The sequence below is a fragment of the Oryza brachyantha genome, chromosome 1 (genome assembly GCF_000231095.2).
Source record: "Oryza brachyantha chromosome 1, ObraRS2, whole genome shotgun sequence".
Taxonomy (NCBI): domain Eukaryota; kingdom Viridiplantae; phylum Streptophyta; class Magnoliopsida; order Poales; family Poaceae; genus Oryza; species Oryza brachyantha.
In genome coordinates, this window is record NC_023163.2 from 6,621,377 (window position 1) to 6,692,296 (window position 70,920).

Consider the following 70,920-nt stretch of genomic DNA (forward strand, 5'->3'; position numbering starts at 1 on the left):
TTTACACCAAATATTAAATCTTGGTCTAGGAATCAGCCCGAGTACACACTATGACAAATTAGTACACGGTTCCACGACTTAAAAACAAATAAAAACAATTATCTATCGAAATGCAGCGGAAAAGGAAAACAAACTAAACCATCTAATCTTCGGCTTCAGCTGGCGATGACGGCTCCACACCACAGGCATTCTCGACAGCGGACTAAACCTCACTTCAACCTTGGGAACAACCTTTTTCTGACTTCTGACTCAAGTTCTGGCACTTGCTCTGGTGGGGAAAAATTAAGCAAGGCTGAGTACAAACCACCGTACTCAATAAGTAACACCCAAGAGAGGAGAATAATGAATGCAATAGGGTGTCAAGGAACAGGCTAAGGTTAAATTGCACAAAGCTACGGTAATTTAGAAAAACAGTAAATAAAATAGACTGAAATAAAAGTAAAGTAACATTTAAAATAATCACCCACTGTCCAACGTTACACCACGTTGCAACAGGCCTAAACCACTGTCCAGCGTTACACCACACTGCAACAGGGTCAACCCTCTATCCAACGTTAAACCACGTTACGACAGACCCAAACTACTGCCAACGTTACACCACGTTGCGCAGGGTCAAACTAGTTCCAAGATTAATAAAATTATTAAAGGGGTTCAACTAATCCCAATGAATCTGTCAGTTCGCCCAATAACCGCAGGCACAGCTATTCGAATAGTTTTACTCTGCAGAGGTGTATAACTTTACCCACAAGACATCGCTCCCAAACATGTTAACATGCCCCAACGTATCACCATGACACCTCAGTACGGAAACCATGATAAGACCTTTCACCTAACCCTCCCTAGACAATCGCACCACACTTCAGGTTTCACACCCTCCTTTACACCAAGTCGGGCAGTCCCCTCTTGTGCCTTGGTGAATCCGGAAGCAGTAGAGGCTTTCATTACACCACGATTGCCCGTCCATACTCCATCACACTCACCCTTGCCTTAGTACGTCGAATAGGGACAAGCTAGATTACGAGTCTCACCGTTGCCCATTCTGGCTTGTGGTTAGTACATGTAAGACTTACAGGGTTTCCTGAGAATCGGTCCTTAATTGTTATGGGCATGACACTCAAAACCATGCACCCACAGCCCACCATAAGCAATATTTTAGTTGTAATTAATCCATATCGGGAGATTAATAATAATTACAACCATTAAAGGTCTATCAAAGTGTAACAGTAATTAAATGATAATTGGTGAGCTAGTTGAACTAAGCATGGCTAAGCATTGACTAACCCTAATTCTAGTCAAATTAACCCTGGGATGACAATAATAATGAGTGAGAATCAACGGATATATTGGTAATTTCCCAATAGATAAATACAATAATTTATTTGCATAAAACAATGCATGTTTGACTGTAAAGCGGGGAATTTTATAAACATAGGTTCAATATGATCAAAGAAGGGTGCCACTTGCCTTGATGAGACCCACGAGGAACTTCTGCGACAACTTCGGCAACGGACGGCGCTGTGACGGGGAAAAACCTACGCAAACAAGGCAAAACAAGAAAAACAGGCTATAAAACTACTGAAACAGAGAAAGAAACTATTTTTTAATGGATTCTTGGTATTTTTCTGGATTTAATGAAACTTGAATGGACCTAAACGGAGACTAGATGAATTACTTATGAATTTTAGAAGATTAACTATGTTTTTAAACTAAACAGGAAAACCTTAATGAATTATTGCGCAATAATTGGAGACGATGATGTCAGCATAGAGGGGAGAGGATGTCGGCTGACAGCTGGGACGCACACGGCGGTGTGAGAGAGAGGGAGACGGGAGGCTGACACGTGGGCCCGCACGCGAGAGAGAAAGGGAGTGAGCTGGCGGGCAGATCCACGAGGCAACGAGGAGAGGGAGTATGACGGGTGTGGCCCGCGGAGAGAAAGGGAGCTGGCGCCTGGCAGATGGGCCCCACTAGCCGGTGGCACAAGACAAAGGAGAGGGAGGGGAGATCGGCTCGGCCGAAACAGAGAGAGGGGGCGGCGACGGCCAGGGAACAGCGGCGACGGTTGCGCGGCGGCAGCGGACGACAGTGATGGCCGACGGCGATCGATGATGGGCGGCGCCAAGAAGCGACGCGGCTAGGCGGCGACCGAGGAAGACAGGAGGCGCAGCGGCGATGGTGGCGGTGAAGTGCGGCGGCGACGCAGCGACGTGCGACGGTGGGGGCAGCGGACGACCGACGATGGCCGGTGACCGGCGGGCGAAGGCACGAAGGCGGAGACCTGGCGATGGCCGACGGCGGGGAGCAGCGTTTAGCCGAAGGAGAGGAGGGGAGCGACGGCGTAGCGGTGAGGCGACCGAAACCGTTGGCTCGGCGGCGACGCACGGGAGCGGCGACAGCGAAAGGGAGCGAGCGGCGGCCAGGGAGGGGATTTTATGGTGGTGGCTGGCGCGTGCGGGAACGAGAGGAGATCGTGCGGGAAGGCAGGAGCGGCACCACGACGACGTGGCGACGGTGATGTCGGGCGGGGGGCCCAACGGCGACGGCTGGTGGCCTACGGCACCCGGCAACGGCGCGGGTAGCCCAACGGCAGCGGCGGACCGACAACGGCGGCGGAGCTCGGCGACCAAGCGGCAAGCACCGGTGATGCGTGGAGCGGTAGAGGCGACAACCGACAGGCAGCGATGGGGAGGCAAGCAGCGAGCGGCTAGCAGCGGCTGTGGCGAGCACCGGGAGAGAGAGGGAGGAGGGGGAGACAGAGGTGTCGGCCTCGGCTTGGCTCGACGACGGCGGCGATGAATACCGACGGCGTCGACGCTTGAGCACGGACCGGGAGGAAGAGAGGACGGGGAAGGAGGAGGAGGCGAAGGAGGCAACGTCCGCCGAGCGGCTCGTGCGACGGCAACGAAGGCCAACGGCGACGCGGTGATGATGTCAACGCGCGACCGACAACGGGTGGCGCGCGACGGCACCTGCGCACTCACGGGGACGCGTGGCGGCGGCCGAGAGGGAGAGGGAAAAGGGAGAAGGGAAGGGAGAGCGGGTGCTCACCGGCGACCGACGAAGACGACGGTGCGTGGCCGAGGAGGAGCGACGGCGTCTGCGCGACGACGGGCAACCGGCAAGGCGGCGGCTCGGGAGCGAGTGCGGCGGCGCGCGGCGATGGGGCTTTATAGGGAAGCTGGCGCCGGCTAGGGCGGGGAGGTGGTTAGCGGCGTGTCCGGGACGTGCGGGCGGCGGTTAGCGGTGCCAGAGAAAGAGGAGGGGTGGTTGCACCAGCGCGAGCGGGATGCGCGTGCGGACATGACAGTGCAGTGCACGGCGCGCGACAGCTCGGGCTCACGGCGCTCGCGGGCGGAGGGTGGCTGCCACGGTGCAAACCAGTAGCGCGACGGCGCGGGCGCGCGATCGGCGTCCAGCGGCAAGGCTGAGCGGCGGGCGAATGCAGAGGCAAGGACGCTGGCACGTGCGGCGAGCGCGCGGGCACAGCGAGCGAGGCAGCGCAACGCGGCGCAGCGGCAGGGAGGCACGCGCGGCGACAGCGACACGATGAGGTCCGGCGATGGATTCGGCGGCGGGATCGGGATCGGGTGGCGGCGGCATCAGTCGAAGGGGAAGAAAAAGGAGAGAGAGGGGAAGGGGATGCTCACCGGCGGCGCGAAGGACGGCAGCGAGTCGGCGTCAAGCGGGAATAGGTGATGATGTGGCCCCACGACGGCGACCGGCAGTGAGGCGCGAGCTCGACCGACGGCAGCGAGGCAATGGGCGTGTCCAACGTGACGAGCGACGGGTATTGGCGCGGCAGCAGCGCGAAGTGGCTACTGGCGACGGCGAGTCGTGCGGCAGCGAGGCTGCAGCCACGTCGCGGGCATAATCCGCGCGGCGAGCACGGCGGTGCGGGTGTGGGACGGCTACGCGGCTTGGACGCGGCGAGGCGCGCGGCGCGAGCGCGGCTCGGCGACAAGGTGGAGATTAGCACGACACGACGGCGCGGCAGAGACGCAGCTTACGCGTAGGTGCGTCTAGGCGATCGGGGCGTGGGAGCAAGGGCACGACGCGGCTAGCGGCGCACGACGCGGTGGCGACAGCCACGGCGAGGCGGCACAGCGAGACGGATGCGGGGAGGACGCGAAGGGCGGCGGCCGAGCGGCACACGGCCATGGCAGCGGCGAGATCGACGCGCGGCGCGGCTAGCGCGCGCGAGCGGGCAGACAGAGGAGGAAGATGGTGGCGGCGCAAAGCGGCTAGCGGCGGCCGAGGGGAAAAGCAGCGGCGGCCGAAGCGGCGTCGGGGAAAGGAGACGCGAGTGCGCCGGGAGGAAGGAGAGGGGAAAAGGTGGCGACGCCAAAGGGTGGCGCAAGCACGGCGTCGTCGAGGCGGAGGCGGTGACGCAGGTGGGCGGCGGCGCACGACAACCGGCGGCGAGATCGATCGGCGGCGGGGCGACGGTGGCGTGGCGGTGCTTGCGGAAAGAGACGGCGGCGGCGTGCAAGGAGAGGGGGTTTATAGGGGAGATGGCGCCGGCTAAGGCGGAGGCGGCGGTTGGGGAGGAGACCGAGTCGGTGACGGCCGGATTCGGCGGCGGCCGTTGCGGGCGCCGGGCGGAGTCCGGCTCGGCGAAGAGGAGGGCTCGGGCGCGACGGACTTCGGCGCGCGGGGCGCGAGTGCGGGAAGGAGGGGGAGGAAGCGGGTCAGGTGGCTGGCGCGGGCGAGCGGGAGAAGGCCGGCTCGGCTGGGCCGGCCTGGAGGGGGAGGTGGGTCGGCTCGGCTGGGCCGACCCGGGAAGGAAGAGGGAAAAAGGAAAAGGGAAAAGAAAAAGAGAGAGGAGGAAAATTGGACTTCGGCCTAATTTGGGAAAGGAAGGGAAAATGAAAGAAGGAGGGAAAAATGAAAAGAGAAAAAGAAAGGGAAAAAGAAAAAGAAAAGAAAAAGGAAGGATGAAAAAAAGAAATTGTCTCCAATTTTATCGATTTTTATTAAGTTTATTATACCAAATTTTATTGACTGCAATTCAAATATAAATCTTGTTAATAATTTAAAATGCTTTCGGGACATTTTAGAACATTCCGAAAAGCTTCCAATTGATTAAATTAATTTATTACACTGAGTTTCCCCTGAACTTTAATTTAACAAATTATTTTTAATACATTATTTAATTAATTCTTAGCTTAGGTAAAACTTAGGACGTGACATAAACCACCAGTAGAAGAAATTTCAAAATTGAATCTTTTCACCACGCCATTTATACTAGCGTGGCCAACTGAAGTAGCCACGCCAGGTCAACTGGCATGGTAGACGTGCACCCCTGTGGTGGTTAGCGGGTGGACTGGTCAATTGGGAGGTGACGTAGAAGAGCTGACAAGGCGCATCTGCCACGACCAGCTCTTTGGCGATGCAAAGTTAAACAAACCTACTTTGTTGTTTTTTTTTTCTTGAAAAAGAGGTGTGTCATGATCTTGATGTATTTCGTATTAAGCTTTTGGCCTTCGTGGCTTGGCCAGTGATTCTCATGTATTCTTAATTTGAGTTAATTCTTATTGTGTACTTAGGGGTAGAAACAGTCATAGAAATTTCAGATCTACCGTCTATTGTTTTTAGTATTACCAATCAAAGGAAATGGATATGGTTTTGGCGGAAACGATAAAACGAAAATGATATTAGAAATTGTTTTTGCTATACACCGGTAAAATCCAAAACCTAACTACTCAACCATGATTCCTCCTCTCACAGGGCAGTATGATTTATAATTTTATATATTTAGACAAAATTTTGGAATAAGATGAAGGGTAAAATATAAATCAAAAAGTGGGAGTATTTTATTTACGAAGGTTCATCCGCCAGCCGCTTCTTCTTGAGGCGCTCAAGCTCCAAAATCTCACCCGGCCTCCTGCCGAGTTGCTCCCTGGCAGAAGACGCCGCCGTCTGCTGATTTCCGTCTATTTCGCACGTTATTACGTAGCTGCAGTACGGCGGTATGGGAGATCGCCACAGGAGCGCGTTGAAGCGCGGCGTATCCACGCCGGGGACCACGCGGCCGGCGACCAAGTCCTGCGTCGTCACTGTCGGAAGCTGCGAATCCGGCGTCGTCGCCGCCAGCTTGCGGTAGTCGTAGAAGAGGCAGTGCGGAGCGTCCATGGACGGCCTGAGAATGAACAGGCCGTTCTTCTCCCGGGAGTGCTCGCGGACACCGTGGGCGTCGCCGAGCTGTAGCTCCGGGAAGCGTGATCCTCTTGACCATGATTCCACAACCCAGACGACGCGCGCGACACGGCGCCACGAGCGCAGGGTCATGTCAGCGCGCAGGAGCATGGCGGCCGAGTTCACGGCGGTGAACGGGGACGCGTGACGTCACAGATCCCCGCGAAGATCTCGGCGGCTATGGCGACCATCTCCGGGCGATCCTCCGGGTCGGCGCCGCCGAACGCGAGGGCGCGGAAGAAGTACCAGAGCTCGGGCCGCCGCAACCTGGCCAGTGTGACCGGCCGCGGCGCCGTGCCCAGGCGCGTCGCGTGCTCCGCCTTCCTGCAGATGATGACCACCTTGCTGTCCCCGCTCTCCCGGCGAACGGACGAACAGAGCCGCCTCCATGGCTCCTCTTCGACATCGCCAACGAGGTCGACCACGACTAGCGACCTTGCGCTAGGATCGATGCCGAGGCTCCGGTGCTCGTCATCGTGGTCGCCGGCCGCCATCAGATCGTCGCTGCTGAGACGGAGGATCTTGGCGAAGTATTGCCTCACCCGCTCATGGATGCAGACGTGTTCGACCAACGTTCGCTTCCCGACCTCCCGACCGCCGACGACGGGGAGGACGCCCGGATTTGGATCACCGGCCAACGAGCAAGCTGGACGTAGCAGGAAGTCGATGATCTGCTCCATCTCCATCTGCCGGCCAAACATGCACCGCTCCATGAACAGGTAGGCGCTATACGGCTGCCGGGTCAGGCGAGGGCAGCCGCCCAGGAGCACGACGAGCTCCTTCGCGTCGCTCAGCGCGGCCTCGAGACTCGCCATGACCGTGCCATCGCCGCCGCCGCCACCCAAGGAATCAGACGAGCTGAGCAGGAGGAGCGACTGGCGGAGGAAACGGTGACGACGGCCCGCCGCGGCGGCCCGTATCCTCAGCGCGTCGAGCGCGTGCGCTGCCCGGCACATCTCCCACCTCAGATTCCTGAGCTGCAGCAGCATGGTCAGGCTGGTGACCTGCCGCCCCTCAGCCTCGTCCAGGACGACGCGCGCTCGCTGCAGCGCTCGCTGCAGCCTGGCGCCATCGGCCGCGGCGGGCTCCTGGCGCTCGCTGATGAGGAAGGAGAGCAGCCGGCCGACGAGGTCGGTGGCCACCGCCGAGAGCAGAACCTCCATTTGCAGCCGCCGAGAGCAGAACATCCGTGTCTCTCTTAATTAAACGTTCGACTCCGTTAATATTTTAATATGTTTGACGATCGTCTTATTTAAAAAAATATTAAATAAGTAAAACTATATATATATACATAAAAATATATTTAATAATACATGAAATGATATAAAAAATAATTAATAATTATGTAATTTTTTTATAAGACGAACGGTCAAATGTGTATAAAAAGGTCAGTGGTGTCAAAGCGGTGTCAAACGTTTGTGTTTGTCGTATAGTTCGCAAAAGATTTGTGACTGTTCTCACAGTTCAAGTGGTATATTTTCTAAAACTTTTTTTTTCTATTTAGAGCGCGAATGAAATAATCCAATCACGTTGGTTGGGTTCTTAGGGAAGACCAAGATAAAATATGAAAACCATCTGACTTTTTATAGCTGCAAGTATCTTACGGTATAAACAATAGAATCAACTTCTATTAAATTAAAATTTTACTTTAAAAATATGAGAAGATCAATTTCAAATATAATTTTTTTTGTAAAAAAGAATCTTTAGCACTTTGACAAGCATGCTCACGAAGTTCAGAAATAATCCATCCTTTGTCTTGGTAAAGTATTCACGTGCCAAAATTTTCTTACGCAACTCTTATAACGCTGATGTGTGATACGAGTAAATCTAGATCGATATGACTTCCATTCAGTTAAATCAAATGGTTTAGAGATTGTTCATTTGTTCATAAGAGTTTTGTAAGAATTTTTGAAGTAGTATAGCAGCCTTCATTTATCTCTTCTAACTAAATTGTCCCCCTCTATTTACCTTCTTACAACTATTGACGGTAGAATGATTCTTTTATTTATATTACAACTCGTAAATTAATTAATTAATGTGTTTGAACGTTTTTAAAGGTTCTTAAGTAAGTCTCTTTTTCCGCCAAATGTATCAATGACGAGTCAGCCAGAAGAAAAAAAAGAAAAATGAGCATCGTTTTCGGTCTCTCTAGCTCGAAGTTTCTTCTGAGGCCGTTTTCTTTGCAAGCGTAGAGTCGTAGGGACGAAATGCGTTGTGTCAAGACGTATACTGACCGGCATGTGATTTGACTATTCAGTTTTACTCCGGATATAGTAGTATTACCTAACGTAGATTGTAAAAAAATTTTACAAAAACATCACGTTAAAACTTTAAACACACATTTGAAATATTAAACATAGTCTAATTATAAAACAAATTTCAGATTCCGCCTAAAAACCGTGAGACGAATCTTTTGAGCCTAATTAATCCGTCATTAGCGTATGTTGGTCACTATAGCAATTATGGCTAATAACGTATTAATTAGGCTCAAAAGATTCGTCTCACGATTTCTCACATAACTGTGCAATTAGTTTTTCGTTTTATCTACGTTTAATACTCTATTTAGGTGTTCAAAGATTCGATGTGATGTTTTTAGAAAATTTTTAGAACTAAACAGCCCTAAGTGAATACTGTATATAATAGTGTAGACCGTACGTACGTACCAATATACAATATTATTAATTTGTCATACATTTCACGTTGTTTTATAGCACGTACCTATGTGTTAAATGCTTCCTTCGTCCTAAAATAAATTATTTTTTTACTCTTTATCTTTAATTTTTAACTCTTCGTCTTATTTAATTTTTTTTTGCGATTGATTTTTTTATTAGATGATAAATCATGAATAGTACTTTACGTGTGACTAATTTTTTTCTAATTTTCTAAAATTTTTTCAAATAAGGCGAATGGTCAAATGTTGGACACGGAAACCGGAGAATTTGTTTTTTTATAGAGAGTAAGGCCTTGTTTAGTTTCCAAAATTTTTTTTCTAAAAACATCATATCGAATTTTTGGACACCTAAATAAAGTATTAAGCATAGATGAACCAAAAAACTAATTACGCAGTTATATAAGATATCTTGAGACGAATCTTTTGAGCCTAATTAGTCCATGATTAGCTATAAGTGCTACAGTAACCAATATATGCTAGATTAATTAGGCTCAAAAGATTCGTCTTACGGTTTCTAGGCTAGCCGTGAAATTCGTTTTTTTATTCGTGTCCAAAAACCCTTTCCAACATTCGGTCAAACATTTAATGTGACACTTCTCCTAAAAGTTTTCTCGATCTAGAGACCCCTAAGATGAGCCCGTCGTGAATAACAAATCAAATCATTCAACACCGTCCGCGCGCGAGCACTAGCTTTCAAGGCCCCAGCTCAGCTAGCTAGTTAGCTCCCAACCTCGACGACGATCTAAAAAGATTGTTTAGATCGAGAAAATTTTTTTGGAAGAAATGCCACGTCAAATGTTTGATTGGATGTCGGAAGAGATTTTCGGATACGAATGAAAAAACGAATTTCACGGCTAGCCTAGAAACCGTGAGACGAATCTTTTGAGTCTAATTAATCTGTCATTAGCACGTGTTGGTTACTGTAGCACTTATGGCTAATCATGGACTAATTAGGCTTAAAAGATTCATCTCGAGATTTTTTCTGTAACTGTGCAATTAATTTTTTGATTTATTTATATTTAATGCTTTATTTAGGTGTCTAAAAATTCAATGTGATATTTTTGGAAAAAAAATTTAAGAACTAAACAAGGCCTAAACTCGGGGAGGTAAATCAAGCCCCATGCTCTTCGGCTGCCGTCGCTCTCTTTTTTTCTATACGTTGTTGCCGCTGCTCTAGCCTTCTCCATACATTATCCGGTCATATATATATATGGTGGCGTGAATGAATGGGAGCACGACGACGACGTACGACGGTGGGGCCTGGCCGGCCGGGGCATGGTCGGGTCGACGAAGCGGCGGAGGTGTGACTTTCCCTGAAGCCCAGCGCGGATCCCTGCTTTGCCTGCCCCAAGGTCGTTTCTGGCCTACGGAGGCTAGAAGGCTACACGCTCTGTTAAAAAAAACAAATTCTTCGGTTTCCGTGTCAAATGTTTGACCATCTGTCTTATTTAAAAAATTAAAAAAAAATTAATCACACATAAAATACTACTTATAATTTATCATCTAATAAAAACAAAAATATCAATCATAAAAAAAATTAAATAAAACGAAGAGTCAAAAATTAAAGATAAAAAATGAAAAATTGATTTATTTTGGGACGGAGAACGTACTCTCAGCCCCGTCCGTCATCATATCTCAGCTCTCTCCTCCACCACGAACGTTTCATGCTCATACCACCCGTCATATATGCATGCCCGTGGTACATGCAGCTAGTGTACGTACGTCCTGGCTTGGAACCCTAGCTAGGGCTGTTAGGCTACATAGAGTTATCATCCATCTGGTTCCTATCTAGCTAAACAACCATGTAACAACTTGAGTAATTAATTATTGTTGATAGTTTGTTCATCCACGCCCGTGGGGCGCTTCCCGGCCGGCTATATAAACATGCAGGTGCACATCAGGCAAAGTGTACGTGGTGTTTCCTTTCATTAATACATGCCCCCTCGCTGTGATTACCCTAAGCTGATGTGTTTGGCCGCGATCCAAGTTAGCATTGGCCATTAGTCAAATCAAAGCACGTAAAACTAGAAAAAACCATTAGTATATGATTAATTGAGTATTACCTTTTACAAACTTAAAAAATATATTAATTTAATTTTTTAAAAAAATTTAATTTTGAAAAAAAATACCCCAAGATAAACCGTTCGGGAAATGTGTGTACGGAAAACAATGAAAACGTTTTGGTGTATTGTCACTTGCCAACGCAGCCTTTATATTCATATTCATGCATGTGAAGAACACTGGAACATGATGGAAGTCATAGATCGTCTTGTTCCTTCGAAGTTCGTTGAGCTCATCGAAGATGACCTACGACCATATGCTATATTAGTCGATTAATTTGTGTGCCTAGCTGGCGTGGATGCATGTCGAAGCTAGCGCATCTTGGGCTCCATCGTTTCTAAAAGTAAATGCTGAAAAATAAACTACGATGAAACTCAAAAGCAACTTTAAAGTTGAGTTCTAAATTCAAATTTTCACTGTTGCTGGTAAGGTTTGGATGGTTTCCACCTCAATTTGCCACAAGGTTTTTTTTTTTTGTTTTTTGGTAAAGTGTGACATACCACACGCTTGTGTGGACAACAATTTGTTGGCAAAGTGACCAGTTTATGGTAAAAAAACGGAATCGATCTATGATAGGTGGTCTGCCGGCTAAAAAAGTGTGACCTAACTTAATTGGGACATAAATCAAACACTAGTCTTAGTCGGATAAAATTGGTTGCCATAAGTTGAACAAAGCTTGACACTGAACTAAACACGCCCGACATTACATGAGTAATTAGGGGTGATCGTTTGGTTTTTTTAAAAAAAAAGTCAAACCGCATATTTGTAAATAAAAAATAATTTATAAATAAAACTTTTATATACATATTCTTAACGATCTAAAAGTAAAGGATAAAAATTAAACTTTGTGAAAAATTCTTAAAATTAACTCCATATTTAAAGTTAAAATTTCAAATTTTGATTTATAAACATAAATATAAGCGAAAAGATAGGGGGTGGGAGTTACTTGCACAAGCTTATCAGTGAATTGAATCGCACTGCTAGAGTTTGTAACCATAGAATTGTTTAACCGATTAGAGTGGTAAACTAGGTTAAGACTTTATTCTTTCAACTATGATTTTCGGAGTTTGAGTGAGGAGGATAATTTGCGCGCCCCAACAACTACTTGCATTTTACTTGTATTATGGTTACGTGCCCCTAAGACAAAGGCTACCCATACTTTGCTACGGATTAAAGTAATTATATATGTGCTATTATTTCTACTTAATATTCTATACAACTATGTAGACTTGGTGGGGTGAATGGCAGAAGCAGTGGCATCACCATTATATTCTTTAAAAGAATTATAGATATATCCTTTATAAAAAAATAAGATTAGAAACATGTGTGTGGCACGTGAGCCAGCGAAGCTCTGAGCATAAAGGTGTTCATCGTTTTGTTTAAGAAAAACGAAATGACATATTAAAAAAATTATGAGTAATTTTTATATACATATTCTTAGTGATCTAAAAGCAAAGATTAAAAAATAAAATACGATGAAAATTTAAATTTTGGCTTATAAGTATAAACATAAGCGAAAAGATGAGGCTAAAAGTTTTTGATATTTCAGTCGACACAAATTTTTCAATATCAAGTTGAAAGCTCTGAGTTGGATGTATTGAGATTTTGATCAGATAGATTTGCAGTTCAGTTGAAAGTATTGAGCAGAAAAGGTCTCAAGACGTAGTGTATCAGTAACTTTGTTTGTTCTGAAAGGGCATTACGTCATTGTAGCCCTTGTATATGATCTAAAACTAGGGGGAATTTAATTTTTTTGTCACTCTTGCGAATGTTTATGAAAGATTTGTCACTAGGCTCACTTGTTATAGACTCATGTGGATCCACATAGACAATGAGTGATGCATCTGTTTTGATCACTCGTAAAGTGGCAAAACGTTAAATTTCCCTAAAACTGGTGTTGACAGACACCAAGAAAACATAATGAAGCAAAATTCTGGCCACCTAAAAAGATTTTATTTTTTAAAGAAAAACCAGGAATCATCTTATTACTTTTTAAAAAAATTAAACCATGAAATGAATTGGTTCTTGATGTCTTTCAAAATAAATTATACTCTATGCATTGTTGTTTACTGTTTTTTCTAATCAATCTAATTGCCTGTTTAGGGGCCAAAATTTAAATTTTTAATCTTAAATTTGTAGTTGATTTTAGAGTTTTTTCATCATAGTTTACTTTTTAGTCTTGGATTTTAGATTGTCAAGAACACATATATAAAAGTTTTATTCGCTAATTTTTTTAAATATACTGTTTGGCTTTTTTTCTTATAAAATAAAAAAGATGACCCCGTCTTTGGTAGTAGTATAGACCTGCGTTCAGGCCCAGCTTTAAAATTTAGGCCCGAACTTAGAGCATTCCCAACAGCTCATTCAAATTCCATTATCCATATCGTCATTTGGATGACTATACAAAATAAATTATATATTCATATCAGTTACCACTCCAATAGAATATTTATATTACATCATTCATATATATTTTATTAACATATTATAATCATCTCCTTTGATGTTGTTATTGCTCTCTTCTCTTGTGATAGGGTCTTAGATATAGAGGGAGGAGAGAGACATCTATATTTGGAGTTTCACTTTCAATATCAGATGATGCTCTATTTTTTTATGATGAGATAGATGACCTACTGAAACCTTTTTTTTCCTTATATCATCTATTTTCGGGTTGGATAGTAGGATAGATGATTTGTTGACTTGGTTTGCTCTTAAGGCTACTTTAAAATGTAGGCTTCAGAAAATAGAGAAATTACAAAAAAAAAGCCTAATTTGACAAAAATGCAAAGGTAAAATAGATGATTTTAAAATATAGAAAAATATACATAGACACTTGAATAAACCTTAAGGAAAAAACACAGAAATCAGTTAAGAGGGATAGACTCTAGATTTTTTTTATTTTTAAAACCTTTTTAAGAAATAATTTAATTACTAAACCTTCAGGGAAAATATTCTCACCACATGAACCTTTTAGCCACGCCACCGATATTGGCATAGCCAAATGGCTTGCCACGCCATTATCGGTGGCGTGGCAGCATTGTCTTGTCACGCCACTGACAGTGGCGTGGCAAGACTGTCACGCCACGCGACGCCGAAAAGGTTGCGTGGCAGCGTTGTCTTGTCACGTCATTGTTGGTGGCGTGGCCAAATGATTCAGATTTGAAAATATTTTTCCCAGAGGTTTAGTAATAAAATTATTTCTTAAAAATGTTTAAAAAATAAAAAAATTTCTAGACTCTAAGGATATTTTTAAAGAGGGTGAAGCTCTTTTCCTTAAAATCTAGCTATATGCATTAAGCTATTCCTTAGTAATTGCATAGGCTTTGAAAACTCCAATCCATTGTTTCAGAAGGCTAAATATACATTTTGCCTATAGAATTTGAATTCCACAACATTCCTTCACAAATCACTTATTTAAAATGAGTACTTGTATTTTGCGCCCCAAAATCTAAAAATGTTCAAAAAATGATTTCGCTAAAGATATGTCATGTGATTTGCCCTAAAATTGAACTTTGTTTTGGTTGTATGATGTGTGTGCCGTGATTTGTGCTAGTGGGGGGAGGGGGTTTGACAGCATCACGTCTCTACAAGGATTCAATCGTGTGACCATTGCCTTCAGAAACCTTTTCCACTAAGCTACGAGTGTTTTATGTATTCATATAAAACTTACAGGACAACTTAGTTAGTTTAGTTGCATCATAATTACATGTTAGTTTCAATGTAGTTACACTATATTTCTACTATAGTTGCATTCGTATGATCTTAGCGAAATATCTATAGGGTGGGAAAAAAAGACTGAGACTGAGAAATTTATTCTCAAGAGTTGAAACATCGAATTTATTTTAGTTAATTTGGTTAGTTGGCTCGGCTAACCAAGAAGGCCGAACAATCCAGAGTTGACATAATAAGCCAAATAGGTCCATTACCTATAAACAAAATGGTAGAGTAAAGTAGTAACACTAGACTCCGTTATCAACTCATCCCCATCTACCAAGCATTGTATTGCCATCTACACCTTTAGACAACTACATTGACATGTTTTCTCGATCGCCGCCATCTGCCCTGCGTAACTGCCACCCATGATGACGCATCACCCCCTTTGCTCTAGCCTCCTCCAGATCGTGCCTCCTTCGCTCTAGCTGGTGACCACGCCTCCTTCATCCAATTGATGATAGGAATTGCACCTCCAGATCTATCTAGCGGTCGTTGGCCACACCACCTCCTCCCTTCTTGATAACGACTAACAGGCAATAGCCGCACCTTTTCCATCCAACTAAAAAGACCGAGACCGAATTACTTGGTCTTCATGTCTTTCTTAGGACCGATCAATCTTAAGTTCCTAATAACCAAAATTTACTGGTAGAGCGAAGAGCGAGACCAAATTAGTATGACTGAATATTCCCACCCTTAGATATTTAGGCAGTACGTAAGAAAAACCAAGGTTGGGCCGCACTCGGGCTTATCACTTTTGTCTCACCAAAGGTTCAAGCCCGGCCCTACCCGGCCCGGCCCGGCATTTGAGTAGGTCTCCCTCTTCTCTCGAATCCCATGGAACGGGCACGCCCAGTCGCCCACGGTCTCCACACCACCCTTTGAAAAAGAGAGGAGAGAGAGAGAGAGGAGGGCACAAGAATTTCTCCACTCCCACCACCACAGCAGCCAACCGAGAGATTCCCAGCAATGTCCGACGAGGCCAGGCGCGTTGCCGGGGGCGGCGCGGCGTCGCTGGCGGCGCTGAGGGCCTCCTCCGACGTCCTCGACCGCAAGCCGGCCGCCGCGGGCTCCCCTCCGCCGGGCGCCGCCGCCGCCGCCACGGCGGGCCACAAGATCCAGCTCAAGAGCGCCGACATGAAGGAGGAGATGCGCCAGGAGGCCTTCGACATCGCCCGCGTCGTCAGTACTCGATCCCCCCCACCCCCACCCCCTGCTGCCGATTTGGTTCCCCGCGCTGCTCGCTGGTGGTGGATGATTGTTTCGGTTGGGGAAAATGATTTTTGTTTGCTTTTGGCTAGGCGTTCGAGAAGCACACCATGGAGAAGGACATCGCGGAGTACATCAAGAAGGAGTTCGACAAGAACCACGGCCCTACCTGGCACTGCATCGTCGGTCGCAACTTCGGTAAATGCTCTCGCCTCCCCTTCTTGCTGCTGGAAATAGCTCTGCTCCGGCATCATGTCATGTCGTGTGGTGGCTCGTGCCTAGTCCTCTTGTGTTGATTGGGTACCTGCCGCGCAATTCCATGCGTGCTACGACCTACAGGGTAGCGTACAATAGAATTCGATATGAGTTTGGTCGATAATGACAAAGGAACAGACCTTGTGAAATCTCTCCCCTTGTTTTTTTTTGGGTAAAGGCAAGCGGAGTTAGCACTTAGGACATGCTACAGTTGTGTGATTCCTGGATTAAAGGGTTCAAATTCGATTTCTATTTTATTTATTTAACAATATAAGTAATTAAGTATTGCTCTAAGCTTGACTCGGTCCGTTTGTCAACAGATTAGCGCATGGTAGTCAACTTATTGTGTTTTTTCAGCTCACAGTTTTCGAATTCATGTTCTACTTTTTCTGTATATAAAACTAAGCTGGAGTAAATTGCACCTGGTTCCTTTGTTTATTAAGTTGTTAATCAATAACATGTGCTTCGCTATTCTGTAGTCATTAGGCTTAGATCCACAATTCAAAGATAGTATGCCATGTTATGTGCACAAACCGACTCGGCATGCCATGTCATCAGAAAAGTCAAGTGCCATATTATGTCACATAATAACATATCATCTGAAAGGTTTACACTGCATATCCCATTATAGAAAATGTTTAGAGATCTCTGATGCAACTAGCTTGGCCACATTGTGAACTTGAATTTAGGATAGGTGAACAAGGTTCAATACCATATCCAAGAAGTACATTCAGTCTCAGCCATACTCTATCACCCTTCCACACATTTATTGTAATTTCTTTATTACACTTGAGTGGGTCCTTAAAACAAATTCCATAGCATTTCAGTTCTGCTTCGTAGTTCATCCCTCTAAGCATTAGTATTCTTCTTTTTTCCCCTGTAGTTGCACATTTGACCCTTGCAGTACTTCTTTCAGTTCTAGCTTGGGTTTATTCAATATGTTAAATAATGCCAAACAATTATGGCAACCAGAAATTTTCAAGATTGTTCAAGTGTTCAATGAATCCTTGGACTGTCCTGTATCATAACATCATGCAAATCAAATTTGCTATACTATGAAAGGAAATAAACAGAACAGTTCTGTGATACGCTGATAGTCTGATACAAACCTGTGAATAGGTATTGCAAATCTATAATAGTTGCACTGGCACGGTATAATAGTGTTGTTACTATATCTTAACCATGTCTCTTGTGCAAACTAGTTCCTTTTCTTGTACTCCCCCTGTTTCAAAATATAGGACGTATTTTGTTTCATTAGGACAATGGTTTGACCAAAGATTACTCTATTAATATATCAGTTATGTAACACAAAACTACAATCATAAGAAAGTGGAGTACTTTCGAATACAGATATTATATATCAATTTTGTGTCATAAAAATTATATCCTAATAAAGTAATCTTTGGTCGAGCCCTTGTCCTAACGAAACAAAATACACCCTTTATTTTGACATGGGAGTATTATGTTTTCCCTCTTTTTTGTCCCCTGTTATTCTAAACTGTAAGAGTAATTTGACTTTCCTTTTTCTAATGAAAAGATATATGGACCAAGAAGGTAAGTAGGTAACTATGAGACTATACCACTGAATGTTGACCTTTGTTGGCTTTCCTCACACCCTGAAAAGGGCTAGGTGTCATGAAAATGTTGGCTTTCCTCACACCCTGAAAAGGGCTAGGTGTCATGAAAATGTTGGACTTTAATCTTGCAATTGCTTCGGTTAATCTAACATTTCCATTTATATTTGTTTTAGTTCTAATCTCATATGTACCAATGTACACATGATGCCCTTATTGGCATGAACATGATAATAGTTGTCTAATCTCAAACTGATGCTGATTAAATGATCTTGTATTTGAAGATGCCACACCGGTTTAATTTCACAAGCTGTGGTAGTTTTCAGGTGTTTCTAATTGCCTCCACTAACATGAGAGAAATGCTACCTTCCATTGCTTCTCAGAGTCTAGTAGGAAGTTAAACTTTTTCCTCTGTAAATTGGATTTGTTATATGGAAGAGAGTTAGCATCCAGCCATCCATAGACACCATGGGTGGAATTGTTCATAGTATTTTATCTTTTGTCCTTGGTTGACACTTATCTGCTACCTTGTTTGCTATTATATTACATACATACCATTTTTTAACCACGGATAGCTTTAGTCTCTGCCAACTATTTAGATGGGTCTCAACTTCTCAAGGCTTGTGTGACACAGTACCCGTGTAACTAGCCCAGCCTTACTGTAGGTTCTCTGTTATGGATCAGTTTCATTTGTATTGCATAATCTAAGGAAAAAGGGAAAAAAAAAGCGGTGACTTAGTTTCTCTGGCTCATGATCCAAAGGGTTAGCCTCCAAAGCTTGTATGATCTGCTGAAATTCATTGACCACCTCTGTGCTTGCTTGGTAATGAAAAATCAAGATGAAAAGCACTATGATTGAATTGGATGCAATATTCAACCTACTCCTTTGGTTGGTTTAGGGGAGATATGACAATGGGAGTTGTGCTTTCTCAGCTTGATTGGAAAAACCTAACTGCTGAAATTGTAGAACAATTAACTTAAACTGAGGTTAATTCTCCATTTGCCTCCTATCGCTATTATCTCAGGCTCTCAGCATACTATGAGCTGTCACCAGTAGGTTAGTCATTAGTGGTGTGCTCAGGTATTTAATGTTGTTATTTTTGGTCTGTTGATTACTGAAATGATCGCCAAATATAAATGGGTACTCTATTTCTCTAAGATGCTCTTGTATGCATCCCAAAAGGTCAAAATATCCTTGATCTGAAAGGCTGAAACAGTTCCATTTCGCTGGTTACATAATCTACTTGACTACCTCACAACTATAGTGATAAATTTATGCCCTTTTTTTTTCCCATTCAATGCATATTGAATGTTATGCCCTACAATTTCACATATCCCTTTTTTGCCTAGTGCAGGGTCCTACGTGACGCACGAGACGAACTACTTTGTGTATTTTTATATCGATTCTAAAGCCGTCTTGCTATTCAAATCTGGGTGATTGGCGCAGCTGGCATCCCCTGTGCTCTCTATCCTTTATGCCCCTTTCCTCTGCGTTGTCTGCAACCAAAGCTGGAAGCCTGGGATTCTGAGAGCCTGCAGCATGCCGATGTTATTAGCCGCGGATCTTTTCCGTGTTCCAGCAATGTGAGATTAGATTGTGTGTCTATTTTACGTCTGATACATCTAGGTGGTGTCCTGACATTGCCCTATTGTAATCTGATTGCCAGAAAACTCAGACAAAAGGTTGTCATCGACAAGGTAAAACTTGTGATGATCTGCTTATATTATGACTGTCTGAGTGTCTGGTATACAGGTTTTCATTCTCTGGCCACAGGGTCGCAGAAATTTCAGTGGTTTCCATGAATGATATCCTATATATTGCATACATATGATTTGTCTCTACGGTTAGGTTCCAAAAAGGAAAAAATATATTGCATCATGTGAAATTCTACATGACCATCATGGGAAATTTGACAGAGTAATCCCCGTAAAAAAACATACTCTACGGTTGTTTATGTTTGACGCATTTGATTTTTTAAACCAATTTTTTACCACTCATTTTATTAAATAACTATTAAAAATATGTAATTATTATTTATTTTGTTATGCTTTATTTTATTATTAAATATATTTTAAGCATAACTTATATTTTTATATTTACATATTTTTTGATAAGATGAATTATTAAACATATGGTAAATTTTAATGGTGTCAAACATAAAAACATTGTGAGTTTAAATTATTATTGATGGATTCCTATAATAAATCCATGTCATTACTAAATGTTTAGTTAAACTTGATCATGTGTGTAATTATGGATACCAGAAACTCAGCTTGGTGGGTGAATAACAACCTGAGTAAATTATTGATATCAGAAACTCATGTGTGTAATCATGTGCGCAAATGACAACCTGTCACTAGAGAGCTGGGATGCCCTGCAGTAGCATCTAGGGGTGAACAGTACGATAAATTTGTACTATTTTTTAATACCGTTGGATTAGAAATAGATGGACTATTGCTATACTACAGTAATTATACAGTAAAACACTGTTGTCACAGTACTTGCGTCACTGTTGATAAAATTTTATTTACAACTCACCTAAACAGTGACTCTGTATTATAGCAGAATATCCGGACCCGTCACTAGAGGCCCTAGACCTTGGATCCTTTTCGACGGTGATATCGTGCAGACCATAGTAGTACCTATCCTCTAGGGAATTGAGCCCCACGGCCCTACGTGCTACCCCCTACCCCTACCCCTACCCCTACGGCCGGCCAGTTTGCTTGCCCCTGTCGCCGTCGTGGCCTGCCCAACAAGATGGCCGTCCTCGTCGCCGCCGCCGCCGGTGATTACGGGTGTTCGTTTCTCGGGGCTAAAACATCGGATGTTTTATATAAATTGTAAACATAGTCTATAAATAAAACTCATCCATAATTTTGAACTAATTCACGAGACGAATCTAATGAGCCTAACTAATTCAAATGATTTGATTTGATTAGTGTATGTGATGCTACAGTAACTATTTGCTAATTATGGATTAATTAGGCTCAAAAAATTCGTCTCACGGATTAGCTCTCATTTATGAAATTAGTTTTTTAATTAGTATATGTTTAATACTTCAAATTAGTGTCTAGACATTTAATGTGATATAGGGCTAAAAAATTTAGTCCCATCTAAACCCCTGTGCCGCACAGAAAACGCAAAGCTTTGTCCGTGTGTTCCTTGTTTAACAAAGTTTTTTCTTATTTTTTTAAAGTTATCTAATAGTATAAATATGAACTAAATATTATGAAGTTTTGCGGAGGTAAACATGAACTTCCTTTTAAAAGATCTATTTTCGCGCGTACATATCAGAGACGGCTAAAGAATACTTTTTAAAAAAATATAAAGTTTAACAAATCATATTTCTAAAACATATTTTTAACTTGAAGTCAGTAGATTTTACTATGTATACTATTAAATAGTTAAACAACTGAATAATATTTTATTCAAACACCGTGATTACTAGGGAGGCATTGTTGGGTTTTATTTGAAAAAACCAAATATGATATTTATAAATAAAAATAAATTATATAGGTATACACGTTCGTACTTAATATAAAAAAATAAAAATACCTACCAGCATATCCTATATTAACTCTAATTTTAAAAGTAAAAGTTCTAAATTTTTGGCTTTATAGCCGAAAAGACGATACGTCCTCCATCCAGTTCATGTATGGCGACAGCTCGACCAAACTTGCCCACCTTATCTCGTGAGCCGTGATGGCCCCCACGTGCTCCACCTCTCCACCGTCCACGTGTCCAGATCAATGGGCCACAAAGAGAGTGCGAGCGATCAGCGTGGCATGACTCGAGGCCCACACCGTACTACTACACACGGACCGCACTGATTTGTGACGACGGCGAGAGTAGACTGACCCCAGCTGGGCTGAACAAGAACGAGTTGAAGTTCGCCGCTCCAAATATCCCACATGTCGTATTTGAGTTGTGTTTAGGTGCGGAAATAAAAATTTTTAAGTGTTGCATGAGATGTTCGAATGGATGTAGGATGTTGGTTGAAGTATCTGGACACAAATAATAAAACGAATGTCACGGCTCAGTTGGATACTATAAGACGAATTTTTTTAAATCTAATTAAATCATCATTAGTATAATTGGTTACCGTGATTAATTAGGTTTAAAAGATTCGTCTCACGATTGCTCACAAAATTATATAATTAATTTTTCTGTTTCATCTATGTTTAATAATTTTTTGTTTTATCTATATTTAATATTGAGCAAATTATATAATTAATTTTTCTGTTTCATCTGTGTTTAATAATTTTTTGTTTTATCTATATTTAATATTCTATTTAGATGTGATGCTGATAGGTGAACATTTTTAGAAACTAAAGAAGGCCTGAAGATGATTGCGACTTCGAAGCTTGCAATGACACTATCCATCGGTTGCAATGATCATCTTTTGCACCTGAATTATGACTAATCATGATTAGTGTAGTACTTATAATTAACCATGAACTAATTATGCTTACAAAGATCTAATATCTGTATAATTAATTTTTTATTGCTATGTTAAATTCGATGCGACGGTTTTAGAGAAAATTCAAATCCATCGCATGTCCGGATTCAGATGCATCGTTTGACGCACAGTAATTCAAACGGATTTGGCAGAAATTCGACGTGAAAGCGGTTGAAATCGAAGGGAAAATCAAACTGCTTTATTAGTAGCACTTGTTCTTCCGTTACGACCAAACCGTCACAAGTCACAACACTAGGCGTGGTGAAAGAAAGAAAAGAAAAAGAAAATATAAGTAGTTAAGTGAGGTCTCTGCTCGCTGTGACATGAGGTGTGCAAGAACTCCATGGAGCAGAGAGCATCCAGCTCACACGCGGGGAGGACGAGATGGTATATTGAGATCGCCGGCGGCGCACGGAGATGATGCGTCGTGTTCAGGTGCAAGGAGGAAGCAGCCGGCGTCCGAGCGATCGAGAGGCGGGGGGGCGCCAGGGTATAGATGGGCGTCGCCGGCCGGAGACGGCGACTGAAGCGCCGCTCGCGCTCACGCGCGGGCGTAGCTGCGGGCGAGGTGGGCGGCGCGGAGGTCGGCGGCGTCGACGCCGCCGGCCCAATTGGAGGGGCGGTAGTGGCCCGTCACCGGGTCGGGCACCCACGACACCTCCCCCCGCGCCATCGCCGCCGCCGCGGCGGCCGGCCCTTCCTTCCCCTGCATCCCGGCGCCCGTACCCTCCGCCGCCGCCGCCGCCGCGGCGCGCCTCATCATCGCCCCGGACGCCGCCGACGCCGCGTAGCCCCTGGCCACCACCACCCTCGCCGCGACCGCGCGCGCAGCGGAGCCTGCGGAGAGAGCGAGAGCCATTCCGGATCGAACCTCTCCGGAACGCACCACCACCACGGTTGGACGGCTGGTGGCGCTCTGCTCCTCCTCTCCGCCGGCTAGCTCCGACGATCCGTGTGAGCTCTTCTTGTGTGTGTGAGGGGAGGAAGAGGGGCGGCGATGGCCGCGCATTTAAAGAGGCGAGACGCGCTTTTTTTTTCTTTCTTTTTTACTTTTATGAGAAAAAAAATCACGGAGCCACGCGGCGAAGGAATTCGGCGGGCGGCACGTGATGGCGCGGGCGAAACGTCGCCGCGGGTTCCGCTTGTCGGCTCGCGTCGGCGAGATATTATTTAAAGATCAGAATTAACATCCCGTTATACAATTTATATACACTTAATTTTGATTAACGGATGCAGTGTATATTGGCAGTCACTATTTTAATTGATTTATGTTGCATACTTCTAACCGTATATAAGTCGTAAAATAGGAGTATATGTATAGCAATACCCTTTAAAGATCTGTCACTAGGAGATCATTCTCAAAAATTAATCCATCTCATTGTAATAAATATAAAGTATAATAAGAAAAATAGTGAGTGATAAATTATTAAACTCGTTGCAGTGATAAATAGTTAAATGTCTCGATTTTTAGGCTTATCTGGTCGGTGATGTAGAGTGAGTATGTTTTTCAACTGCTAAATAATATATTTTATATTAAAGCTTCATGTATAGTTGTTTCTAAAAAGGATAAATTTATTTTTAAATTTTAATAATTAATACTTAATTAATCGATATTAATTATGTTTCTTATTTTACGTCAGACTAATTGTCTAATCAAAACCCCACTTAAAACACGGTGACTCGAACTGATGGTAAGTATGCCTGTCTCTTTTTTTTTTCAATTTGCATTTTTTAATAGAACGATAGGTTTGCGATCTTCTTTTCTTTTACCATTTTTTTAAGAAGGATAAGATGAGTCGTGTTTGGGGGTTTTGTTTTTATATTTCCCTCGGAGAGGAGCCGTGTTTGGATTGTGAGAGGGGAATTGAAGTTGGATTGCTCTTGTTCGTTTTGGGTAGGTATGAGGTGTTTAGTGTGTCTATTTTAGGTAAGGAGTGACATGCGCAATGAAAAACAAAAATAATCCATTGGCTCGCCGTTTGCGTATAATGGCCGAAGCGGCTCCATTACGATAACATAACAAATACTATGTATACAATTTGGCCACTCTAAATACATCCATATAAGAGGACACTTAAATTCAAAATTTTAACCTTAAATTTAAAGTTAATTTAGTGTTTTTACTGTAGTTTTATCTGCATTAGCTTTTTAAATTACTAAAAATATGTATATATAAATTTATTTATAAATTATTTTCCGTTTACAAAACTGTTACCCAGAAATTCATCACTTCGATCGGACAAACCGGGCCGGCGCCGATGCATCTGGACAGGGCGCATCCGGCCCCCTTGCCGCGCCGAACGGCACCACCAAACAACACACACACCAAAAAATAGTAGAGAGAAAAGCGAACGACGAAAAGAAAAGAAAAGAAAGGCGCCGCGGCGGGTATCTTTTGGTTGCCATCCAAAAGACAATAAGAACATTAGGTAGAATAATATATGCGTTCCTCTGTTGACGCCAACATCACTGGGATCATTACAATCATGCACAACCCGGCAAAAATCGTGTGCATTCCAGCCAACGTTCAAGCACAAAGGCTCACCTCGATATTTCTCAAATAGTAATATTCGAACAGGATGGGGGTGATTGTTTGGGTGATTAAGGGAAAAATACTAAATTACAAACGAAAAATAATTTATTAATACAAATTTTATATACATATTCTTAACGATATAAAGCTAAGTCTGGAATATAAACTACTATAAAAAAACTCAAAATATACAATAAATTTAGGGTTAAAAATATAAATTTAGATAATTCGTACCAGTAAAAGTTAAAAAGATGGGGTTGCATGAGAACTGACTGCTGCTACCAATTTCGCTTGCGTGTTTAGGCCCCCTTATTTGAGGAAAGACCATACCATTTTTGTTGGATTTTAATTTTAAGAGGAACTTTTTCATACGTCCCTTTGAGACAAAGGATTGTATCATATGAAATCTTACAAAAATTGTATGACACGGTACAATCCACACAGTTTTGAAGGAAATTAAACATAAGTTCAACTCTCCATCTCTTCTCAAATTTATATGTATTTTCATGTGGTCCAGTCAATCGATAATTCCTGTACAATTTAAACAGTTAAAGCGGTGATTGTCTAGCTTTTTCAACGACATTTGTAAATAAAAAATAATTTATCAATAAAACTTTTATATACATGTTTTTAACGACGTCAATGCTAGAAAATAAATTATGACAAAAAACCCCTAAAATTTACTTTAAATATAAGGTTGAAAATTTAAAATTTAACTTATAAGCGTAAGAAAAAGCGAAAATATAGGGCTATAAGGGAAATTGAGAAACCGTTTCAAGGGAGCGTACAAAAACCAAGTTACTGATAATTTCGTACATAAATCAGACATGTTGGGGGTGAAACAGCATTTCTTTGTCCCATTGGAGTGGCATTCTACAGCACAAAACCCACTTTATTCAACAGGAACAAGTTTATCGATGCCATGATTACTGAAATGAAAATTCCCTGCCTGACATTTTTTTCTTTCCAAATTGGCCTGAGATTCAGAACAGGACCGCGGAAACTCTAATCAAGATCTATGTTTTTTCAAGAAGACTTACAACAGCTTGACTCCAGCTTCTCTTACCTGGTCTATAACAGCCTTCACTTTCCCGTGGTACTTCTGCTCTCTCTTCATGTGGATGGACACTGCAGGTATGCCCTTCTGCAGCAGCCGCTCGCCGAGCAGCTTCCCGATCTTGGCAGCGGCGGCGACGTCGCGAGTCGACTCCATGTTCGGCCTCAGCAGCTTCTCCTGTGAGCTCGCAGAACATGCAACCGTCGCTGTTGGGGTGTGAATGACCTGGGCAGATACATACTTGTTTGAGAAATGCATCCTCAGCAGATATGGCTTCAGAAACCGCGTGATCCTAGCTGCCCTTTCTGGTGGAGGAATCACCATAGTTGCTGGAAATCCCTGCAGCAAGATAACAAGTGAGAAAGAGGACAATATTATACAAGTTCTCGAAAACAACAAGAAGAGAACAGAAGAGAATATAGCGTTACCACGATTTTTGCAAATCAATTTGAATCGTAATGTGATACTCGAAACCAGGACAGAAACAATACAGTAAAAAGAAACAATTTTCACTCACGCCATGTCTCGTAGCGAGCTAGTCGAGGATGCATAGGAGATACGCATACAGGTGCTCAAAGCAAGAGAACAGAAGCACTGCAACATTACTGTGATTTTCAAAAGCAATTTGAATTGTAAGCTGAAATTCAGACCAGTAAAGTGAAAAGGAACAGGAGTGCTTTTTTTTAGGCATTGCTAATCGAGGATAAATAGGTATGCAATCCTGAATCATCACACGAGTAAGTATTATAAATTTCTAATCAGCAACGCATTGCATATTCATTTGAGTGGATATATTGCATCGGCAACTTATGCTAACAAAAGATCAGCAAACTGCATCTACTCCACCATGGCGTTATTATCCAGGATAGTACGAAGGCTACGAACTATGAGTTTAAGCCTGCATCGACGCAATAAATAAACAGGTTTGAGCATGTAGATTCAGGGTTTAGAACCCATTTCGCGAGCACCAAACTTTGTGGTGAAGAAACTGCTTCTATTATCTCTAAAGGTCAAGGCAAAGAGAGGAGCTTCCAGATCTAGAAGAAGAGCTACAGTTAAGGCGGAGGGGGAGGAAAGGCGTGGGTGGAGAGAGGGTGAGCAGTGCTGTGTACGGATGCTCACCGGCAAGGATGGAGGCGGCGGCGGCGGCAGCGGCAGCAGAGGCAGGACGCCGGCGCCCCCCTGCTCGAGGGATGGAAAGGAGATCGGCGCTGCTCGGCGGCGGCGGCGGTGGGCAAACTCGCGAGAGAGACGACGGGGGAGTGGGGGGCGAGGGGAACGGGAGATCGACTAGGCTAGGGCTAGGTGAATTTTTTATTTTATTTTTAAAAATATTTACGGACTTATATTTCTATTAAAAAATTTGAAATTCTAACCTCGCGCTCAACTAAAAAGCAATGATGTTATAATTACAATAAATTTTAATAAAATTATAGTTTCGTATATATTTTTAAAAATAAAATAAAAAATAAAAAGTTCGGGCTAGGGCTGAAGGATTAATGGGCCAAATATAGTGGGCCGTTCCGGTGAACATGTAATGGGCTTTTTCCTACGTATCTCGGTCTGTCACAGAGAAATTGAGGATATGCCACGCAAGTAGGAGCGGCTTCGGTAAAATGTCGCCTTAGCAAATGCGCGCAACATTATTGGAAATACATGCACATATTTTTCTAGGATTTTTCGATCATGCTATTTATTAGAACATGGCTAATAATATAGCCAACAAGCTGGCTATAAGACTTTTTTACTCTTCTTATAGCCCACTCATATAATGGTTAGCTCTTTATTTTTAATGCAGAACTTACATGTCTATCTCACATGCTGTCTTAATTCTTGTGCCTGAGCTGGCTATAAGCTTATAGCCAGCTTCTCCTCTCTCTTCTCCCTTCTCTCTTATAGCCTGCTATTATACTTGCTCTTAGTTGGTGTATATGGAAAAGCTGGTGTACATAGTTGCTTAAATGTTCTGCACGAGCTATAGGATTGAAAATTAATTTTAGCAAGTCAAAGTATGATTATACTATCGCCATAATCTTTTTGCTTCTGCTTATATTTATAAACCAAAATTTAAATTATCAATCTTAAATTTAGAGTTGTTTTTAAAGTTTTTTATCATAATTTATTTTTCAAACCTGACTTTTAGATCGCTAAGAACACGTATATATTTTTTATAAATTACTTTTGTTTGTAAATATACCGTTTTACTTTTTTCAAATAATTACCCCCTACGTGTTACTTAGGATAAAGGACATTGGATGGCATGGGTGTTTGTATGATTACACTAGTAGTTACCGGTGTTATTGAAAAATAGGGGACTGCACATGAACATCAAGCTTTCAGTGTAGGAAGTTCGACACCAATTAAGTTCAGAACCAACATTTGAAGATGCACCCGTGCCTGTTACTTCAATTAAAGTTCCCTAGAGAATTCCAATTCAGATAGCCATCAAGTTAGCCTTACATTTCTGTAAAAGCTGAACTGACCAAAAAATTACAGCTCGCAAAAATGATCTGGGCAGGCTATTCACATGCGGAATATCTGTAATGATCTAAGTAGTCTCTGTACAAGACTTTACGCAGTTCTGATGCGTAATCACCCTACTGAACGCCAGTGGGAGCATGCATGTTAAAGATGTAAGCAACTGGTGCTGATACTTGCATCCCTCTTGGATACCTTGGGGTATCCGAGAACCATCCAAGAGTTGCTTCATCAAACATAAATGATTCGCCCAGAAATAAGAAGCACTCTCTTGCCAATCTTTCCACCTACAGAAGAAGCCAAAACAAAATACATCTGGATGTTTACAGTAAATTCACACTTAAATTTGGACGCTTTCATTCCTAAGTTTCTAATAGGGTCATACATACCAGCCAAAAAATGAAGTCCAACTTGACAGTAGTTTTTAGTAAAATGATGTGTGAGGAGGGAATTTAAATTTGTAATGAAAAATTAAGAGCAACATACCTGTAACTGAACAAATTTTGTGTTATTCATGATCACAATGACCTGCAAATCTGACAATTTTTCTGACAAGGTCTTTATGGCAATATACTTGAAAAACTTCTGCAGAAGATCTTGCTCGCCTATTGACTCGTCGGAATCAAGATCAGCAAACCAAAAGACTCGTCTCAGTTTCGTCCATGGAACTGATAGTTTATGTTCACCTCCAATGAGTAGATGATAGGGATCAGTCAAATTTTGTAGAATCTTGAGGCCCTTGGTCACTGAATCAGACTCAACTGATTGAAAACCAGGTGTACAGGCAATAATCTTGGTGGGATCATAATAGTTACAAAGTTTACAAGAGAACTGTAAACTTTTATCATTCATAACAAGAATATACCCATCACCAGCAGCAGGCAGTAACCTTTTACAACACACTGACGTGGCTCTATCTTCCTGAGAGCAAAATCCAGAAGTGATAGATGAAGAAACAAGGGATCCAGAGTCATGTGAAAATGAACACGAGTTACCATTTCGACAACCCTGATCAAAATAAACAACACATCAGAAATATAAACAAACATAAATAAGAGTCCATGTACACATCAGGGTTCGAAAGTTATACCAACTCAAAAGTTACTGATTTCAAAGAAGTCAACATTGTACCTGTAATGTGAGGAAAAACTTGCATATTGGTCTTGGGGCAAGCGAAGAATGAGAAAAATGACATGTGTCACCTCGATTACATGATCCATTAAGAAAGAACACACACATCTCACTTTTAAACACAGGTTGAGCATAACCACAAACAAGTTCCCTATAAGTTACTACCTTGTCCTCTGCAGATTGTGTCTTCATCTGTGAAGAAAACAGGAACCATTTATTGTTGCATATATAAATTATAAATTATACATAATACATAATACATAATACATACATAAAACGTTTATCGCACCTCCTTGATAAGTTTCTTCAGTGTTTTAACAACAATACTGGCTCCAAAATCAGTTGGAGAAACATAAGGGGTTGCAGCACAACTACTATGTGAATCCAATTGAGAATTCTCAGCTTCTGATGGAAGTGGATTTGTATTCTCTAATTCCAGTACTTCATGGTGACGACACACGTGGTGGAATTCAAAAGGCTGAAGGTACATTGGAGGATTGATTTTCACCAGAAAACTAGGTCTAAATCGGTGAAGTGTTCCCATAATATCATCATCTGTTCAAAAGGAAGGGTTAGCAACACATATTTCATATAACGCTATAGTGTGCACGCGTACTATGTATGTTTTGCTTGAACACCACTGTTCAACAGTTTCCAAATCATATTGGAACTTTATACGGTACGAGAAGGTAAGCAACATATTTAAAAAATGTGAAACCCAAATATACCGTGAGGCTACCTACTGCTACAAGAGTACAATTAATTCACTTCAGAATTTTTGTTATAATGAGGTATAGGTACAGGACATACAAATTTCAGAGATGTAGTTAAGCGCTGTTGGCACGAGGTTATGAAATGCACACCACTCGGCTTCAGGTTTAGCAAGAAAACCATTAGATGCCTTTGGTTCTTGAGTGTTCACCACATTTATCAAACAGTCCAGAAAATACTTGTCCTGGAACATATGGAGACATAACTGATGTAATAAACATTTCTAACAGAAGATTAAAAAAAAGTAAATGTGCATTGAATATTATATATAATAATGTTTTATTAAGGCCCAATATGAATTATTTAACGGCTAAAAGAAGGAACACAATGTTAACATGGAAATTGACAAGCCTAAATCATAAATGTTGAATCAATTATTAATGCATAAGATATGTAGATATGCACAAGGAACATGATTATTACAGATATGATATACCTTAAACATTCGCTGCCAAAATTGAAATGCACAAAGATTTCCAACGAGCGTAGCTTCCTTCTTGCCAATTCGCAGGTCAATGCCCTCCTCAAAATAGTTGTTTCTGTATATCTTGCACTGTAAAACAAACAGTACAATATATAACTACAACAACATAACGATGCAAGATTAGTGATGACGCAACAAAAACACATACCAATTGTTGGTGACCAAAAGGTTGGATGATAGGCAGTGGTTGGATGTCCAACATAATGCTGATCAGAATTCCTTCATGCAGGGAGCCGATATCACCAAATTTAAGGGCAAGAACACAAGCATCAAATGAGAGTGGCAAACTATTGAGCAAACATCCATAAAAAGTTGGCTCATGGCACCCTCTAGGAGAGAGTGGCTTATTTAATGCACGAATTTGAACAAGAGATTCCAGTGCAGCTTCGATAACATCCAATTTTGGTGGGTCAAGAACTTTTTGCAGCAGCACTATCAGAAACAAATCCCTGATAGTTAAAACTTTAATTTAATGTAAAACAAAAATGATCAACTATTAAGAAACACGAAAAATAATGCTTCCTCCAAACCAAATATTTCATGTAATAAAGGTGTATATTGAAGAAAATAATTTTCAAGTACTCACTAATTTACATTGAAGTATTTTGGAGTAGTCACATGGCTATTGTTTTAGTAATTCTCAAAAATATTTTAAACATACTTGCATGGTATTATATTTTCTTTTTTGTTCTATAAATATATAGTAGAATTGAATCATGGCAAAATTGATGTAATTGCCTTATGTACAGTTCACCAGATTTGTTTTTGATTTATATCATATCATATTGTCATCGACGTCTCTAGAGTCTAAACTAAATGCACGATAACCTAGTTGAGATGTGAATCTCTAATTTAATAAAGGTCAAGAAGAAACAAAACAACAGAACCAAACCTTCCTACTTCCTAGAATTGGCTGCATAGACACTAGGATAGTTATAAGCTTCCATCCTTCTAGTTCACGGACTATTCAGTCGAAAACGGTGAGTGCATGATATGAATAAATATCATTGAAGTAAACTATTTTATCAATGGTAAGTTTCTGAATTGTATGACACATAATGACTTTCTACTAACTTAGCATTCCCTCCATTGACAAGTCCATATTGTTTTAGGATGCAAGCTATCAAACCCTGAAAACTTAAATCATTAATACATGCAAAAAAAATGTACATATGATATTACATTTGTCGTTGAAAAAACATGTGCATTGGTTCCGATGTCCTAGATGACAAGTAAAATGAGTGGGGCAGCCCTTATAAAGAAACAAAAGAAAAGCAATTGTAACTTCTCAAAATATAAATAGTGCTAATTGTACTCCAGCACAAAACATTAGAAAAACATAGGATATAAATCTATGCATATGTAACAAGGGTCAAACTTGTTAGAAGAAACACGAATAAAAAATATGCATAAAAAGAATTACCATGAGGATCATTAATAGCTCGGGACGCTGCACAACAAATCATGAGCACCTGTTCTCTCAAGGACAATCTTAAAATGGCAGGATACTCATGATCATTCAAACTGTTATAAAATGGTCCTGTTACCAAGCGATAAATTTGACCATCACATGTTCTCCCTGTCCTGCCTTTCCGCTGCTCAGCCTAGAAAGATTACAGATAGTTGTATAGTTGTTAGTTGCAACTTTCTAGCTTTAGGGTTGAACTGTAGTTATAAAGAAACGCATAGGTATAACTGTGAGTAATAACCTGAGATTTAGAAACCCATACAAGCTCAGCTGAGTCAGTTTTCCTTATTGGGTCCCAATAGACTTGCAGTGATCTACAGGAGTCAATGACATAAGCAACTCCTGGAATAGTAACAGATGATTCTGCAATGTTTGTTGCCAGTATAACCTGTAACAAAATACACAAGAAATGCTAGTTTAAATCACAAGCAACTTTTTGCCTGAGTTCAATCACAACCAATTAGGACGAAATTTATTCAAACTTTCAACCATGTAAATTTTGAATGCTAAATACTCAATCAATAGTACATTATTTAAGTGCAAATTATATGATTATCAGGGTCATTTAGTACTCCAGGTCTCTGGATCTGTTGCCGTAGGAGGATGCAGCAGACAGAGCCCCAGAAGCCAGGGACTGGATCCTGTGTTCATAACTATTCTGGAAAAAAACAATGAATTTGCATAGGAATGTTGGAAAGAGAAAAAATATTAGAACTGAAATCAGATTTCTCCAGATGCTGGCAAACCTGGATTTTCTGTTTATCATGAAGACGCAGAGCAAGGTCTGTGCATACATTAATATATGCAGAATGCAATTCTACAGGTAACCAGGAATGTGTAACGTTGTTAAATAGATTTATGATTTATGCTGAAACTATTGCAGGCTAGCAGACATGTACTTGCAAGTAGAAAACAAGGATAGTTTCCCTCCAGTTTTTAATGTTTCAAGTTGTTGACTTTAGGATACATTTTTGATCATGCCTTATTAAAATGGGTGACTTTTTCATGGAAAAAGCCAAACGATATATTTACAAACAAAAAAAAATTTGAATAAAACTTTTATACGTATTTTTAATGATCTAAAAGCCAATGCTGGAAAATAACCTTTGATGGAAAAAAAAACCAAAATCAACTCCAAATATTAGGTTGGAAATTCAAATTTTGGCTTATAAGCATAAGCATAAGCAAAAAGATGAGAGTGAACGAAATTACTCACACTTATCATTTATTTTGTTGTGATGTTTTTTATCATTATAAGTATTTTAAGTATGACTTATATTTGTGTATATTTTCAGACTTTTGATGAGCGTTCAAACGTATATAAAAAATCAAAGGCGTCAAACATTAAAAACCAGAGGAAGTACTTCCTCCATCCCATAATTCTTGTCCTTCTAGGTTGTTTAGCATATAATAAGATTTGAGAAGAAAAGAATATAGTACCCCTTATTATATATTGTATGGTTAGGGGTATAATAGTAATAAATTTGAATGAGAGGTGATTGATGTGATAAGTAGTACTCTTGGATGAGAAGTATATTGGGGCAAAATTTGATTTCTAGAAAGACAAGTATTTTGGGATGGAGGTATTAATAAACATGAGACAATGGTAATTCCATGTACTGTCTGTATAATGTTTATCATTATGTCTGTCACTGGTATGGAGAAAATCTTAACAACTCAGAAACACTTGACTAAAGCACAAAGCTTAGTTACAATGCGGAAAATTGTACCTTGCGACAAGACTTTGAGACCTTCATAGTTTGAAGAGCTTCATCAGTGTCAATGCTGCGATGGAGAATGTGTACTTTGAACATTGAACTAGCAGACAGCAGACGAATCCATTGTTGCTCCAAAGCATAGTATGTAGGAAGAAACACCAAAATACTCTTCTCGATGTCTGGCTCATTTTGGTGTATATGCAACAATAACTTGTGAATAAGTTCATACACATCAGGTTTTAGACCAGCATCAGCGGTAATGTCCGGTCCAGAGCAGTACTTCATTGCTAGTGATTCAGAATCCATCTTCAGAATGTCAACAATCTGTGCAGCATTACATAGCATTATGTAATAAGCATATGAACAACAACAAACAGGGACAAACAAAGGAAAACGATAATTAAGTTGGCCTAAATAAGGAACCAATAATAGTATTGTTAAAAGTTCAAATCATAATTTTAAGTTGTTATAGTTAAGAAATACAGATGTAGGAAATAGACTATCATGATTGTTCAATGATGGACTAGTAAAATTCATGGCAAAAAAAGAGACCAGTAGCAAAATACAGGAATAAACTGCAGTATGTGTGGTAAATTGCTAATCACATACTGTGAAGGCAATAAGGTATAGTATGCAACTTGAACTAGAAACTGAAAAAAAAATCCTATTGAAGTTTAGTGGTATTTCATAACAGTAAACATGGATAGCTGACTTCCTAAAGTCAGGTGTAACATTTACCTGCTCAAGGTAGAGAACTTTTCTCTGGAAAATGTTACTGCGTGGACTACTAGGAATGGCAATCACCTCAACCCTTTCACCCCTTCCGATATCTCTGAAGTATTCCTTATATCTTGTGATGTCAGCAGTGGCAGACATCAAAATCAACCTATGTCAAGAGTGGCATGGCGTATGGCTTATCAATCAGCAGGGAGTCTAGCTTTACTGATGTGAGAGCATTAATGCATGTAACTGCAGCACTTACCTTAAATCATTCTTTTTCATCATAAACTGCTTGACGCAGGCAAGAACAAGGTCAGATTCCACTGACCTTTCATGTATTTCATCGAGAATAATAACCTTATAGTTTAATGCAGAAATGCCCTTGTCACGCATTTGCTCCAACACAACACCAGCCGTTTTGAAAACAATTCTTGAGCTGATTCATGCACCAAGTAGGTTTGAAAATTGAAAGTCAATCAATAAGTGGGTAAGAAAGAAGGTTTGAAAACTGCAAGTAAATCAATAAGTGGGTGAGAACATAGCATGAAACTCTGAGAGAGAGTGTAGCCCTGTTTTACATGATGGATCCACAGTGGCAGTGCGGATATAAATGGGCGACATAGACTGGCTGACCAGAATGGAGCAAGTTTGCTTGGGTGCCTTCTCTATATACTAAAACTCTCACATAAAAAACCATATACTACAAGAACTCAATCCTTCATAATGCGCAATATCCTTTGCTAATGCATAACAGTGTTAATTGAGATCAGCAGTAATAGTAGAAAACTGTAATGATACATCCACCTGACCAATATGAGACAGAGGAATTACCTTGTAGAATTGAGATTAGACATATTTGAGTGTCCTATGTGATACCCAACCTCTTCTCCAACCAGACACTTGCGAGATTCAGCTATCATTTGAGCAATGGCTACTACTGCAAACCTCCTTGGTTGCGTGCATAGAATGGGTTCCATATTTTCTTCTAGGAGGAACTGGGGAACCATAGAGCTCTTTCCTACAAGAAATCAACAAATTTAACCCGTTAGTAGGTCCAGATTAGGCAGACATTTTACGTCCTAGAGAATGATACACGCATTGTTAGTTTTCTTACCAATCATTAATTCAACAAGCTGAATTTGCAACAACAAAACAGAGAAAATGAATGCCATGTGACATAACTGTAGGGCGGAAATGCACTGAATTTATAATAACAATGCAACACTCACATCAGTAAAGTTAGACTACCCAAAGCAGAAGATAATAAATCCACATTGTTGTCAGAAGGAACAGAAATAACAAATAAGAAAAATAATACCCTGCCCACCATCATCTTACTTTTCAATTTTGTTTTTAAGAACCAATCTCTTATTACTAAATCATTATCTTATCATGTTCCTGTTTGAAGAACTAATCTCTTATTACTAAGAAAAACCTGGTAAAGATGCAAAAACATATTTACGTTGAAAAACGCTAAACTCTTCCCGAATTCAATCAAAAGCTGAAATCCGCTAAAACCCTTTCAACATTGGTAGAAATTTCAATCAAAACCCCTCAATGCCATCCACTGTAGACCGGAGAACACCATAGTTAGTAGAAAAAACGTAACAGAACGAAGCAAGCACCCAACTTTCCCTCAGGAAAAAAAAAAAGAGACAATCTGCCACAAAATGCAATCAAACGCCAAAACCTCCCACGCAAAACCCCCCACGCCACCACCGACCAACCCAACCCAACCCCACGGGAGCCAATCGCACGAGCGAACGTGAACACACAGAGACAGGGAGGGAGGGAGGGAGAGCAGTGCGGTTACCGCATCCGGTGTCCCCCAAGATCAACGTGACGCGATTCACCTTCACCTTCTCGACGATCTTCCGGCGGAGCGCCTCGACGGCGAGCGGCGGCCGCGCCTCCTCCACCACCACCACCCCCACCCCCTGCTCCTCGCCCTCCTCCGCCATGCTCCCGTCCCGTCCGGCGGCGGCTTCCTTCTCCTCCAAGCTTTGCCTCCTCGCGCCCCTTTTCCGTTCCGCAACAGGCGGAAGAAGTGCTTTCCTTCCCTTTTTTGAAGGGGAGCTAGTACTAGCGCACTACTCCTAGCTATGCGCCTATGCGCCTATGCGCCTATGCGCTAGAAGGCATGGACCCGATCCATGGACATGGGGCCCACCACGGGAGCACGGGGTTCCGCCGCGGTGCACCAACGCCGGGTCCACGGATCCCTCGGCCTCTCTTCGCTCTGGCACGGGGTTAGTGGGTCACGCAGGTCAGTCAACCACGAGTGACTTGGTTGACGGTCTCGCGTGACGCTGACTGGTGGGGCCACATGGTCAACATGAGTTGACTTATGGACCCACCTGTGCACATTGGTTGGTCCACGTAGGCCACGCAACTGGGAACGTGGGCCCGTGATCGTCGGTACCATGCGCGCATAATCCTCGTAGCACAATCTGTTACGAGTACTAATTCGAAAGATTTATCTTTTATTAAAGATTTATTATTATTATGTCCTTTTTAGTTATCAAAAAAATCTCTCTTCCTTTTTTGGAAAATAGAGTTAGATTATCCTTAAAGGTTTTTTATTATCTCCTTTTTACTTATCATAAAAATATATCATCATTTTTGGAAAATGGAGTTACTACTTTTTACAGATTTATTTCCTTTCCACGGAGGAGTTTGATTCGCGAATCGTGAAGGAAATAGAGAAAGATTAACAAGTCCACATCTTATTAATTATGCTTCTTGTGGGCCCAATATTTTATCATGAGCCTCCTATGGGCCCAGTGTTTCTCAGCCCGCAGCAGTTTGCGAGAGTGGTAACCAAACTTGACAGGATCACACGGCATAAAGCTGAAACCAATTACTACGAACGACAAAAACGTTTCGCCCAAATCAGATTTGGGCGTAAGAAAGCTTGCCATGCAGACAAAGCTGGCGGACAGCACGTTTAACGGTATATTCGTAAACATTAAATAATTTATTAATTGAACTTTTATATACTTATTTTTAGTTATCTAAAAGTCAAGGCTAAAAGCTAGAAAATAAAGTATGGTAAAAACTCCCCAAAATCAACTAATTTAAGGTTAAAATTTTAAATTTTGCATTAAGTATAAACAGAAACGAGAAACGAAAAGATAAAGTACTCCTAAACAGTCATGAACATCAACAGCTTTACCTGGCTCTCTGATAGAACAGATTATGCAACCACAATAATATTCAATAGTCGAGGGTCCAGACATCAAACAAATTGTTTTGAGACAAGCAACAGCATGCCTCTTCACATAACTTCTGGACCCATGAAGCATTTTTCAGCGGTACCACAAAATGATAAAACAATGCTAACCCCACCAGTCCATTCTTCACCGTCCTAAGCAATCTATGTGACACAACCACAAGGCCTTAAAAAAGCGGCATCCCCACATGGTGACCTTCCCTCTCACCCACGTCCGCGGCCTCCACCTGCCAATGCAATGGTTATCTCCTCGGAACGAAATGCAAAATACTCGGTAGCATAGTCTAAATTCAAGCAAGAAGCATACCTTTGTTGCCGCCTTTACCTCCAATTCCTCCCCTTCCACGACCACCACCACCTTTGCTGCCACCATCATCCTGGCCGCGCCCAATGCCTCTGCCTCCAGGTTTAGCACCTATATCACCTCTTCCTCTTCCACGGCCAACACCTGGTGGCCTCCTATCTGCATTTACAAGAGCATAGGCCATTCAGGATTCCACATAACTTTAAAAGATGTCCAAAAAGGTGAAACTTTCCAGCAATCAGAAATTCGGAATAACCATAATATACCGCATACAAGAAAACAGGGAACACTATTCATGAATCATATCAACAACATTGTAGATGTAGGATACTCCACTAAATCAAATCAACGTGCATTTACAGTTTGATTTGATACTATTTTTACCGTAAGGTGTAATCATATATGTATTCATTGCTTGTTTTGAAAATGTAGTTTACATTATGGTCATTAAAATCAAAAAGCAGACGAAGTATAGAACCAGTCTCATTACTATTTGCACACATAAAAGCATTTGCACTGCCACATACAAAATGTCTCCAGCAGACCTTATCAGCTACATACATTCATATAATGTAGTTCTACAGCTCTACTACTAAAACTTATGAACTACGACAAAAGTCCTATCTTGGAAACTGAAAAGGTCAAATTTATCTCCAATAACGAACTGCAGTAAGGTGAAGTTTGTGAAGCGCAAGCAACTAATAAGCAAAATTAATGATTAAATGTTTCATCAACTTCATTGAAAATATGAAAACATCTAAACCAAGGTACAACAGCTGGAACCGTTGGGTGCATACCTGATCTGCTCTTTGAAGTTTCTTCCTGGACCTTGTCAATCACCTGTCATAAGAAAATAAACGCATGCAATCAGGATTGGTAAGCACAGATAAAGATGATAATGCTTGTGCATCGTCATCATGAAGGTAACAAAACAGAACACATGCCAGAATTACATGGAAGGACAGAAATAACCTATCAAAATGTGTTAACATTGCCAAACAAAATAAATGAAACAGAAATGTAATGTTAGGTATCCAGAACATCCCATAGCTATTTGGCCTCCAAAAATAAGAACAGAACAGTAAAATAACAAAACAAAGAACATGAGAGATATCTAGCAAGAGATGAACCAATGGCCTGTTTTGCTTGAGGAATGAGTGAATGAACCATATGATCCTAAATCAGGATTGTTTGATTGGGAAGTTATAGATTGTCCATTCCATCATCTCATCAAAAATGAAGAAACTGACTAAAATCGTGAGGTCGCATGATGGACCAACTCGTCGTAGGATTGTTTGATTACTTATCAAACCAAACAACCCATTATACCGCATGAGGAAACGGTAATCTAAATCTCAGGATCCTCAATAATGCTTTTGTCTTTAATTGGACTAACAAATATGCAGCCTAAGGTTAAGGATAAGGATAAAAACGCTGCCTAATTCCAATAGATCGGGTAAAAGTAGAAAGTCTACCTCTACCATTTCAATTAGGGATTGAAAGGCCGGTTAAATTCAGAATTGATAACAAGTGTGGGCATATCTTGGCTCAATTCATTCCGATCTGTGCTTTGCTTCTATATTTCTGAATTTAAACTACTAGTGAGATATTTACATACATATCATGTAGCCTAGGAGAAATGTATACTCAGGCCTAGTGGCCTACTATCCAGGTCATGGCTATGTGATATTTACTTCTCCACAATATGAATTATTCTCAATGTTCTTTGGCTGTAAAAAAGTAGCTTTACCTACAACAGAGTTCCATATAATTATTGTCATAATTCAGAAAGAAACTTGTTTGATGTCACATATCACAATCATTTGAAACCAAGAAATTTTATTAGCCCCACATTCAGATCATTTTAAAACACCAGAAGGCAGATATAAGTTAAATGGCATATGAATGTACTGTGAGAGATTAGTCAAATGTAACAACAGACATACTGGTAGCCAAGATCTAAAAGGGAAACAACATAGTGATTTTGCTAGCAATCATGGTACGACAAATGCTAACAGAAACAAAAGATTGATGATGCAGATGGAGAAACAGCATACAATTATACATGTCTAAACAACGAACCAGAAAACTACAAGCACATATGTAAACACGATTCAACGTGTTCAAGACTCATACCTCATCAGGAACCCGAAGATACTTGATGGTGTTCCCACGGATGTAACACTCTGGCATCCTCCAAAACTTATCGCCATCCTGCAATCACAGCCATAACAATGAGGAAGCGGCATTTGCAAACTAAACGGTCAAGTCAGTCGGAATCAAATGACCCACTAAAATTGACACAATCCGAAATATAAGTTCCACTTTCTCCCCCATCAAGTTACAAAAATATGAAGTCTACGTTCTCCATTTGCAATTCCCTATTTCCGCGAAATCCAAACTATGTCATTAATCTTATCGCCCACTAAAATCCACCAGCAAAGCGAGTCGGGGACGCGAGATTTCACCTTTGATGTGCAAATAACCTCCCGGAGGTGGATGTTCATCCACGTGTCGCAGTTCACCAAGTGCCCGTTATACGTCTCGCCGTTCTTGAGCTCCACGAGCTACAGAAAACCACAGAGAGAAAGTCCCGAAACCCTAGCCGATTAGAAACCAAACCAGACAACCACACGCAAGCCCCAGGAGAAGCAGGAGGCGGGATCTTACCATGGGATGCCCCTGGGCGGTCTTGAGGAGCGAGAGAGGAAGCTGCGCGACAACAACAACACAGACACAGAATCAGACACCATCGTCGAGATTCGAGAGGGCACGTTAGATCGAGAAAAAAGAGCGGAGCGAGGGGCGAACCATCTTGCGTGCGCTAGATCCGGGGGAAACCCGGAACGCTGGATCGGCGGAGGGGCTCCGGTGGGGCGGGCCGGCCTGGATCGTCGCCGGCGCGGGGAGGAAGTCGGCGGCGGTGGCGGGGGCAAAACCCTAGTCGTCGTCGCCGCCGCGGGCTCGTTGGGTGGGAGAGGTGGGGGGCAGGGGAAGAGCTCGCGAGCCCTAGCACGAGCGGCCGAAGAAAAAGGGTTGGGGCCCGGAGCGTAACGGGTTGTAATACACTTGTCCTAATAAAAAATCAAGTTATACACCGCCTATACGATTCTTTTTATATTACATCCAGTAGATTATACTCTTTAATTCAAATCTTTTGAACAAATATATAAAATTATAAGTCATTCTTAACTTTCCTTTTATAATAAATCAAATCGTGACAAAATAATTAGTAATTATATATTTTTTTAATAAGATAAATAGTCAACATGGTAAAATATAAAAACTGAAAGGAGTACACCGCATATACTATAAATTTCCTGCATTAACCAAACGAGTTGAAAATCATTTTTAGATGGTGAATATTCAAGAGATACTCATATGTACTCTATCGGAATCACGATCGTTCGGTGTACAATTTATTAGTGATAAAAAAGTAATTTATAGATAGAATTTTTATTATGTCCTCGTAGCGATCTAAAAGATGTGAAAAACTACAATTAATGCACCCCAAATCAAGTCTGAAATTAAAATTTAAAATTTTGCAGCAGTACAGGCGTATGACAAATGATGTGATAGTTTTGAAACCTTGATAATTAATTTTACATTATAATAAATTTATAAAACCAAATGAGTTCACGATGTTATGATATTGTATTTTAAGGCAACTATATGTGTACATTTAGGGCATATTCGTTTTGAAGAAAAACAAATGATAGAATTACTAAGGATTTGACTCGTTTAAAATTTTAAGTAGAGAAATTGATATTTTTCAAATTTTCAATTCTATGTTGCGGGTCATTTCAAATTTATCCGAAAATAAGAATTTTTAAAATTTATTTGAAAATATCAATTTTCAATTATGCTGTCTTAATTTCAAATTTTATTGGAAAATACCGATTTTCAATTTTATGTTTCGGGTCATTTGGCATGCAGTGCCATAGAAAGAACGTAAGCAAAATAAGTTAATGGAGTTGGGCCGCGTTCACCACCCCCATAAGTTAACTTATCCCCTCTCTTTTTCCGCACGCACGCTTTCCAAACTATTATGCGATGTATTTTTTGCAAAAATTTTCTATAGAAAAGTTGTTTTAAAAAATCATATTAATCTATTTTATATTTTTTAATAATTAATAATTAATTAATCATGTACTAATCTATTACTATGTTTTCCGTGCCGAGCATAAGTTAACTTGCTGCCAAGAGCCGAACACAACCTTGGATGGAAAACTTAACCACATTAACACGTAAGGAAGAAAAAATTAAGTGAATGGCATAGAGAAAAGTTCGATTTTTTGCATGGCAGGTATAATTTTAGTGGCATATAGGGAATTACAATATAGGGGGAATTCGTATGGCTAACATTTGGCTATGCAAATAGTGAAAAATGTTACACTGTAGTTACATTTTTTAAGCATGTGATTCAGAGAAGGTAAGAACCCATATAAAGAAAGTAATGACGCCAAGTTAACTACAACTGTTTTAACATTTGATGATAGGACTTAGTTACAAGATTAAAAAAACAACAGTACTACTCTCAGTTATGATCTTTTTTTTTGTAAAAACATTTTTTTCAAGATCCCTTTTTGTACAGTGTGGTCCTATCTTTGAAGACTTTCCCTATCCTCTCTTAAGAAAAGAACCAATCATGTCCCCTTTTCTTCGTGCAAAAAGTTCCTAGGTACATTGACTACACAGAAGATGAAAAATGACAGCCCAACCACAGTTTGGTGACATTGCCAAATGGCTATTTTTTCCTAACTACACATAACATGTGTTGCTAGCTAGCTAAAGACCACTTCCATTATCAACCCCCCTTTGAATTGATCCAATATTCATTACGAGTCATTTTCACCAAAGATGCTATCCTTTTATTTTTGGGACCAAAATAGTTTTTTTTCAAAGTAACAGTGATTAAAGTTTGGCCACCACATACAACGTATGTGATATTAGTGACTGATCTGACCCAAAATAAAATGAAATGAAAAGGAAATATGAAATGACAGCTCAACTCAACGGACACCGATGTTTCTTTTCTAACAAGCTAGCTTGCATGCATGAATCGACCTTGCAAGCTCATAGCTAGTTCTAAATTCTTTTCCACAACCTAATCAAAGAAAATCAATACTTTCACTTGAAATTAATTGTTTGACCCCTATATACGTGTTTTTAGTGATCTAAAAGATAAAACTAGAAAATTAACTACACTAAAAAAACCTCAAAATCAACTCCAAATTTAAGATTAAAAATTCAAATTTTAGCATACAAGCATAAGCAAAAGCGAAAAGATGGGGTGACAGAAACTATACTCAGAGCTAAAAAAACTATCAAACATCTCTGCAAATCTTTATTGGAATACTCAAAAACAAAAATCATGGACAGAAAAAAAAACTCATGCAAACACCAGTTAATATGCAGACATACATACACAATTAAAAAGCAAATAATCTTGATTACTTTCACCCAAAGCAGCAAGAAAGACACCATCCATTAAGACCATTACACACCTAATTAACCAAGCATGAGGCAGGCAGGCACTTGCAAGGACACTGAGATCTTGATAGCTATAGCCTAGCCTAGCTTAGCTTAGCTTGATCAAGGACAGGACGCTGCAGTAATTCTTGCTGCAAATTACACATGGTAGCTAGGCATTGGATTGATTAGCTTAACCAAATGGCAAATCGATCACTGAGACGAGACGAGACATATCATGAGATTATCCCCTGCACTGGGTGATGGCGGAGCAGCCGCGGGAGTAGGGGTTGGCCTCGCCGCCGGGCTGGCAGTTGTAGTAGGAGGCGCCGCGCTGCGAGCACGGCACGCTGTCCCGCCGGAGCGCGTCGTAGCCGATGTACCCGGACCCGCCCTGCAGCACCCGCCGCTTCCCGCCGCCGCCGGCCGCCGCCGCCAGGAGCTCCTCCTCCCCCTCGCCGTCGACGCCGAAGTGCTCCATGCACTCCCCCACCGTCCCCCTGCACGTCCTCCCGCCCCGCCTCATCACCACGGCCGCGCCCAGCCCGGCCACCACGGCGTCCGCCGCCGCGCCGCCCTCCACCGCCACGGGCGACGTCAGCGCCGTCGCCGCCGCGGCGAGCAAGAACACGAGCGCCGCCACCCTCGCCATGTCCGTCGAACACCTGTGATCTCGGAGCGAGCGAGCAATTCAAGAAAGGTGGGGATCGACGGTGTGAGGCGAGGTGGGGGTTATATGGAGGTGGTGGCCATGGCGGGAGAGGAGAGGAGGACGGGGTCGGGGCAGTAGGTGAGGCGATGGCGCGTCGGCGTCGTCGTCGGTGTGGCGCTGTGGCGGAACAGCGACCGTTGGTTGGTCTGGATGAACAAGAGGAAGATGGAGGATCTCTCCTGCGGACGTATGCAAGATATGTACGCGAATCATTTGGTCAGCATTATTCTTCACTCATTGGAGGACTATGACATCACAAGGTGAGGCTTCTTTTTTTTATTTCCAAAAAAAATATATTGCTACCGCAAATTGTTTAACACATATAACCCCTATAAAAATACACATGTATACTCTGTCTATATAAGCTATTCGAAAATTGGATTGACATACCACAAGACAAGGTTAATTTCCGCGCTAACTTCTACTACCTCCATTTCATAATGCAAGATGTTTGATTTTTTTTAACGTTTGACCATTCGTTTTATTCAAAAATTTAATACAAATATAAAAAATTATAAGTCGTGCTTAAAGTTCTTTTGATAATAAATTAAGTCACAAGCAAAATAATTTCTATAATTTTTTAAATAAGACAAATCGCCAAACATTGCAATAAAAAATCAAATATCTTACATTATAAAACGGAGGGAGTACTGTATTAAGCAAGACCTTTTAGTAATTTTTAAATTCAATAAATACTAATAAATCTATACATATATATAGTTATATAAAATATATACATCGATCGTATAGCCAAAATATCTGGAGGGGTACCTTTTACGAATGAAAATCGGTAATGATAAGGCAACATTTTAAAAGACAAAATAGATGTTGTAATATAGGAATATAGATACCCGCACTTGACCAAAAATCGAATAACGGTGTAGCCGCATATGTGCACGTAAGCAACTCAGCCAACTCTTTTCCTCGTATTAGGATTGCTTTTTTTTGCACTAGATTATCTCTCAGTTTTTGTATGCTATTTCCTGAACTAGTAAACTGTATTTCTTTTAAAAAAAAGTTCTATCTATAAGTTCATCATCTCATTTTTTTAAGTAGATTTTTAATTTCCTAGTATTTAATTTCATCATTTATACTATTAAATAATGATTAAAAAAATCAGATAATTTTTTATCAATTAAAAGAACATAGCTGATGAAGTAAAACACTAATTCTAAGGAGCTTATACCCATTGATTTGCAGCGTGAAACTTCTCTGAATTTTTATAAGGTTAAAAGTTGTGCGAAACAATATCAAAATATAGCGTCATAGCTAGTTAGCCATAGCTGATCCCGCGTAACTTCTCTGAATCTTTATGGACTTCTTTGGATCACAGGAATTTTAGAGAAAACAGTTCAATTCCTCCAAAATTTCTGTAATATTACAACAAACCGAAGAGAGCCTATAAGATTTAGAGTTGTGCCAAACACGATTAAAATATAGCGTCATAACTAATTACACTATAGCTGATCCCGTAAAACTTCTCTAAAAATTTTTATTAAGATCTAGAGTTGAACCAAACACGATCAAAATGTAGCATCATAACTACTACTTCCGTCCCTAAATATTTAACACCGTTGACTTTTTTATACGCGTTTAACTATTCGTTTATTCAAAAAAAACTGTCAAATATGTAAAACTATATATATGCATGAAAATATATTTAACAATACACAAAATGATACAAAAATAATTAATAATTATGTAAATTTTTAGAATAAGACGGATGATCAAACATGTATAAAAAAGTTAACGACGTTAAACATTCAGGGATAAAGGGAGTAATTAACAATAGCTGATCCCAATGTGCTGCTAATGAGCTAATATATCCAGCTCAGTAGCTCCTTTTTTTTTTCTCTTCTGATCTTGAATACTTCAGTTAATTCAGTACACCCCTTGATCATAAGTTTTTTTGCCACGGCAAAATAAAAGCAGTACACAGACACATTACCCATGCACATGACCACATCACGTACGTGTGCTATCTAACTACACCTAATTAATTGAGCATGGATGTACATTATCGGTACTGTCAGATCGACTAAACGACCTCCTACGGTTACTTAAATTCTACGATAGTTCAAGACAGAGAGAGATTAGACCATTCTCAGTATAAGTTTCATGGACACGATTATCTAGAGTGACATGTCATCTAAAAATATTTAAATCTAGGATAAAACACCCCTTTCTTAATGCATAGTTTCATCTACTGTTATTTCATAGGTTACATGCAAGACACAAGCTGTCTAGGTAACTGTGCATACAGGTTCCATCTCTATAAAACTCATTTCATCTCTCTTTTCATTAATATATTGCCACATCATAAAAAATATTTACAGGATACCCTATTTATTGTCCATAAAACTTTCACTGAGACTGGTCTTAGTACAATCTTTGGTTACTATCAGAGGCAGATAAAGCATGGAGACGGCGGGACTCGAGCCTTCGCTACCTCCATTAAGACTATTGGAGTCCCCATAAAAACTTCTATAAAATTTTATAAAATTTTACAACAAAGATTAATAGAAAGATGACTAAAATTTTATCTAACTTGTTGAGACTCCTCTGACCTTGTTGGTTCGATCCACTACCGGTTACTATTAAAAAAACATCCCATATGTAAGAAACATTGCTGAGTTTAATTAGTTAATATAATTATAGCTGACAAAGTACTCGATAAATATGCAGGGGTACACGCACCCACTGTTTCTCCGGCACTTTGCTTGTCTTGCACATATCTACTGTTGCCAACACATGCTTTAACTCTAGATACGATGCAACCTTGCAGTGCGCCCACGCGTTTAATTAATTACTAAAAACTAAATTACACTTTGAACTATTTTGTATTACCTAAGTTTTATATATACTGGATTACCTTCAACATAACATTTCACTTTGAGCCAAGTAAATTTTCTATTATTTCTATTTGGATAACTCTAGATAACTTTTCTAGCCATGTCTAACTTTCCTTTTGGCAAATTTATAGACCGCACGTATATCGGAGTTCATCAGCGTAGCAGAGCGATGTATTTTAGGCCGTTGACATGCAACTGAAAAAACTAGTCGGGAACTCAGGATGGTTCAAACGGAAGTAATAATAAATTTAGTTGATCCAAAGTAAGAATGGGCTAAAATAAAACAAAGATGATGAAATATGGTCCAAAAGTATAATTTACTCGTACTAAATATTGATCCATCGTGGTGCTCACGCATGTGTCATGGGCTTTGCGTCGTCTCTTGCTTTCTACTCCGCCCGTCCCCAGAGACTTAAATTAATTTATCGGTAGTGTTAAAGGTTTTTTCAAGAGTTTTGTCATTTTGAAGTACTTTTTAACAAAATAGATATAAACACTATGTTAAGAAAATAGCAATTTTATATTTAGCATTTGGCAGTCTGAACTAGCAAATTTCGTCCAAAAGTACATCACCCCTCACTTTTGCAAAAAAAGGATAACTTTTGTATACATCTAAACACCAACTTGTAAATATACAATGCCAAAACTTTTGCCATTTGCTATTTCAAATGCCTCTAAACAGGGCCTTGATTTACAAACCGTTGGTATAATGGAGTATTTTAGAACAGAATGTAATTAGACCGTGGAAGTTAGGCCTTGTTTAGTTGCCAAAAATTTATGGCAAAAAGATCATGTCGAAAGTTGGACCGAATGTTGGAAGAGGTTTTCGGACACGAATGAAAAAACAAATTTTAGATTCCGCCTGGAAACCGGGAGACGAATTTTTTGAGTTTAATTAATCCGTCATTAGCATTTGTTGGTTACTGTAGCACTTATGGTTAATCATGTTCTAATTAGGCTCAAAAGATTCGTCTCACGATTTTTCTCATAACTATGTAATTAGTTTTAATGTTCAGGTTTTAATGTTTTATTTAGATGTACAAAGATTCAATGTGATGTTTTTGAAAAAAGATTCGATGTGATGTTTTTAAAAAAGTTTTGATAACTAAACGTTGGTTTATTTTGCTCTTGTTTTGATCGATCCGGGTGAACATTTTTGCATGTTTATTGCCGTGACATTAATATATCTTGCAATAAATCATCCTATCCTAGCCTTAGGTTACGTAGGGGCGTCGTGCAGGCTGCTGGCAGAGGTACGTACTTTACCCTCGTTCAGAGCAGGTGGGGAGAACGAAGAGAATTAGGCTATTAATTTGTAGCCAGCTGCATAGGACTTTAAGACAATATGTTTATGATATGTGGGACCATGTATTGATGTTTTGTAATAACTATTATTCAACTTGCTCAAACAACTTATAATGGCACGCAGTTATCGGCACAACATCAGCATTGCTCGCCAGTGTAGCCACAACCTCATTCATCGATCATTCGATTTTGTGCGTAGTAATCTGTCACGCACGCACAGCGTCAGCTACGGGTCGACGGGTCAATTATTTGACACTAATAGCTAGCTATAGTATTGCTCTCTTTCACATAGTAATTTTTTTTTATATCTAGATTTATCTATCAATTCACGTATATTACTTATATCTAGATTTATCTATCAATTCACGTATATTACTTATGTAAATATTTAGATTTATTAATATTCATATGAATCTAAAGTGTTACATATGAAACAAATGTGGTATATAGCACGGATCAAAACCATGGTACATTGCATGTTAGCAGTCTGCATAGAAAAGAAATTGCAGCTAGGGGTTGTCGTCGTTTTTTCACTATTTGATCTTTTTTATAAACAAATTATGAAAATAGACTGGTTTAAAAACTATGTTTTAAAAATGGACCTTTTACTTGGCGCCACCCCCGACGGTATGAAGTCCTTCGTCTCCAAATTCAAAAATTAACCGTTAAAGTAATTAAAAGAGAATCTTTTGATTTAACCTTAATATTTTTAGAACAAAATTAGTACTATGCTAACTAGTATGTAAAATCCAATAAACATGTAATATTATAATAGCATTTTTCAAGACAAATCTATCTATACCGTAGTTTGTGTGTTTAGGCTAAACATTTGAGAAGGTATAGATGATTGAAGTTTTAAAAGTTTGAAAATTTATACTACACGCTAACTACATATTTCCTCGGCGGAGTAGTTCGCTAAGGATACGTGCACGATATGATATAACTGCGTATGGACGTACTATGGTCTGGAGGTGATGAATTGAAAAACACAAAATTGGTGGTACACCGGCAGAATTTTAAAAAAAAGAAGTTTAGGCCAAAATTAATACTCCCTCCCTGTATAAATGTTTGACGCCATTGACTTTTTTATACACGTTTGAATATTCGTTTTATTTAAAAAAATTACATAATTATTAATTATTTTTATATCGTTTCATATACTTTTATGCATGTATATAACTTTATATATTTGATAAAAAATTTTGAATAAGATGAATAGTCAAATGTTTATATAAGAGTCATCGGAGTTAAACATTTAGGAAATGGAAGGAGCACTTAATATGTATATACGAAATTAATAGTTGGTAAGTGCCGACCGACCGAGGTGACGTACGTGCATGCCGCAAGATGTTATTACTCTATTTAGTATTAGAACGTGTGCTAGATGTAGAAACTGAGGCTCTCATCTTACGCTTTTTGAGTAAAAAGCAAAAATATGTTTTTGCAAATAAAAAATAATTTTTAGGTAAAACTTTTATATATGTATCCATAGCGACTCAAAAACAAAATGTGTAACACATAATGAAAAAAAAAGCACAAAATCAAGTTCAAAATTAAGTTCTAAAATTTAAATTTTGGCTTATAAGCAGTTGCAACTGCGAGACGGGATACGGAAACACATCCGAAACTAGCACTACCCTATTCATTTTTTTTGAAACTGGAACCGAAAACTCGGATACAAAAATAAAATTAAATATTATCGAATGTAAACACTTACTGAATTTGTAAAATGGTAACAAATATTTATCAAAATATAAAAACCACTTATAACAGACACCTCAAATCAGCAGGAGTTATGATCCTATTGTATAACTTTTTTTATATATCTAATAGAAAATCATAGTTAAAAGATAGATTTAGAGTAACGTGTTGTCGTCCAAAACAACAAGAACTAGCAAACTGTAGGGAGTACCATATTTTAAAATAGAAAATTGAAAAATGAATTAGGCTAGATCTATGAGCCTAAGATATAAGTTAATCTCTTGGTTTCATATTGTAAGACTTTTTAGTCTTTTCTAGATTTATTAATTAATTAATGTATATATATGTGTGTGCGCTATACATTGTGCAATAGCAGGCTATAAGCATATTTTAAAGAGATAAGCGGGAAGAGAAAAGAGAGGTGGACTACTAATTTGGAGCCAGCTGTACACGGTCTCCAAGACAAAATGTGTGTATGACATATGAGACCATGTATTAATGGTTTGTAGGTAACTATTATATAAATTAGCTATTAGATTGACTATAGATAAATTAAAGTTAGTAGTTGGTTATAATATATATGGATCTAGACGAGATTAGACCGCTGCCTTACATCGTGAAACAAGAGAGTTGTATGGAATAGGTAATTATGCATGGACATCTATTCCGGTAGTTTCTGGATGAATCCGAATTCCGCTGGATACTAGCCTTGTTATATTTATTCTTTTTCGATTATATTTATTTCTGTTTCCAATAAAAGAAATATTTAAATTCGTTTCTATTATCATTTTCGGGACTTTCCCAAAAATATCTATTAGACAATATCCATTTCTAAAAAAATGTATGGGTCCCACGTTCTGTTCGAACCGATTTCATGCCTAACTGAACAGGACACATTCTAGTAACATGAATTTGATCATGCCTCCCGTTTAGATTTACGCTCACATCCTTTTGCTTCTTTTTATGCTTATAAACCAAATTTTAAATTTTAAACCTTAAATTTGTAGTTGATTTATGTTTTTTCTTTCATCGTTATTTTCCACCCTTCGTTGTTTAGATCGATATAACACGTATATAAATGTTCTATTCAAAATTATTTTTTATTTTTAAATATATTGTTTGGTTTTTTTTCTTATAATCACGTTAAAATTTGTAATAATATGATATGTTACCTCCCTTATTAGTTTACTCGGATTTGAAACGGAGGGTGTGTCAGATTTATTCAATTCGTTTCTGTTTGGTGATCCGCGACCAGGCCGGCCCATCGGTATGGATCGATGGAGGGTGCAGGTAGGGGTACTGTACTACTACCCCACTCCACTCGTCATCAGAAAGAGAGAAGAACACGTACATGTCTTCAGTTCGGCCGACCAGCCGACCCCACCGTACAAACTTAATATTATTGTCCTATAGGCTATAGCGAGGTGGGCGTAGGAGCAACGTAATAACCGGACTTTTAAAAATTTAAAAATATACCGTCTCCGTTTCGGAATAAAATTATTTTTTAATTTTTTATATAAATACTTTGACTCCTCGTCTTATTTGAAATTTTTTTGCGATTAATATTTTTATTCTTACTAGATGATAAAACATAAATAGTACCTTATGCGTGACTAATTTTTTTAAATTTTTATTCAAATTTTTTTAGATAAGACGAATGATCAAACGTTGGACACGGAAAAACAAAAGATAAAGTAATTGTGAGACGGAGGTAGTAGAGATGATAGAAAAGAAAGAATAGAGTACATATTTGTAGATACATCATGGAGGTACCTATTTAAGATATTGTGTATGGGAGGAGCCCCACATATCATTGATATATCTATGTTAATTTTTGGAAAAAAAATTCAGAGCTATCAACTACCGCACCCATTTTTTAATTAGACTTATGATTATAAGTCAAAATTTAGTTTTGAACCTTAAATTCAAAGTAGATTTTGTGGCTTTTGATCATAGTTTATTTTTTAGCCTTAGCTTTAAAATTGCTAAGAACATGTATATAAAAATTTATTCATAAATTATTTTTTATTAGCAAATATGTCATTTGACTATTTTCCTAAAAAGTCAATCGATCATCCCTAGCTCTTCCATTAACCTTGCTTAACACTACTGTCTCTATCCTATATTTGAAATTTAAATTTAAGTGACAATATTTGCTTTACTTTGACCACTGATATCTTCAGCACCGTTAGTTATGGTGAACATGATTTATGTGTTTATATTTACCGTGTAACATACTTTAGTAATATTGCATAATATTGTATAATTTTAATTTATAAAGTAGAAGCGGTTAAACTAAAACAATAGCAAGTTAAAAGAAATCGCCAAGATGTCCTTGTGGAGAAGGGTGATTGTTTAGGTGGTTTATTGAAAAAGCTAAATGACATATTTACAAACGAAAAATAATTTATCAACAAAAAATTTATAAAATATTCTTAGCGATCTAAAAGTTAAGTCTGGAAAATAATCTTCGTTGAAAAACCTAAAATCAATTTTAAACTTAATATAGAATATTTAAATTTTGGCTTATATGCAGGCGAAAAGATGGGTGAACTTTGGCCACTGAGTTCTTTTTCCAATAGTTAAATCGTGCACGGTAATAAAGCATGTCTGCACGCTACGTGATCGACGCTGTCTTTAATCTTAACTAGACAAGTGTTATGATGCATTATATGGGTGTGTAGGCATGAAATTTGCCCAAACAGAGGAAACATGTTCTTTTTACCTGCCAAATGAAATGCTTGATATATTGTTGTTGATTTTGGATGGTTTGAATTTTCAGCCCATTGCAAGAAAAACGACTACATCTAACGGCATTTAGTTTCACAATATATATAATTTAATTGGTTGGCGTCTGATATCACTTTGATTTGCTTAGAGAGATGCACATGTCAATACCAATATTTGAATCTGGAAAATCTCCTAAACACAACTTCTTCAGCTTCTAGATTTTTAGTTCATTTTTCAGAATCCGTAACAACATATTCTCAGAAGCTATGAACTGTTTGGAGAGTTTCTGATAGAAACAGCTTTTGCGAAAATCTATAGCTAAGAGAAGCTCCCCAAACCATAGTACGCTCTCACTCCTAACTGTTAATTCATCCGGAGAGAATTTTTTTGCATATCTTTGAAATAGTTGATCATATCTATGCCCGTAAGTACATTTTGCTCCATTCGTTGTATGCCCCGATTTTTGGTTTTGATCGCCTCCGTGTCCGTTAATTGACCGTTTAATTTAAGAGTGTTTTGTTCTTGGCATGGAAGGAGTATAGAAATTCATTATATTATATCTACTGTTGGAATTTGTTATGTTGATAATTTTATAACTCTGTAAGGAAACATTATACATGGAGAATTTAATACCTATTCAAAAAAAATATGTCTAGATTTGTTAATGGTAAATGTAGTAGTTAGTATTATATATTTCCTCCGTTTTAAAATACAAGTCATTTTGATTTGTTATAGGTTAAACTGTTTCAAGTTAAATTTTATAATATCTATAGCGTCAAATTGATTCTATTAAATCTACACCCTCAAAATTTTAATTTTAACCTCAAATTTAGAGTTGATTTTGGAGTTTTTTCATTGTAATTTATTTTTCATATTTTATTTTTAGAGCGTTAAAAACATGTGTATAAAAGTTTTATTTACAAATTATTTTTCACTTGCAAATATGATGTTTTGTTAATTTCTTGAAAAAACCAAACATCAACTCCCTATTGCCTTTTCGTCGTCTAAACAAATTCTAGCTGACCAATTCTAATTAATATCGTCTTTTTGTCGTTTAATTAAACAAATTCTAGCTGTTGGATTGCATCTTCGGAAAAAAAAAAACCGTGTTTAATCTACAACCAGAACACGCATCTGGCAGTATATATATCTGACCGTTTGCATACTAGCATGCATTGGACGACCAATAATAAATATACGTGTATATATGGTTGACCAATTCTGTATCCGGTGATCTTCTGTTGCAGTGTCACTGTACAAAAGAGATCGTTAATTTATTAATTGTGTCGCAGATCACATTATTGATATCTTTTTTAGGACCAAAATTAGAGTGATCTAGGGTAGTTCATGGCTCCTACCTGCAGCTACTTTGTATTGGATTATACGTCGCCATCGATCGATCGAACTCCTCTGACCTTATCGGCATCATATCGACGGATCGATCGTCATGGCATCTGCTTGATGATCACCGGTCGTCGACGATTAGTTTCGTGTCAGGTCAATTCGTCTTTTACAAAATTGGAATTATGAAAACGAGAGGTCACCTGTGATGAGGTATATATTAATATATAGGTTTGCAAATATATATCATATGTTATTGTGTTACTATTGATGACTACACAGACACAATTTTGTGACAGAAGTATGTTATTTATGCATGTTTGATTCATTTATATAGATCGTTGACGCATGTTGCGATGAGTAAGTCCCACGTGACCAAGTTAATTATTGTGTAGCGAGCCCAGTCTCATCTTTTCGTTTTTGCCTATATTTATAAACTAAAATTTAAATCTTTAATCTTAAGTTTAGAGTCTCATCTTTTCATTGATTTTGACTTTTAATTCGCTAAAAGCACATATATAAATAAAACTTAGAAATGATTTTTTATTTGCAAATATACATTTGCCTTTATTTCCTGAATCAACCAAACTATCACCCCTTGTGCGTTGGCATTTCACGCTTACTGTCCTGAATACACGTCCCAAAATATAAAGGATTATATTTTTTAAATAAAAAAAGAAGTAGAAGAAAAGTAAGTCATAAGTATAAAAGGCCAAGCCTGAAGTCCTTCACACTTTTCTCACATGTATTCTCGCAACACTTGTAGGGCCTCCTTGATTTGAAGGGAAAATATACGAATTTTGTAAGATTTGAATCCTATAGGAAAATTTTCTATTTTGTTTTTCGAAACAAAGAATTAACGATCCTAAGAAATTCATATGGAATAGTTTAAGACAAGCAATTTTGGATGAAAGTTAGCATGAGGTCCAATCTCATGAAAACTTGCTTTTAAGTATAGCTCCCTCCTCTGACTCCTATTTTAATGTGTGCTTCAATTGTCTGTTTGACACTTATATTTCTGAAAAAAATCAATATTTTTCTATTTCTATTTTTTCTTTCAATTGTGCGTTTCAAATGAGGTCCATAGTGCTTACAATCTCAAGACAGATTAGTACTGACAAAAGACCCTGCAGTCTGGCTTACATCATTGTGGGCCCTAGGCCCATGAAGAGAGTACATAATGTTTCTCCGTTAAGCTAAATCATCATGGGCCTACCCAAAACACACAGGGCCCTCCGGCCAACTTGTAATCCGCAAGTGAAGTGGTTATGCTGCCCTTTTGTTTGGCGGCCTGGCCTTTTCACTTGAGCTCGATATATGACAAGAAATTTGAATTACTCCCGAGTTCAATTTAACAAATTAAGGCGCTAATTCACAGGGTAATTTCCGCTCAGGCAACTTAACAAGCATATATTCAAGTTAATGGAAGCTCGCACAAATGCACACAGACAGTGGCACATTCACATTACTCGATTCAAGAAGCTTGCATACCAGGGTGAAACAGGGATTAATTAAGCAAACAAAATACGTACATTACACACATCGATCAGGTATAAACATATAGTATATTATACTACCTAGCTAGACAAGACTGACACATAATTAAAGACATATGCATCAGCAAACGCAAGCTAGTACATATGTATATGAACACAAATGCACACATCGATCAAAGTGACAAACATTAACACAAACACACACACACACACACTCTCTCTCTCTAGTTAACACCACAAGAAGATGAAGCAAATCGATCAGAAAGAGTAGCAGGACATGAACACGAACACAAAGACGACGCGAGGATCGATGGAGACCGCACGCGAACACGCGGCCGACGAGAGATGATGGAGATGGAGGTGGAGCTAGGCGTCGACGACGCGGAAGGAGTCGCGGTTCTTGACGACGATGTCGTACATGTGGACGGAGGAGAAGGCGGCGAAGTCGGCGGGGAGGGAGATGAGGTCGAGGGAGCCGCGCTTGTGGAACTGGAAGAGCGCCGGGTCCTCGTAGTAGCGCTCCCACCCCAGCGCCGCCAGCCTCGCCTCCAGCGCCGCGTACGACGCCACCACCTGCCCGCTCGGCGTGTGCACCAGCGCCTTCCTCCGCCCCCCCGCCGCCGCCCCCGCCCCCTGCTGCTGCTGCTTCTCCACCAGCCGCACCACCCCGTTCTTGAACACCCACACCCCCGACATCGATCCCCCCTCCCGCCCCCCTACTCTCTCTCTAGATCTCTCTTTGAGATTGCAGCTGCAAGGTAGAAGAAGATGTGGAGAATGGATGTGGAAGAAGCTAGCAAGCGAGCAAGCTGCTATGGCTGGCTATGGATGGTGGTGCAAGATAGGGAGAGAGAGGAGGGGTGTATATATAGAGGAGAGGAGGAGAAGAAGCTAGCTAGCTTGGTTGCTATAGTAGCTACAAACTAAGGTTAGAAAGCTTGTGGGTCAGAGGTGACACGTGAATGGGAGACAGGGCAGATTGTACGCAACATGTGTTCATGCATGCATGTACTGCTAGCAGCTATACTACTGTATCATCGGATATAGATATAGATACGAACATAGATATATACGTAATGATCTATCTAAGGAATAATATAGGGGGCTGTGTTTTTTCATTGGTTTATTAACCAACGCGTAAAACATAACAACTGATTAAAATATGATCACTTAATTATCCACTATTAAACAATCTTAAAATTGGATTCATATGATTTTATTTAAAACAATATTTCTATAGATTTTTTTTTCTAAAAATAAACCCATATCATTAAGTAGTTCAGTAGACGTACTTGTGAAAAATGAGAGAGAATATAGATTAATTATGAAGTGGGGATAAGAAAAACACGGCCATGGTCGAACAAGTTAGGTTAGGTCATGATATCGAAGATGCTGTAGCTACATAGCTCTCTCTCCATCCCCCGTGTTTCATTTTTTAGTTAAGGATTCCTTCTTTTAATTTCTTCGTCCCCCAACATTATGTGCGTGATAAGCTACCTGGAATATATCTGCGAAAAGAAAGAAAAGAACGAGCGAAAAGATCGATCGGGGTTTGTGCATGGATATATACCTAATAATTGGAAAAATCTGTCACCTAGCTACCTAGCTTAGCCACTGATTTTACAATAATAATAATCCCTAAAAAGAATAAAACGAAACTAGTATTATTCGCCGATTTTTGGGACAAACTGAAACCAATTGGTTGTCGTATATGCGTTCATGACATCAAGGTCTTAGTTATCAACACATGTCATCGAGTAACCACGACAGGTAGAAATTAAACATGGATAAAAAAAAATTTAACCATATATAATATCGGTTGGGCAAGAAAGATACGAATGGTTAATTGGTTAACCATAATATCCCAGGGCATCTTGCATGGACCACAACAAATTAATAAACCAGTAATTAATACTATCTCCATCCCTAAATGTTTAACACCGTTGACTTTTTGGCACATGTTTGACTGTTCATTTTATTTAATTTTTTAAATGTATAAAGTTATATATTTGCATAAAATTATATTTAACAATAAATGAAATGATATAAAAATAATTAACAATTATGTAAATTTTTGAATAAAACGAATAGTCAAACTTGTATAAAAAACAAATGACGTCAAACATTTAGGACGAAGAGAGTATATACATATATCCCATAGAGCTAATTAATTAATTTCACAATTAATGGATTAGTATATATTGGTATATGTGTAGATAGATAAGAATTTTTCTTGTGGAAATGAAAATAACTTGTGGTGCCATGCGAGGAATCCTACCTACTTTCTTTTCTCGAAAGAAAAACAAAAAAAAATATCAAAGAAGGGAATACGATTCACCTCACATATAGGTTACTCCTTTACTTAGCCATCACACAAGAGAATTTCAGCTGTACGTGCATGCCCATCATCTCTTTTCGAACAATTTTTTTTTGGGTGAAAGTGAATTCTGGCCGATCGACAGAGCTAAGAAATCGCCTTTTATCGGGAACAAAACCGATGCTCCTAGCTCATTGTCAAGTATATATTTTTGTGTACGGCAGGATGAAATTAATTCTTTTCGTATTTAATTTTAATTTAATTGTATCGTTCTATCTATCAGGGTTCACCTTTCCGTCCGTGCCGCCCATACCACGGTGCCGCGGACGTGCGGTTACCGCGTGGTAACGACGATGGAAGCGCAAAAACCGTAACGAATTTGAAAACAAAAAATTTGAGTTCAAAACCACGCGTTTTTGCAGGGTTACCGCGCGGTTTCGCACGGTAACCACGGTAACTATTTCCAGAACAACGCATGAGAACGGCGGAAACCATGGTTTTCCGCACGGTTTTTGCAGCCGAAAACGGGGTTACTGTGAGGAGACCGCAGGTGTGATGTCAAATACAAAAAAATTAAAAAAAATGAAAAAATACATAAAAATAGGAAAACATTTGTGACTATATTTATGACATATGTAAAATAGGAAAATAGGACATGTTATAGGGAAAACAAAAAAAATTTTATATGATCTTTCTAAATTCTTGATATTGCAACATACGAATATACACCGTCATATCACCCTTTATCAAATAATTCACATCAATAACAAGTACCAACAACTTCATTTTAATTGTTGCGTCATAACTATAACTACTACCCATTATTACAAATAAAACAATTATATATGTACTAATATGCACATATAATTTTTCTCCATACGTATTTTCCATATATCCATCGTTATATATTTATATTTCAACATTATGTACCCTAGTGTCTAGTGCAAATTAATAATGACTCAACAACAAAATATTCTTAACCATCTTCCTATGAAATATTATTTGCAATAGACTATTTTTTATTTTTTCCCTAAAATTCTCGGTTATGATTTTTAATTATGCCGAAAAGACATTTTTCATGAATTTCTTTGACAAAACTACACTATATATCAACCTATACAACATATATTTTTTCATTAAATTTTCTCAAAATTTTTAAATCCTCCTCAAATTTAAATTTGGTTATCGCGGCTTACTGAAGCCGAGCCTCCACGGAGGGCCCGGTTACAGCTGTTACGCGAACCCTGCTAGCTATATTGATTGACAAGGTGAAGCATCTTCTCTGCAAAAAAGAGATTTTGGCTTATCTTATAATTTCCTATATAAATTAATTTATATGCGTGCAATATTAATTATTCCCATAGTGCGCACGCAATGGCACATTAATTTGGCTATTGTTTTGGTTCCCTTTGTGAAAATATTGGTTCACGCCTGTCCCTAGAATTTGGCGAATATTTGTTTAATCGAGGCCTGTTTTGGTTGTGTTGTACGGCAGAAAAATGAGCACTTGATCAAAAAAACAAGTGTTTTTTCAGCGTTAAAGTTGCTTTTCAAATTTGTCTGGCCAATATGCTAAAAGTTGGTGTTAATCTTGCTCCTCAATCTACCGATTAATCTATGGATTAATCAATTGCAATGTTCCATGACTTGCCTAAAGATCCATGCATCAATTATATATCCTTTGGGCCGATATGATGGACTGGTTGTAGTAGTTGTTTGTGCAAGAGGTATATATGTACCGAACATAGTACTATATTTAAATTTTTAGTACAGTGACATGCGTGTTGTGGAGGATCACACATAAATATACCACAACGTTCTAAGTTGACAAAAACATAATCACTCACTTTTTAATTATATGGTTGCAATGTTTATAATCATAATATGTCGGATAACTAGCAACTATTCATAACGTAAGATGTTTAACTTTTTTGATAGCAACGTTTGACCATTCGTCTTATTTAAAAATTTAGTATAAATATAAAAAATGACAAGTCGTGCTTAAAGTTATTTTGATAATAAAGTAAGTCACAAGTAAAATAAATGATATTTCCATAATTTTTGAATTAATAAGACAAATGATCAAACATTATAACAAAAAAAATCAAACATTTTATATTATGAAACAGAGGGAGTACAAGATATACCATGCATGGTTATGAAATGTTTTCTTGACAGGTATGCTTAATTTTCTTTATTTGTTAACGATCAATGTTTATATATAATTCAATATCAGGATCTCTTACGTCTAAAAAACTTTAAAAGTTCGGTCACCTAAAAGTGTACATTGGTAAGCCTAAAACCGCATTGCTATAAAATATGCAATTATACGTTCATTTTAACTATATTTTTACTGTAAAATATTTTTTACTTTCTTTTTATCTAAATTCATTTTTTTGCGTGTAATTTGTAAATTTTTATGTGTTATTTTCATGCAATTTTGTATTTTTTGTGCATTATACCAATAATAATTTATCAGTTGACGTTTTATATAAAGAAGGGACTTGGTTTAATAAGTAATAGGGAATTACTAGAAATAAGTAACAGGGTAATCCTACTGGATTATTGATCATCTAAGGGATTGAGATAAAGTAAATGAAATTTTGGACAATCCATTCGCCTAAAATCCAGAAGCTCTCTTACTTTTTTCCCCTAACAAGATCCATATAGTCAGATTGTTCTTCATCCGTCTTATAATATAAGAGATTTGTTATTAGACCACTTAAATATTTAAGAAAAAAATTATATAATTCCTTATATTATGGGACGGATAGAGTATTCATTCTCCTTTTGTTTAGAACACGGGAGAAAACCATTCCATTTTTCATGTTTTTTTGCGGTGGGGGTTGGGGCAGGTTCCATTTTCCATTAATGAAAAATCAAAACAATTTTGTACAAAGCTACGACTAGACATCAAAGCGATTGAACAAATGGCAATTAAGAATATATCTCTCACATATGATATAGCCACCAACAAATACTGCACACACACAATTTACTCACGAAAGAAATGCACACACATTCTAGAACAAAAGAATGATATGAAGGAATATGTGTGAGAATGAAGGGGTAAATCATGAGAAAGACATGCATCATATATTTATCCACAAGAATATTGTCATCACTCATCCGAAAAGAAATGGTACGACATGAGAAGAGAATGAGATAAACGTGTGGCTATCTCTAAGTGGTACGTAGTAGAAGAAACTATATATATCAACAAAAAAAAAGATCATGAGGTATAAATTAAAATGACTTAATTATAAAATAATTTGGTATATATTACCAACTGCAGGATATATGTCTTTTGGTTAAGGTTGCCGACTTTCTAGTTTGTGAATGGCACCTTTCGCTCGTGAGCTGGCGCCAGTATAGTCGTCTTGTAGAACTGTGGATTGAGATGGAGAAATTCTAGACGGGGAATCGTATTCGATCGATCGTATATGCATGCATGCAGCTGCATGTGTCCACACATATTCTCACTATATTTATATGCACCCACCGCAACTATGTGCATTTAGAGCAAGTATAATAGCAACCTATAAGCCGGCTAAATGCTGTTATGGATGAGAGGTGAAGCGGGAGCTAGCTTTGGCGCAAGAATCAGAAAACTCTTGTGAGAGACACAGTGGATCATGTATTAATTATAAATAGCTAACTACTGGTATATGGATGGGCTAAAAAAGACTATAAGGATTCTTATGGCCGGTTTACTAGCTATATTATTAGCCTTGCTCATGGTGGAAACACTTTTATTGTATATCTGATTTCACTAGCTAGTCATGGGGTTTAAATCTTGGTGTCTACAATTATATACAAAGGTTTTCTTTTAAGCAGAAATACATTGTACAGTGTACACGTGTGCGCGCGTGCATGCACTTCCAATATAGATTTAGTGAGCTCGTGGATTTGTCTCTTAGGGGGTGATCGAAGGAAAAGGTTAAACAATATATTTAAAAAAACTATAAATAAAACTTCTATATATTATTCTTAGTAGTCTAACAGCCAAGGTTGAAAAATAAGCTATAGTCAAAAAACTTTAAAATCAACTCCAAATTAAATATTAAAAGTTAAAATTTTGGCTTATAAGCATAGGTAGAAGTGAAAAAAATAGGGATGTGTATCTTTTAAACATGTAGCAAAGTTTGTTATGATATGGTAGTGTATATATGTATTGCAAGCTGGGGCGGAGACAAGATTAGGACCGCTAGTGCTAAAGCTCTCATTCTAAAAAAAAGAGTCTAATGGGCAAATTCCCACGGACCTATTAACCTGCGCAAACATATATGTATAAGCTTTCTATATATAAACTTTATGTATAGAAATTTTATATATATGATTTGTTTAGGGTATAATCTTTGTACATACAACTTGCTAGCATGATATCTTAAAGTAGATATTTTATATGTTAAATTTGTTTAGAGTATAATCTTTGTTTAGGGTATAATCTTTGTACAACTTGTATAATCTTTATATGTTAAATTTGTTTCCCTATACAAAATTATATATTTTTTCTATGCATAAACATGAAACTTTATATACTATAAAAAGTTTATATTAAGCATATAAAGTGTTCGTGTTGGTTAATGGGTTCACGGGCGTTCGCTCGTTAGATTGACCCCTTATTCTAAATACCCATTAAAATTGCACTTTTTTAAATATAAAATAATAACCATAAAGAAAATATTACATTCTAGCCCCGTCCTTGTCTATATATCGCATGACTAGCCATGTAAATAATTGAAAATCTAGCGGCTAGCTGCAGTTAGCAGTCTAGTGACTGCCTAACTATTTTACAAATTAAACACGTGCTATCTCGTCGTTCTTAATTACGTGTATAATTCTTGATATATACTTTCCTGCATGGGCATGTTGAAGTCGTCGATCGATCGAATCATATATCTTTTGTGTGATTGATATTCTCCCTTTTCAGTTCAGAATATATGAGATCGATCGATCGAGTCATCTATCTTGCTACTTAATTCGTTTTTAGTTGCCTAACAGTGTACAAAATAGGCTATTATATTCGATCTCATTACTAGTCTGACTAGGATACGAGTCGCTACAAGTTACCACATCGATTAGCTTAATTAACTATACGTACTATACTGCCGATGCCTTTGAAAACGAATCAGTTAACAAGATGATGAGACTGATGTGACATTTTGTTCAAAACTTGGGCTCCTCCACGTTTCACATTTCGTTTTGACGATCAATCCTGTGGCAGAAAAATATTGCCGTTGTTTTCACTCACTTTCTTGGATTCATATTATTGGAGAAGATAGGGAAATAATTTAGTTTGACTGCTGTAATTTTCATCAAAAGGTTACTGAAGAATGGCAGGTATTGAAAACGGTGAAAATGTAGGTGGTGATTGTTTGGTTTTTTTATAGAAAAAACCGAACGACATATTTGTAAATAAAAAATAGTCTATGAATAAAAATTTTATATGTATATTTCTAGTGATCTAAAAGCCAAGTTTGAAAAAAAAAATCGACGAAAAAATCTAAAAACTAACTATGAATTTAATGTTAAAAATTCAAATTTTAGTTGATAATTATAAGCAAAAGCAAAAATATAGAGGGTGATACACCTGGATGTAAGACGTGTCGACCAATAAAACTTATACTAACCAGGACATGATGCCAGTTCGGGATGATCTTAGCAGATCTTAGCATGTCATGTTTGATCCACGGTTACTCAACTTACCCAACAACATATTTGCTTCCTAGGCAGAGATATATTAGACAATATCTATCCAAGGATAACCATGAACGGAAGGACGTTCTGTGGCGAAGCTGCTTGAAGGAAGAAGGTTCCTAGGAATCCCTTCGAAAAAAATTTTAATAAAAGTTTATGAATTTTTACCATATATTCATTTCTCCGATCCAAATTTAGATACTCATGACATCTTCTTCTATTTCGTTCTAGCTTCGCCCCTGCGCACACCACACTCACCTGATAACACGTACGACACACACATAGCAGGAATTGGCACACATCAACCCGTGAATAACAACTAATTAACCGTTTTAATTCAACCAGATAAACAAAGTTTTTCATCGGTTGCGAGTGGGCAATAATTCTCTCAAAACTGCTGCACTAACCACGTACTATCGCCTAAGGCATATATTGGATTCGTGCTAATCTCCAATCGATCTATATATAATTGCGAAACGTACGTGCCAATAATATGCCTCCGAGGCTCCGATCCAGAATGGTTAACCGATTGCTCTTCCTGGAAATCGATCGATTGCGATGGGAACATAAGTGTAGGCAAGAATATCGAACCTGCCGATGATATATATATTGGTCGTGAAAGAGTTACTTTTGCAAACGTGCGCGTCAACCTCAGTTTTACCAAGATAGAACTCTTTGCCATGCCATGAGATGCATGTTGCATTCGCGGACCATCCTACGTAGGGTGAAAACGGGTTGGGTTCGGTCGGATCTCGCCCTTTCCGTTTTCACCCTTAATCCTACGTCTCCCCGCCAAGAATACATGCGTCAACTTTCGAGTCAAATTAAGCATCAGCTGCCCTGATCTGCTCCTGTCAATCGACGTGATCGCATGACGACATCTGCACCAGGAAAGCATGGATGGATCATGGATGCATGCGCCTTCTGGATGGTACTTCCCACGAATATAATCCGGATCATCTTGATCTCGAATGGGTTTCTTTTACCTCAGAAAAACGTTACAAAGAATATCATAATAAACCTCACACCATCCTAGTATGGAGTATATGATTTGATTTCTCAAACCAAACAACCCATAAACGTCTACTATTGGTGGGCCATCTACGTCAAGAACAGCAAATATCCAAACTCAGACGGAAAAAGACATACCACAAGACCAGGACAAGTATTTCAGGGTTCAAACATAAAGTCGGATCCAAATGAGCAAATGATGATGCAGCAAGTTAGCTTGACGCGATTCAGTTGAGGGTTCCAAGTTCTCACTACAGTTTCTTGACCCCCAGTGTATATGTGAATATGCATATAGCTGAAGTCACGGTTGCATATATAATATATATATGATGATGATTAAAATAAACAAAGGTTTGCGCAAGAGCGACCGAACCATATAACTTTCACATATTAAACTCATGCAGTGGTGCAAACCCGGCGGCCTGCTCGCCGATAAAATTATGTACTGTGATGGATGGAGCTCTGAATCATACTGCAATGATAGTCAACCAGTTAACTGGACTTTGATTCCCTCTGTTCCATTTCAGACACGAAGAGATAAACGGCAAGTGAAAGAGCTTTGCCACTGCCTATCTATCTATGATAAATTTATTCAGGTGGCAACATTACCACCTTGGCCATGCCTTTGTCAAATGTCAGTTGCTGCCTTATTCACAATGAGTGGGGGTCCAAGTGAACTGATGCTGATAGGGTAAGTCGAACTGACGCAAAAAAGGGGATGAGATCTCATTCACCCTATGCCAAAAAAAAAATCTGAGAAGTTTGCTGAAGGCGGTTAGAGATATCCACCATGAGTTGTAACAAGGCCACCAGCTCCAGAAGTTTGAGGTCGAATAAGCATGTGTGGAGCATATGCTTTTACTATTGCTCCAGCAGGTCCGCATGTAGTGCCACCAGGTGGTGAAGACTGGTTAGCTGAGAACTCTTTGGTTAGAAAGTATTCTGGCCGCAAATCAGATGAAGAAGAAGATGGAGCCACGGGAGCAACAGCAAAATTGAGAGGATAGGGAGCAATAGGCAAATCAGTAATAGATGATGCTGAAGGGCTATAGTTTAGAGTACCCATTGGGTGATCGAACTTGCAAGTTGGACCAAATTTGCAAAATCCATGCTGTGTATAGTAAGCACATGGCTGGCTACCCTGCAAATAAAGGAAAGTTTCAGATGAAAACTTCAACATCAAGTGCAAACAGAAACAAATAGAGAGTTCAATGAATAATGCCAGATACAATAATAGCATGTGTTCATAAGGACATGGTGTTAATGTCATATTTTATCAAAAGGAACTCAACACTAGATTCTACTTCGATTGCCACTACTTACAGACAATGAAATGCTACAGAAACATTATGTAAACACACACCAAGGAATTTTCAAGAAAATATATTGCAAAACGGAAAAAAAGGGAGACATGGAACTACAGAATGAAGTTACAGTTTTCACAGCAAAAGGTCATCAACTGCTGATCAGATATATTAATAGCAGTTCTTTCTTCTGCTCATATTTGTTATGCCATGCAGAATAGAGTTTTTATCTTCTGAGCTCTATCAAAAGATTTATTTCCTTGGCGCTAATAAATACATAAAGGCAAAGATGCTGAGCACCACATAACAGAATTTCCAGGTTCTACCATTAGTCTCATGCTAGCTACCATTGTTTGGCCTTCTAGAGGACATCAATGTGCAAGCAAGCATCAACTCATAAATTGGTACACAAGGGCAACTAATCAAGGCAATTTCATTTTGAAAAGAAAAAAACAGGAAAATACATATCTAGGAGATTTATTTCAAGAAGCATCAAAAGGGACAAAAGGTATTACCCAACAAAGATAATGTCATTTAAACATCAGTAAATATTAAAACATGTGAGAATCATATATTCCATTTACCAAAAAAAAACATAAATTAGACTACTTTATACTAGCATACTTTAAATTGCAAACCAGAATGATTTAAAAGAACAAATGGATCAGATTTGCACTTTGCACTGTTTTATATGCGGATGCAGGGAAACTGTAAAACATTCCACTCAAACGCAATTACAGTTGGCATTGAACTCAAGCAGAACCAAGTAGGTCACACAGGATCGGTGACTGAAGCTAATTCTAATTCAGCAAAGGAATAGTTTTCAAACTTCAATTGGAAGGTGACTTCATCAATGTTTCAGCCAAAAAAATGAAACATTAACAATGCAGGTCCTACTATAACAGAAATATTACTAGATGCAACAGTTTGAAGTTTTGGATTATGTTTCCAATAAATGAAATGCACTGAATGATCATCCAGGCCTCAAAAAATCTGCAATTAGACTAAACTCGTGTACCAAAATTCACCCATCGATTTGGTCTGTGTCAATACAATAAACTATGTGCAAATTTTATCAGGGACAGCATATCAAAATACTGGTCCAGGCTCAAGCAGTCTACATATCCTGGAAAACAACATACTACATATAATTAAGCATATAAAAACAAATTGATCCATTGGAGCTACTCACCGGACGAAGAGGTAGACCAAGGGGACTCAGCATACAGTTAGACTTAGGTGTATTCAAATACTGAGGATGATGATACTTGCATGCAGATCCAAATTTACAACTCCCTGTCTTCAGGTAATACTGGCATTCAGGTTGCCCAGGTCGCTCAGGAAAGGCAGGTTCTTGTTTACTACTACTCAAAGGCATGGCTGAAGACAATAATGGAGCATACTGACTGCTGTAAGTGACTGCAGATGAAGGGCCTTGGTGCGATAAGCCATAAAACTGTCCTGCTTGGACAGCTTGATGTCCCCCAGCTGACGCAACTTGGTTCACAGGTGACTAAGAACATAAAGCAGAGTAATGAGGTCAATACAGCTTATTTATTTATTTATTTTTCTTTTGACACTTCCATCAGCATTCATTTGTAGCACAAAATTAAGAAATCATGCTCAATTGTTCTTACAGTAGAAGTATGAATTCATGTTAAATTGCGGGAGCCACTTTGTAGTCTCTCTCTCTTACTGGCCAATGCTCTTATCATTGTGATGACTATTTATTAGATAATGTTTCATTGTGCTGACCATGAATATCCAAAACATATCCTTAAGAAGATAATAGTTTGATTTCTAGATAGATTGGACTAGATTAGCAGATCCATTTTATTATTTGCAATAAAACACCTGCTCGATGATCCACTACATGTGGTACAAAAAAAAAAACAGAAACTTACAATGTAAGGGTTCCATCCCTGCATTGGTACGACTGTGGAGGGGAGCATCATTGGTGGATATGAGCCCGACAAAAATGATCCTTGCAAAACAGGAGGCCTCCCCATTTGCCAGCCAGCAAGATGTGGATATGGATGAGAGGAAGAGATAGGCGGAGGTTGAACTGGCGGATACATGTTAGGTGTAACTCCACCAGTTTCTGGGTGATGGAATTTACATGTAGATCCAAATTTGCAATGGCTGGTTTTGACATAGTAGGAACAATCTTTCTCACCCTGCAGGTTAAAAGAAAATTTTCATCAGAATTGAAAAAGGAAGGCCATTACTTTAATAAGAATTGATCGAATGAATTCTCACCGGGCGTAGAGGGTATCCACTGGCATTTAGTACAACTGGTTGTACAGAACCCTCCCTTGGGTGATCATACTTGCAATTAGAGCCAAACTTACAAGTTCCATTCTTCATAAAGTACTGCAAATTTTAGAAAAAATGTAAATGAAGAGTATGCAGCACATAACATAAAAAAAAAAGTCTCACATCTATAACCCAAAATAGGTAGCCCACTTCTATAGGCACGGCCCTTTTAGGTGGTGTTTAGATTGAGAAAATTTTTGGGAGAAGTATCACGTCAAATATTTGACTGGATGTCGGAAGGGGTTTTCGGACACGAATGAAAAGACGAATTTCACGGCTAGCCTAGAAACCACGAGACGAATCTTTTGAACCTAATTAATCCGTCATTAGCACATGTTGGTTACTGTAGCACTTATGGCTAATCTTGGGCTAATTAGGCTCAAAAGATTCGTCTCAAGATTTCTTCCATAACTGTGCAATTAGTTTTTTGGTTCATCTATGTTTAATGTTTTATTTAGATGTCCAAAAATTCGATGTGATGTTTTTGGAAAAAAAAATTGGGAACTAAACAAGGCCTTATTTCATATGACTCTATGAGTGAGGTGCACAAAACGAGGGTCAGATAAATTACCTCACAGACTGGTTGCCCTGGACGTTCTGGATACTCAGCTGAATGTGTGCTCTTCCCACCACCATTCAACTAGTAAATAAACAAATCACAATATAAATATTTAAATCAAAAGTAGGGTGAAATACCTTGAATTCGATCCATTGTCATGAATTCACAATTACTGCACTCTAGCTAAGATTGAGTGCACATAGTCATCTACTGTGAGCTATAAGCAGCACAGAAAAAAGAAAATAAAGCATTTGCCAACAGAAACGGGAGCAAACAAGAACTGAATGTGAAGCTAAAAAATTGTCCACATCAACCACAAGACCGAGACAGCAAACTAAGCAAGCAACCATCGCTGCCAACAAGGGCGCAATCAACTTTCACTTCCATGCGCACAAGATAAGATCCGAGGCCATAAGCAGAATTAATTCTCAGCGAGAGGTTTCAGCTTGAAGCCCCCATCCAAACTAACCATGCGTAATCCAACAGGTCGGTCGTTTTCAGCCTAGCTCAAGTCATAGCCTCACTGGAGGTGAAGGGAGCAGAGCACGAGAAGCACACACACAAAAAAAAGGCTAAAACAGCGAGGAGGGGAATTGATGCTCACCGCTGCGGCGGCGGAGGCGCGATCACGCGGGTGGTTGTAGCGGCAGTTCTCCCCGTAGCCGCAAGCCCCCGTGCGGAGGTAGTAGACGCAGTCCGCCTCCCCCGGCCGCTCCGGTAGCCTCACCGCTCCCGCCTCCCCGCCGCCGCCGCCCAGCCCCAGCCTCCACATCGACTCTGCATCAAACAAGCAAAAAAAAAAAAAAAACAAGCACAAACACCTCACAACGCGGTACACATTCGAGCCCGAGCACACGACCACGAGGATCCAAAACCCTAGCCACCGCTCGCGCAGCACAACAGCAACCACCCACAAGGAATTCCGCTTCCGTACCTTCGAGCCCGGTGTCGGTGCCGCCTCCCCCTCCGCCCTCCGCCGCCGCGTACGGCTCCATCACCCACCCCCCACCCCCTCCCCACTCCCCTCCGCCTGCAGCAAGCCGCGACCGATCGGGGCACCTCCGCCGGCGTCGTCGGAATCGATCGGGCGAGCGAGGAGGACCGCAGAATTGGGGGGCGGGGAGGCCGCCCTCCTCTCCTCCTCCCCCCCACCAAAAATCTCGGCGTGCCTTGCTCCGCACTACTCCCCTCTCTCTCTCTTCCGTACGCTCGCGTGGGTTTTCCGCGTGAGCACAGTGGTAGTACAAGCAAGGGCAGGGCAGCGGCGGGGGGAGCGGGGGGTGGCGGAGGAAGGGAGGCGCCAAGGGGAGGGGGAAAGTGGGGAGACGGAAAAGTGGGAGGAGGCGGAGACGCGTCTGGGCATTGAATGCGCGGTCGTCGTGACGGTCGCTGCCGCTGCTGCTGGCTGCTGCCACCTCGCTCTGCTGCTGCTGCTGCTGCTGCTGCTGCTGCGGCGCTGGATGGTTGGCTGGCAGGTGGGACCCACCTCGTCACGTGCCCTCCTCACGAGGAGTAGTAGGCGAGTAGCCAGTGGGAAGGCTTGGCTAGCCGGCTAGTAGGAGGAGCCTACGCAACTTTCTCTCTCTCTCCAGCTTTGTGGTGGTGGTGGGGATTGGATCCACTCTACGCACTAAAAGCAGGTTTAGACCTGTTCAGTTTGAAAAAAAAAATTTAGGAAAGAGATCGTACCACGCGTAAGATAATATATTTAAAGTTTAAATGTAGTCTAATTATAAAATCAATTTTAGATTCTATCTTAAAGCCGCGAGACGAATATTTTTAAGTCTACTAATTCATCATTAGCGCATGTTGGTTAATATAATACTTATGGCTAATCATGTACTAATTAGGCTCAAAAGATTCGTCTAACGATTTCTCTTATAACCGTGTAATTACTTTTAATGTTCATATATATTTAATGTGTTATTTAGGTGTCTAAAAATTCAATGTTATGTTTTTGGAAAAAGTTTTTGGGAACTAAACAGTACCTTAATAGAAAATCATCTTACCGACAGGAAGATGATATTGGAGTCAACAAATATAATTGATTGGCTATAAGAGCAAGTATAATA

The 70,920-nt window shown here is 39.5% G+C and overlaps 9 protein-coding genes across 10 annotated transcripts; 1 reads left to right on the forward strand and 8 right to left on the reverse strand.

The window, feature by feature from the left end:
* Positions 1-6,317: 6,317 nt before the first annotated feature.
* LOC102716084 lies at positions 6,318-7,358 on the reverse strand. The gene has a single exon (XM_006645660.2). It carries the CDS (start codon positions 7,356-7,358, stop codon positions 6,318-6,320), a length of 1,041 nt encoding a protein of 346 aa, XP_006645723.2.
* Positions 7,359-15,490: 8,132 nt separating this feature from the next.
* On the forward strand, positions 15,491-19,516 carry LOC102720745 (dynein light chain 1, cytoplasmic). Its single transcript, XM_006643947.3, has 3 exons — positions 15,491-15,820; positions 15,940-16,045; positions 19,032-19,516. Exons 1-3 carry the CDS (start codon positions 15,608-15,610, stop codon positions 19,112-19,114), a joined length of 402 nt encoding a protein of 133 aa, XP_006644010.3. The 5' UTR covers positions 15,491-15,607; the 3' UTR covers positions 19,115-19,516.
* Positions 19,517-22,587: 3,071 nt separating this feature from the next.
* Positions 22,588-23,132, reverse strand: LOC121054444 (protein SENESCENCE-ASSOCIATED GENE 21, mitochondrial-like). Its single transcript, XM_040524128.1, has one exon. The coding sequence runs from the start codon at positions 22,993-22,995 to the stop codon at positions 22,678-22,680; it is 318 nt and encodes a 105-aa protein (XP_040380062.1). The 5' UTR covers positions 22,996-23,132; the 3' UTR covers positions 22,588-22,677.
* A 2,384-nt stretch (positions 23,133-25,516) lies between these two features.
* On the reverse strand, positions 25,517-27,019 carry LOC102721026 (50S ribosomal protein L18). Of its 2 annotated transcripts, none has more exons than XM_006643948.2 (2): positions 26,849-27,019; positions 25,517-26,065 (listed from the first exon to the last, which is right to left on the reverse strand). In XM_006643948.2, exon 2 carries the CDS (start codon positions 26,048-26,050, stop codon positions 25,706-25,708), a length of 345 nt encoding a protein of 114 aa, XP_006644011.1. In that variant the 5' UTR covers positions 26,051-26,065; positions 26,849-27,019; the 3' UTR covers positions 25,517-25,705. The 2 variants fall into 2 exon arrangements, with proteins under 2 accessions (XP_006644011.1, XP_015695774.1); XM_015840288.1 differs by lacking the exon at positions 26,849-27,019 and adding an exon at positions 26,244-26,331.
* A 1,061-nt stretch (positions 27,020-28,080) lies between these two features.
* LOC102716365 (zinc finger CCCH domain-containing protein 4) lies at positions 28,081-36,540 on the reverse strand. Its single transcript, XM_015832794.2, has 14 exons — positions 36,310-36,540; positions 35,328-35,514; positions 34,759-34,932; positions 34,515-34,662; positions 33,789-34,100; positions 32,300-32,446; positions 32,014-32,194; positions 30,739-31,022; positions 30,543-30,659; positions 30,146-30,290; positions 29,625-29,890; positions 29,336-29,527; positions 28,691-29,212; positions 28,081-28,491 (listed from the first exon to the last, which is right to left on the reverse strand). Exons 1-14 carry the CDS (start codon positions 36,455-36,457, stop codon positions 28,324-28,326), a joined length of 2,991 nt encoding a protein of 996 aa, XP_015688280.2. The 5' UTR covers positions 36,458-36,540; the 3' UTR covers positions 28,081-28,323.
* A 1,108-nt stretch (positions 36,541-37,648) lies between these two features.
* Positions 37,649-41,045, reverse strand: LOC102716642 (probable U6 snRNA-associated Sm-like protein LSm4). Its single transcript, XM_015837822.2, has 7 exons — positions 40,844-41,045; positions 40,703-40,744; positions 40,501-40,599; positions 40,169-40,246; positions 38,830-38,872; positions 38,036-38,191; positions 37,649-37,955 (listed from the first exon to the last, which is right to left on the reverse strand). Exons 1-7 carry the CDS (start codon positions 40,844-40,846, stop codon positions 37,933-37,935), a joined length of 444 nt encoding a protein of 147 aa, XP_015693308.1. The 5' UTR covers positions 40,847-41,045; the 3' UTR covers positions 37,649-37,932.
* Positions 41,046-43,357: 2,312 nt separating this feature from the next.
* Positions 43,358-44,351, reverse strand: LOC121055813 (rapid alkalinization factor-like). The gene has a single exon (XM_040529123.1). It carries the CDS (start codon positions 44,154-44,156, stop codon positions 43,749-43,751), a length of 408 nt encoding a protein of 135 aa, XP_040385057.1. The 5' UTR covers positions 44,157-44,351; the 3' UTR covers positions 43,358-43,748.
* Positions 44,352-55,606: 11,255 nt separating this feature from the next.
* On the reverse strand, positions 55,607-56,338 carry LOC121053249 (flowering-promoting factor 1-like protein 1). The gene has a single exon (XM_040519860.1). It carries the CDS (start codon positions 56,335-56,337, stop codon positions 56,008-56,010), a length of 330 nt encoding a protein of 109 aa, XP_040375794.1. The 5' UTR covers position 56,338; the 3' UTR covers positions 55,607-56,007.
* An 8,488-nt stretch (positions 56,339-64,826) lies between these two features.
* LOC102721314 (zinc finger CCCH domain-containing protein 5) lies at positions 64,827-70,143 on the reverse strand. Its single transcript, XM_040527381.1, has 7 exons — positions 69,783-70,143; positions 69,453-69,625; positions 68,861-68,929; positions 68,233-68,346; positions 67,878-68,150; positions 67,166-67,486; positions 64,827-65,810 (listed from the first exon to the last, which is right to left on the reverse strand). The coding sequence occupies exons 1-7, from the start codon at positions 69,841-69,843 to the stop codon at positions 65,445-65,447; spliced, it is 1,377 nt and encodes a 458-aa protein (XP_040383315.1). The 5' UTR covers positions 69,844-70,143; the 3' UTR covers positions 64,827-65,444.
* Between the last annotated feature and the right edge of the window lie 777 nt (positions 70,144-70,920).

Bases quoted from the DNA above. Each gene is read 5' to 3' on its own strand.
- LOC102716642 (XM_015837822.2), bottom strand. The intron at 38,873-40,168 runs GTATGAGTCTTG...TTCTTATGACAG, and splicing joins ATCTTCGGGTTCCTGATGAG to GTGATTGACAAGGTCCAGGA. The intron at 38,192-38,829 runs GTATGCACCCAA...TTGTAAATGCAG, and splicing joins AACTTCAAAGAGCAGATCAG to ATAGGAGGCCACCAGGTGTT.
- LOC102716084 (XM_006645660.2), bottom strand. From the start codon at position 7,358: ATGGAGGTTCTGCTCTCGGCGGTGGCCACCGACCTCGTCGGCCGGCTG.
- LOC102720745 (XM_006643947.3), top strand. From the start codon at position 15,608: ATGTCCGACGAGGCCAGGCGCGTTGCCGGGGGCGGCGCGGCGTCGCTG. The intron at 15,821-15,939 runs GTCAGTACTCGA...GCTTTTGGCTAG, and splicing joins CCTTCGACATCGCCCGCGTC to GCGTTCGAGAAGCACACCAT. The intron at 16,046-19,031 runs GTAAATGCTCTC...TGCCTAGTGCAG, and splicing joins CATCGTCGGTCGCAACTTCG to GGTCCTACGTGACGCACGAG.
- LOC102721314 (XM_040527381.1), bottom strand. From the start codon at position 69,843: ATGGAGCCGTACGCGGCGGCGGAGGGCGGAGGGGGAGGCGGCACCGAC. The intron at 69,626-69,782 runs GTACGGAAGCGG...TGTTTGATGCAG, and splicing joins CACCGACACCGGGCTCGAAG to AGTCGATGTGGAGGCTGGGG. The intron at 65,811-67,165 runs GTGAGTAGCTCC...CTTTATTTGCAG, and splicing joins TTGGTCTACCTCTTCGTCCG to GGTAGCCAGCCATGTGCTTA.
- LOC102721026 (XM_006643948.2), bottom strand. From the start codon at position 26,050: ATGGTGATTCCTCCACCAGAAAGGGCAGCTAGGATCACGCGGTTTCTG.
- LOC102716365 (XM_015832794.2), bottom strand. From the start codon at position 36,457: ATGGCGGAGGAGGGCGAGGAGCAGGGGGTGGGGGTGGTGGTGGTGGAG. The intron at 34,101-34,514 runs GTAAATGTTACA...AATGCTGCACAG, and splicing joins AAGTTCTCTACCTTGAGCAG to ATTGTTGACATTCTGAAGAT. The intron at 31,023-32,013 runs GTAATTCTTTTT...TGTTTCTGATAG, and splicing joins AGCTATTAATGATCCTCATG to TGCTGCTGCAAAAAGTTCTT.
- LOC121054444 (XM_040524128.1), bottom strand. From the start codon at position 22,995: ATGGCTCTCGCTCTCTCCGCAGGCTCCGCTGCGCGCGCGGTCGCGGCG.
- LOC121055813 (XM_040529123.1), bottom strand. From the start codon at position 44,156: ATGGCGAGGGTGGCGGCGCTCGTGTTCTTGCTCGCCGCGGCGGCGACG.
- LOC121053249 (XM_040519860.1), bottom strand. From the start codon at position 56,337: ATGTCGGGGGTGTGGGTGTTCAAGAACGGGGTGGTGCGGCTGGTGGAG.